This window comes from Mobula hypostoma, chromosome 10 (genome assembly GCF_963921235.1).
Source record: "Mobula hypostoma chromosome 10, sMobHyp1.1, whole genome shotgun sequence".
Classification (NCBI taxonomy): Eukaryota; Metazoa; Chordata; class Chondrichthyes; order Myliobatiformes; family Myliobatidae; genus Mobula; species Mobula hypostoma.
Window position 1 is genome coordinate 54,301,381 of NC_086106.1, and position 72,089 is coordinate 54,373,469.

At 44.0% G+C, this 72,089-nt stretch overlaps 2 protein-coding genes across 9 annotated transcripts in view; one reads left to right on the forward strand and one right to left on the reverse strand.

Annotated features, from left to right (window-relative positions):
- Positions 1 to 13,949: 13,949 nt before the first annotated feature.
- On the forward strand, positions 13,950 to 55,147 carry LOC134352910 (interferon-inducible GTPase 5-like). Of its 4 annotated transcripts, none has more exons than XM_063060514.1 (3): positions 13,950 to 14,058; positions 35,779 to 35,909; positions 51,276 to 55,147. In XM_063060514.1, the coding sequence occupies exons 1-3, from the start codon at positions 14,050 to 14,052 to the stop codon at positions 52,474 to 52,476; spliced, it is 1,341 nt and encodes a 446-aa protein (XP_062916584.1). In that variant the 5' UTR covers positions 13,950 to 14,049; the 3' UTR covers positions 52,477 to 55,147. The 4 variants fall into 4 exon arrangements, with proteins under 4 accessions (XP_062916584.1, XP_062916585.1, XP_062916586.1 ...); XM_063060515.1 differs by lacking the exon at positions 13,950 to 14,058 and adding an exon at positions 34,198 to 34,262; XM_063060516.1 differs by lacking the exon at positions 13,950 to 14,058 and adding an exon at positions 34,213 to 34,262 and having other exon boundaries at positions 35,782 to 35,909.
- Positions 55,148 to 69,361: 14,214 nt separating this feature from the next.
- LOC134352911 (interferon-inducible GTPase 5-like) overlaps positions 69,362 to 72,089 on the reverse strand; it is a 24,273-nt gene continuing 21,545 nt past the window's right edge. For 4 of the 5 annotated variants that reach the window (XM_063060518.1, XM_063060519.1, XM_063060520.1 and 1 more), the window contains exon 3: positions 69,362 to 72,089. This exon is cut by the window's right edge and continues 7,895 nt beyond it. The gene's annotated coding sequence lies outside the window, so the exon portion shown is untranslated. The other variant, XR_010019505.1, reaches the window with a different exon arrangement.

Below are 72,089 nucleotides of genomic sequence, written 5' to 3' on the forward strand. Positions count from 1 at the left end.
TGCTTGCAGGAAACCAACACATTAAGGGTGATTGGGTGATATGCCTCAGAATCTTGGATATGTCTGGCATTTTAAAAAATACACATCTCACTCTCTGTCCTCTCCTCTAGAAGCAGAAAAATCACACATGAAAAGACAAAAAAGGCTCCCTGAGTGTCGATTCAAGCCCTGTCATCACCAAATCGTAATCAGACCAGCCAACAAGAGAGACAGAGATCAGAAATGGGAGGGTCGAGCTCCAGGTAGGTCAGAAATTACGCACATTGTTTCTTCCCAGCTCTCCTGCATCAACAAAACCTGCCAGAGCAAAAGCTGTACAGTGCTCAGCTTTCTCTTTAGAACAGGATAGATCTGGCTCTCTCGCAGATTACATCTCCTTTATTTGTTTTTGAGATGTGGGTATTAACATCAAGAACAACAGTTATTACAAGTTCTTAACAGTCTTGAGCATGTGGCTGGAACCTGCCTTCTTGAGTCAGGGGCAGCGAACGCGCACAACCAACAGAATACACAACCTGCCTAGCGCAGGCGCAGCTGCCCCGATCGTTAGAGACTGCAGCCTGAATTGGGTCTGTGGGTTACCTTGTCAGCAGTTCCCAGCAGTGTGGGCTACACACAAGCAAGATTGTGGTCGAGTAGAGATAAACCCAGTTAAGATAGAGGAGGATCTGTATAAACCCCATAAGCAGGACCCTATACATACTGACACACTGACCGCTGTTCAGGGTATAGCGAAGGAACAAAAACACCAGGGGATACTCAGAGAGACTGTGGCCACTCCAGAACATAAAGTTTTCCCAGTTCCTCCGAGGGTAGATGTTGCTGCTGTTACGTACCCCGTAACTGGGTTGCCAAACCAGCAGAAATGGATCACTCAGTTGGAGTCTGGAGTACTAGAACTAAGAAAGTTTTATTAAAGAAACAAGCAACACAGTAATCGAAAGGATAATAAATGCAACAATTCAACAATGATAACCACACATGTGCACAGAATTAAGATAACAGCATCAATCAAGCTCTATCGTTGTCTAGGGGTAAATGACCAATCTCAAAATGACTCAAAGTTCAGTCCAGTTTGTAGTTCAGTTCGCAGTAATCGTTGCCATGGCGATGGACAAGGTGGGGGAAGAGAGACAGAATAGGAACAACTGATCATTCAGAACACTGCTTCACTCACAGACCAGCGGGATGGCTCACAAACAGCTTTTGGGCAGGTCCTTGGTGATGTCACCTGAGGTCACCGACTGTGACCCCTCCTCCAGATGCGGTCGATCCTCTGCAGTGAACCCGGCACCCAGGCAAGGGCGGACACACACCGGGTTCCCGCTGATCGTACCTTTCCACCCTTGTCGTTGTCTGGGACTTCTCACCCACTCGTGAGAAGCGCACCGCTTCCAGGGTCTCGTTACCTCGGGTGGCGTGTGTGTCTGTCTTAGCGAACCTGTCCCTTTTTATCCCCCTGCTGGGGTATCGCCTGTCCATCACTTCAAACAGTTCAGGGTTCAAAGGGGGGAGCCGCTCCAGACAGCTCTTCCTCCCACATCCCTTCATTACACATCTCCAGACGCTGCTCCATTGTTCCTTATCTCTCCTTCCCCTGAGGGCAGGTGGCAGACCAACTGCTGATGCCACTGATGCTAGCCCAGGCCAGCAAACATCTTAATTTTATGTGTATTCTCGTAACACTGCGAATAAGGCAGCAGGGGAACAAGAGGCAATTGAAATTGCAAGTGTGCAGGAGGAAATGACAGAAGCCAGCTTAGTAAAATGATATGAAGAGGTAGCGGCAGAAGAGAAGGAAAAATGGAGGAGAAAAGGAGCAAAGGAGGGATCAGATGGGTGCTGGACACCCGGGGAGGAGTCACGGTGGCCCCACGGTGGACAGATACTACTAAAGTTGTATCATGGGATGATGCATCAGGGAAGGCAGAGCGTGATCACAACCCTCCGGTAGGACTGGTGGTGACCAGGGATGGGCGGGGATATTGAGAAATTCTGCTGCCGTTGTGTCATTTGTGCCCAGCATAATCCTGGTAAGGGCAGAAAGCTACTGCTGGCAAATCAGACTCGGCCGAGGGGACCCTGGGAAAACATCCAGATAGACTTCACAGGGCCCCTGCCGAAAAGCTGGGGGAAAGCTACTGTCTAGTAAATATGGATCACTTCACCCGGTGGGTAGAGGCTTTCCCAACAAGGGACTGTACTGCCAGCACTGCTGCATGGATCCTAGTTCAGGAAATCTCCCAAGGTGGGGAACCCCAGTTCAGGTGGATTCAGATCAGGGAGCACATTTCACGGGGAAAGTGATGAAGGAAATCTGCCGAATGCAGATGAGTAAAGTTCAGTTCAGTTCATGGTATTTAGTTGAGTAGTGATGGAGAGAGAGACAGAGAGAGTGAGTTGTGTCTTCAGGTGAGCTGATGCCGTTGATCTTCTCGTCGTCCTCCGAAATCCTTCACCGACTGTGACTTTAACCAGGGGGACCGGTTTTCCTGTGGTGGAGCTATCACCCCGGCAAGGGTGGACGTATAGACAACTCCCCACCAGTCAACCCCTTCTTCAGCGATGGAATAGCAATTTGGATCAATCCGCCTGATTGATCCTCCAAAACCCACTTTCTCTGCGGGCATAACAATGCTCATTCAGTGTCCAGATCATGTGTTCTGAGGTCTGTATCATCTGACCTCCTATTTATTTCACCAGGCTGAGCATCACCTGTCACTCAAAGAGTCTCTCCTTCCTTTGTCTGTAAAGGAGTGCACAAGCAGGCAACAAGTCCTTGAAGAAATATCAACAATCTGCCTCTGGTCACCATAGCAACCTTCGAGCTGCTCAGTGCTGTCTCCAACTCCAAACTCAGTAGAAATCCAAAGTTACTTCCAATGCCTTAAAGTGACAGTCCAACTGTTAATCTTCGTCTCTCTCTCTCCTTTCCAAACAAACCATCAATGATGAATGTCTCTCTCTGTCTCTCTTCAAACAGTTAATAGGGGCACTCCTGGATCCCCTCACACTCCCTTCCTCAGGGAAAAAAAATTGTCAAAGATGATTTTTTTTAAATGTCCATCACAGGATTTTAAACAATACAGGGAAAAAACATCAGGTGACAAAGCAAAAATGGTTACAGGTTTCAACTTAACATTGGGATAAGCAATCAGCTATGACGTTATCAGTACCTTTTACATGTTTGATTACCAAATCAAATTCCCGCAATACTAGACTCCAATTTAACAACCTCCTATTTTTATCCTTCATTTTATTTAAAAACACCAGCAGAATGTGATCTGTGTAAATCACAAGAGGTCTTTGGGCAGGATAAGTATAAACTTCAAAATGTTGTAAGGCCAGAATAAGTGCCAATAACTCCTTCTCAACAGTTGAATAATTTTTCTGGTGTACATTAAATTTCATTGAGAAATAAGCTACTGGATGTTCAATATCATCCACACCCTTCTGTAACAGTACTGCCCCAGCAGCTTCATCACTAGCATCTGTGGTGATTGAGAATGGTTTCGAGAAATCCGGTGCTTTGAGCACAGCATGATAACACAGGATGGTTTCCAGACGTTCAAATGCCTCCTGGCAAAGGTCACTCCATTCAAATCTTTCACTCTTCCCTAGATGTTTTATTGTGGGAAAGCGATGTCAGCAAAGTTCTTACATAACTTTCTATAATACCCAACCATCCCTAAAACCCTTCTTAAAGCTTTCTTGCTGGTTGGAACAGGAACTTCAGCAATCGCTTGAACCTTGGCCTGTACAGAAGCCAGCTGGCCTTGGCCCACCACATACCCCAGATATGTGACTGGGGCATGGCCAAATTCACTGTTAGCAAGGTTCACCGTAAGATTGGACTTAGAAAGTCTATCAAACAGTTTCTCTACCACTGCAATATGTTCTTCCCATGTGTCACTCCAGACCACTAAGTCATTGATATGAACTCCTGTGCTTTCTAACCCTCCAGTCACAGAATTGATTATTCTTTGAAATGTTTCTAGAGGATTCTTCATCCCAAAGTGTAAAACATTGTATTCGTACAGTCTCGATGGTGTCACAAATGATGATATCTCTTTAACCCTCTCTGTTAAAGGAACTCCCCGGTATCCTTTTAACAAGTCAATCTTATAAAGGTATTTAGCCTTCCCCACTCTATCAATACAGTCATCCATTCTCTTTCTTTGTTCTTTCCTGTTTCTAATTTCTTTTTCACCCATTTTACTTTTCTCAAAGTTCACTCTGTGAAGATACCATTTCATAAGCTGGGCTAAATTCATAATGATGTCATTCACTGCACCTGTGCCCCATTTCAAAACACCAATTAGTCCTTTTACTTGTTTTTTTGGTTTTGGGTCCAACTGGTGGACCTTATCAGTAATATTTTCCAAAACAATGGAATTCTGACATGTTGGTGAGTCTAGATTCAGTGAGTAACAATAAATAAATCTCCAACAATAAATAAAAGGAGGGGAACTCCCCCCCCCGTTCCAATTTTCCTCATTTCTCACACAATGACGTCCACCTAAAGGCATACTGTAAGCCATGTTTAAAATTTCAGCCTTGTAACCTTTCAAAACCACCACGTGACTTGCAGGCACAGTGACTGGTCTCCACCTCCTCATCAACACCTCATCTTTAAGGTAACACCCCACTGACTCTCTCTGAACCTCCTCTCCTGTGAGAGCCATCTCCCTTAAAGCCACCATTCCAGAATCTCACTTCTCTTCCTCGATAAAATCCTTTCTCAACAAAGACAAACCTTTCTTGTACACCCTACCCTTATCAATTGTACTACCCTCTAAGTCCCGCTGAAATCTAGAAGGTAGAAAAGTCTCTGACACATCACAATAATTTAAACCTTTGGTCTTGCTATAGGCCTCAGCAGTGGCTTCGCTCATTAGCTGAATTGCTGAAACACTCTTACCTTGGAGAGCTGTTAACATGCCTCCATTGTTTATTAAACTCAGTGCCATCATCAGGCTGATGAGAATATGTAAGAGGCCAAACAATCTCTTTATCAACTTTCTCGGACCTTCACTACGCCTTGCTCCCATAGCAACTTCCGTCACATTACAGTGAATAACAGTATGACCTTGCAGGTGCTCATTTCCAAATGTCCAAACAAAATCTAACAAACTAGCGCATCCTGTCTCAGCAGGCCTTCGTCCTGCATGCAGGGTCAAAGGTCGTGCAACCAATCCAACCTTTTCCATCACTTGATCCAAGAGTCCAGGAACAGCACTTTTCCCATTATTTCCAGCAACATTGACCTCACCAGCTTTTAAAACACGGTCTACTACAAATGACTGCGAATCCTCACAGTCACTGGTACCAAGGTTAACCCCTTACTAACTGAACCAAGATCATCTGACACAAAAGGACTGCATTCCCTTTCAACCAAGTCAGACACCTCAAACTTCAACTGAGTTTCAACACAAGGTTCAGTACCCTGTGAATACACAGGTACTTCTACAACCTGAACACAGGCAATCGGGACAGCTGCCTCTTCTGGGCTGTCATCACTTGTCCCAGTTTCAAATTCAAGGTCATCTCGAACCTCCCAGCTATTCTCTGGCCAACTCTCATCTGGAGTTAACTCAACCTCGTGGGTTAAAACTTCTTCGTCTGCTTTCTCAACAGACCCCCTCAGGGTAGGGGCATCCTCTGCCACTGGATAGGCCCCGACCTCATCAGGAACACAACTTTTAAATTCATCACACAAAACTAGCCCTTTCGAGCTGTAAAAATCATCAGGGTCTGACTCTAAACCTCTTTGCTGCAATCTCTCCCTTTTAAACTGTCTCTGCCTTTCTGCCACGTGATCTTCATGTTGACATTTCTCCCTCTCGAGCTGTCTCTGTCTTTCTGCCTCTCTAGCCTCATGGACCGTCTGTTTTTCTGCCTCTGTGGCCTCTCTCTCGAGCTGTTTTAATCTCAATTCACGCTCCCTTCTTAATGTTTCCAACAGAAGCTGATCCTCAGCAGGTTCAGCTTCCACGAACATCTCTAACGCCTCCTCATCAAATGTTCCCTTATCTATATAATATCCAACTATCTTCCTTTGAATTTCTACCTTACTCACACCCTTCTTTACCTCAATTCTCAATTCTTTAGCAATGTCCCACAACTCATACTTTTTAGCAAACTTCAAAGTCACTGGGTCTGGTGATTTCAGAAAGTCTCTGCTGTTTTTCCACACAATCAAATCAAAAGGAATTTTCCCCAATCAATCAAACCAGCCTCCCTACCAATTTGTTCATATCGTGGACGCAGGCCCCAGTTCATGTCACGTACCCCGTGACGGGGATAAAGAAACCAGCAGAAATAGAAAACCACTTTGGAGTCTCGTATTGCTATAAACTACTAATATTTATTAGTAACTACGCAATACAGTAATATAAATGTAAATAAATCAAATAGGTTAGCAATGATTATATATAAAAGTAAGTGTGGAATATATATGTATGAAAACCAAGCTTCTTTAAGTCTAGGGGTAAAAAGATTCAGTCTTACGATGTTGAGTAAAGTTCAGTTCAGTTCAGTTCGTGGTATGTAGTTGAGTAATGATGGAGAGAGAGAGAGAGAGTGAGTTGAGTCTTCAGGTGAGTTGATGCCATCGATCTTCTCGTCGTCCTCCGAAATCCTTTACAAGTCACCGACTGTGACTTTAACCAGGGGGACTGATTTTCCTGTGGTGGAGCTATCACCCCGGCAAGGGTGGACACATAGACAACTCCCCACCAGTCAACCCCTTCTTCAGCGATGGAATAGCAATTTGGATCAATCCGCCTGATCGATCCTCCAAAACCCACTTTCTCTGCAGGCATAACAATGCTCATTCAGTGTCCAGATCATGTGTCCTGAGGTCTGTATCATCTGACATCTCATTTATTTTTCTGTGCTGAGCATCACCTGTCATTCAAAGAGTCCCTCCCTCCTTTGTCTGTAAAGGAGTGCACAAGCAGGCAAAAAGTCGTTGAAGAAATATCAGCAATCTGCCTCTGGTCACCATAGCAACCTTCGAGCTGCTCAGTGCTGTCTCCAACTCCAAACTCAGTAGAAATCCAAAGTTACTTCCAATGCCTTAAAGTGACAGTCCAACTGTTAATCTTCGTCTCTCTCTCTCCTTTCCAAACAAACCATCAATGATGAATGACTCTCTCTGTCTCTCTTCAAACAGTTAATAGGGGCACTCCTGGATCCCCTCACAGGTTCCACGTACCCGACCACCCCCAGAGTTCAGGGATGGTAGAAAGGATGAACCGAACAATCAAGAATGCGTTAGCCAAATCTATAGCTGAGACAGGAAAGACATGGGTTGATGTATTACCAGGAATCCTGATGAGATTGTGTGCAACACCGAACCACACTTTGGGTCTCAGCCCCTATGAATTATTGATGGGGCGAGCAATGCGACTCCCCTATGGGGTAATTATGGGTTGCAGGGAGCCTGGGGCTTACAGGGATAGAATGACCCAATATGTGAAAGACCTTTGTAACCAACTTAGTGTTAAAGAACCGAGTGAAACAACAGCAGCGAATCGCTGATCAGAGAGAGCCAGAGGGAAAGGAGGTAATCCTTCCACAGCCTGGTGACCAAGTTATGGTGAGGGTACTGCTGGAAAGGCCAGGGTTTGCCCCCAAGTGGGTAGGACCACAGACGGTACTCTTAACGAATGATACGTGTGTCTGTGTGCAGACTCGGTGAGGCAGCCAGTGGAAACACTGGACCGAGGTTAAAGCATACGACCCACCCTCTTGTTGCTCCCACAGACGGAGTGGGGAACCAATGTACCCAGTAACCATGTAATTACAGAGAACCTCAGAGAGGAACAGCAGCCGGCCATGGCAGACCTGACCACAGCTGAGGAAAACATACCCGGGGAAAACGCAAAGGCAGAAAACGCTGAGAACGTGGCAGAAGACACTGAGAACGTGTTGGAAAACCATGAATAGCCTGCTAAAGTGTGATGATGATGGTACTCTGTAAAGAAGGCTGGTTGCTGAAGGCAGATGATTAATTTTATAGCATAGTATAGAAATTTATTGGAAAATAGATGGGGAGGGATTTTTAAGTTAAAGCAGAGACGGCAAGTTCCACCACTTCAATGGCGTTTCAGACTGCACACGGCATCTGAAAGCAGTCACCCCCAGTCTGAGGAGCTGGGCCCTTTACAGCACTTGGGACAGTGATCGACTGGACAGTTTAGAAGGGGGTGCCGCCGGGGAGAGGTCCTTGCAGACATTTACGTAGACCAACCCCTTCCTGTATATCGATGAGAGAGCCTGTGGGTGCTCCTGGAAGGAGAGTTTTAGCGACAAGATAAAGGGCTGAAGACAAAAGAATGTGATTAAGCTACAGTCAGCCCGCAGGGAAAGTGCCGACAGGTACACGAAAGGAGTCGCATTTTCTAAAGACTTGGAATGGCCTCTCTGCTTAACATTTGGTAGGTAGCGACTAGGGAATGCTAGGATAGATATTGAGGCATACAAAATTGGGGGGGGGGGGCGGGATTTCGAGACAGGCGTTTTGCTGTCCTATTTGAGTAATCCTTCTAGGTTGGCATTTCCTGGTACAAATGTATTAGTTTTGTCCAGGAGGGCTGAGAGGAGGGACTGTTAGAGCGATTTTGGGTCTGTCTGTCTAGGTACCATATCCGATGTGGACTTTGATAACCATGGTTTTCCGTATAGATCTATCCTTCGTTTTTTGGATGACTTCGATTTCCTTGATGTGTAGCCACCTGGCTAGGCTTTTGATGTACATAAGCCGAGGTCTTCCTCTAGGTTTGCCCCCCTCAATCTTTCCAGAGAGTATGAGTTTTTCTAGTTCATCTTTCCGCATGATGTGTCCCAGGAATCTGAGTTGTCTTTCCCTTACTGTTGGTACGAGTGATCGAACTGCTTGGGCTCTTCTGAGAATTTCTTCATTTGATGTGTGTGTGGTCCATGATATTTTTAACATTCTCCTGTAGAACCATAATTCAGCTGCTTCTAGTCCCTTTTCCATTGCTGGAGAAATGGTCCAGCATTCACTTCCATAAGTCAGGACAGAATAAATGTATCACTGCAAGTATTCTGTTTTTAGTGTACATGCTCAGCTTTCTGTCTGTTAATATGGGCTTCAATGTTTGGAAAACTTCTTTCGCCATTGCTATTCTGTATTTGATATCTGTGTTGCACCTACCATCACTTGTTATTAGGCTGCCACATCTTTAGAACTCACAATATTGAGGATGGACATGTTCTTGGAAACTGTTCCTCTTCCCCCCCCCCCACCCCCAAACTACTTAACTGTGCAACATAATTCAGAACTGAAATGAGATCGTTGACTGTGGTAGGGCTTATCAATGTTAGAAGCATGCCAGATCTTGTATAGATGTACCACATTGGAGACAGAACGCATCATCTGCATAGAAACCTTTGATAACCTCTCCTCTTCTGCACCCTATCAGACGATTACTAGCATCCCTCACAATATAGTCATAGTCATACTTTATTGATCCCGGGGAAAATTGGTTTTTGTTACAGTTGCACCATAAATAATTAAATAGTAATAAAACCATAAATAGTTAAATAGTAATATGTAAATTATGCCAGGAAGTAAGTCCAGGACCAGCCTATTGGCTCAGGGTGTCTGACCCTCCAAGGGTAAAGTTTGATGGCCACAGGCAGGAATGACTTCTTATGACGCTCTGTGTTGCATCTCGGTGGAATGAGTCTCTGGCTGAATGTACTCCTGTGCCCACCCAGTACATTATGTAGTGAATGGGAGACATTGACCAAGATGGCATGCAACTTGGACAGTATCCTCTTTTCAGACACCACCGTGAGAGAGTCCAGTTCCATCCCCACAACATCATTGGCCTTACGAATGAGTTTGTTGATTCTGTTGGTGTCTGTTACCCTCAGCCTGCTGCCCCAGCACACAACAGCAGACATGATAGCACTGGCCACCACAGACTCGTAGAACATCCTCAACATCGTCCGGCTGATGTTAAAGGACCTCAGTCTCCTCAGGAAATAGAGACAGCTCTGACCCTTCTTGTAGACAGCCTGAGTGTTCTTTGACCAGTCCAGTTTATTGTCAATTCGTATCCCCAGGTATTTGTACTCCTCCACCATGTCCACACTGACCCCCTGGATGGAAACAGGGGTCACCGGTACCTTAGCTCTCCTCAGGTCTACCACCAGCTCCTTAGTCTTTTTCAGATTAAGCTGCAGATAATTCTGCTCACACCATGTGACAAAGTTTCCTACTGTAGCCCTGTACTCAACCTCATCTCCCTTGCTGATGCATCCAACTATGGCAGAGTCATCCGAAAACTTCTGAAGATGACAAGACTCTGTGCAGTAGTTGAAGTCCGAGGTGTAAATGGTGAAGAGAAAGGGAGACAAGACAGTCCCCTGTGGAGCCCCAGTGCTGCTGACCACTCTGTCGGACACACAGTGTTGCAAGCACATGTACTGTGGTCTGCCAGTCAGGTAATCAAGAATCCATGACACCAGGAAAGCATCCACCTGTATCGCTGTCAGCTTCTCCCCCAGAAGAGCAGGGTGGATGGTGTTGAACGCACTGGAGAAGTCAAAAAACATGACCCTCACAGTGCTCGCTGGCTTGTCCAGGTGGGCGTAGACATGGTTCAGCAGGTAGACGATGGCATCTTCAACTCCTAGTCGCGGCTGGTAGGCGAACTGGAGGGGATCTAAGTGTGGCCTGACCATAGGCCAGAGTAGCTCCAGAACAAATCTCTCCATGGTCTTCATGATGTGGGAGGTCAATGCCACCGGTCTGTAGTCATTGAGGCCGCTGGGGCGCGACGTCTTCGGCACAGGGACGAGGCAGGATGTCTTCCACAGCACAGGAACCCTCCGGAGCCTCAGGCTCAGGTTGAAGACATGGCGAAGTACTCCACATAGCTGAGGGGCACAGGCTTTGAGCACACTGGTACTGACACCATCTGGTCCTGCAGCCTTGCTTGGGTTGAGATGTTGCAGCTGTCTTCTCACCTGTTCAGCTGTGAAGCCCACCGTGGTGGTTTCGTGTGGGGAAGGGGTATAGTCATGAGAGCAGGGTGGGGGACTGTGAGGAGAGGTAGGAGGGGAGAGTGGAATATGTGTTGGTTGGGGACCGACAACAGATGACTCATGTGGGGGATGGGCAGGGGCCATAATGTCAAATCTCTTAAAGAACAGGTTAAGTTCGTTGGCCCTGTGTACACTGCCTTCAGATCCTCTGTTGCTAGTTTGCCGGAACCCAGTGATGGTCCTCATCCCACTCCAGACCTCTCTCATGTTGTTCTGCTGGAGTTTCCACTCAAGCTTCCTCCTGTACCTGTCTTTAGCCTCCCTGATCCTGGCTTTCAGGTCTCTCTGTATTGCCCTCAGCTCCTTCCTATTTCCATCTCTAAATGCCCTCTTTTTGGCGTTCAGGATGTCCTTAATGTCCTTTGTCACCCATGGCTTGTGATTTGAATAACAAAGGACAGTTCTTGTTGGAACATTGCAGTCCACACAGAAGTTGATGTAATCAGTGATGTACTCTGTGAGCCCATCGATATCCTCTCCATGTGGCTCACAGAGTGCCTGCCAGTCTGTCACCTCAAAACAACCCTGGAGCGCCTCATAAGCCTCCTCCATCCATTTCCTCACTGTCCTCGAGGTTGCAGGTTTACTCTTCACCAGAGGCACGTAGCAGGGTTTTAGATGCACTAGGTTGTGATCTGACCTTCCCAATGGGGGGAGGGGAGAGGAGCTGTATGCATCCTTGACGTTAGCGTACATCAAATCCAGAGTCCTCTCCCCTCTGTTTGTACAGCTCACATACTGCGTGAAGCTGGGCAGTGTTCTAGCCATGGTAACGTGGTTGAAGTCACCTGAGATGGTAATGAGGGCACTCAGGCGCTGAGTTTGTAATCTGACTATGACGGTGTAAATGATGTTACACGCCGACGTCAGGTTGGCAGAGGGAGGGATGTACACAACAACCACAATTGTATGCGAGATTTCCCTTGGCAAATAATATGGCCGGAGTCCAACAGCAAAAAGTTCAATATCCGGGCTACAAACACGTTCCTTGATCGTAATATGACCAGGATTGCACCATCTGTTTACCAGAACCGCAAGTCCCCCCGCCTTTACGCTTACTGCTCTCAGTGCAATATAGGGCTTCCTGTGCACCAAATTTCCCTTCCATCAACTTTAGCTGCAAAATCAGTTCAGGGAGACAAAATTTTAGATAACCTTGTTCGACTGAGAGAGATGATATGGTGAAGCAACATGGATGAATAGAAACAGAATGGTAGAAGAATGTGAAGTTGCTACTCTGTGGACAAACAGGCGTTATAAACATAAGGTCTAGTCTATGATTAGTTAAATCGATGGTGGTTAAGTGAAGTCAGAACATATTAACCGTTATTTAAACTTATGTACATTAGAATAACAAAGTCTGTATATTTAGCTGTTTGGTAGCAAATTGAAACAGCAAAAAGTGCTTTGACTATTACCAGGAAGGATTGACATGCAGACATTCTGTGAATGATGTGACATGCAATACAAATAGAAGTTGTTTCAGCTGAGAACTTTAATGGAACATATTTTCTTTCAGTGAACAGGTGGAAGAGACTGAGAGCCCCTCATTCTTCACACAGGAAGAACTGAGCAAACTGACGTCTGATTTTGAAGCAGGTGGGGTGGAAAAAGTTCAATCACTGATAGAGAAGAAAGTAACTGATCTGGACAAAACTGAGCTTAACATCGCAGTGACGGGAGACACAGGTACAAGAAAATCCACCTTCATCAATGCAGTGATGAAGTGAGAGGACTTCGGAGCACTTATCCGGGAGCAGCTAAATCTGGGACTACAGGAACAACAATGGAGCCAACCGGATACTCACATCCCATTCTGCCCAATGTTCGCTAATGGGACCTGCCAGGGATTGGATCTACACTATTCACAGCAGCTATGTATCTCAAAGAAATGCAATTCAGAAATACGATTTATTTATCATAATCTCTGTTTGTTGATTCAAAGAAAATGATGTGAAACTTGCCAAAGAGATTAAATCGCTGAGGAAAAAATTCTATTTGGTCTGCTCTAAGATTGACGTTGATCTTGATTCCATGAGAGAAGAAAATAAGGTTTTTTTTTGATTTTTTTCAATTGCTCAGCATAATAAAACTTCCAATCTCCAAGTACATTTACATTTCTTCCCCTCACAGACATCAGCTATCTGAACATTGCCATCAAAATATAGACATCACCACCACATCCTATACAAAAGCCCTTATTAGGATAGCAGACAGGTTTACATTTACATACTGTAGAAAAGGTTGCCATGTTTTATGAAAACTGTTTGTTTTTGAGTGTACCATACATGTTAAAAAGTCCAAAGGAATGTATTCCATGATTAATTCAAGCCAACCAGAAAGTCCAGGGGCCTTATCGGATATCCAACAAAGTAAAATGTTTTCCTCGCACAAACAGTCAGGATATTAAAAAGTTTTTTTTGATGTGCGTTAGTAAGACTGCTGGGTAGGCCTAAGAGAAAAGACAGTGGGTCCAGTTCGAGCTCCATCTTCAAAGTCTTTTCCATTTCACCCAAAATATCACTCCAGTATGCCTGAGGTTTGGGACATGTCCAAAAACAATGGGTGAGAGTTCCAGTATTTCCTTTACATTTAGAACACATTTGGAGAAATCCCCGTTTTAAATTTTGAGAGACGATCTGGAGTCAGATTAGATTAGATTAGATTCAACTTTATTGTCATTGTGCCGAGTACAGACACAAAGCCAATGAAATGCAATTAGCATCTGACCAGAAGTGCAAAACAATTGTATTATTTACAAAATAACTGCAAATAAAAAGTAAGTGCTACAGCACCCAAATATAAAAGTACTGAGACAGTCCGATATGGGTGCAATACTGCTTAGCACTGTGGTGTGAGGTTCAGCAGGGTCACAGCCTCAGGGAAGAAGCTCTTCCTGTGCCTGCTGGTGTGGGAGCGGAGGCTCCTGTAGCACCTACCGGATGGGAGGAGAGTAAAAAGTCCATGGTTAAGGTGAGATGCATCCTTGATAATGCTTTTCGTCCTGTCCAGGCAGCGTTTATGGTAGATGTTCTCAATGGTGAGCAATTGGGTGCCGATAATCCGCTGGGCAGTTTTCACCACCTGCTGGAGTGCTTTGCGGTCTGATACAGGACAATTGTCATCCCACACTGAGATGCAGTTGGTGAGTATGCTCTCAATGGTAGAGCGGAAGAAGTCCTATCCCTAACTAAAGCAATAGTCTGAGAGGCATTTTTCTTTCTAGCTAAATAAGCTAAATACCTACCTGGTTTTTCACCACGCTCAAACAATTTTTGTTGAGCAAATGTCAATTTTCTTTTGGCTGCTTGTGTAAATAAAGAGCTTAATGCACAGCGTAGGGCTGTGATCTTCTGTAACTTGGCTGCAGAAGGCTTATAAATATAATCTTTTCCAGCTGCCGCAAGCCTTGCTCCCACTAGTGCTGCTGTTCCGCAGCTTGTCACTTCTTACCAGCAGAATAAGGGGTAATTAATCCCCTTGCATAGGCCTCAGCAGTTTCCCAGATATCAATGGACAACTAGCTGATTTGGAATTAATAAATAGGGAAGTTTTGAATTTGGAGGTAGACTATAAACTTATTATCTTTTAGAATAAAAGGATTCAGCCTCCAATGTCTAGATCGTGCTGAATTATCTTTGGGCTTAATATTTGCGAGAGGAGAAGATGGCAGCGCGCCGCGTGTGCGCAGCTCTCCGGTGAAAAATGATGTCGTATCTATTAAATAGGGGCACTGGACAATTCTGTTTTGATGGAGAATGGACGTGAAATCACAGAGGAACATCTGGGGAAATTTCTGAAACGCCCGCCCGCTGCTGTCATTACTGTGTGGTCGGAAATCTTTTGGAGGGTAGGCCTCAAAATCCCTGGCCTTGCCTGCTTTTGGCGACCGAGAAGGAGGTCGAATTGTTCGGACAGAGATGGCGCTCAGTACTCAGTGTCGGAGAGCTGATCAGAACTCGAAGTTTTCGGATGACTCAGAATTGGATTGTGGTCGGCATTGCAGGGAGAGTTTTTCTTCCCTCTCCCGTCTGTGTGAGATGTGGGACATTTGAGAAACTTTGAACTTTACTGTGCTCACGGACTTTCTTCATCAAGTTATGGTATTGTGCACTGTTGTAACTATATGTATAATTTTGTGTTTTGTCAGTTTTTTCAGTCTTGGTTTGACCTGTGTTTTGTGATATCACACTGGAGGAAATAATGTATCATTTCTTAATGCATGCATTAATAAATGACAATAAAAGGGGACCACGTGTCTTCATAATCTAAATCTAATATAAATATACTGCTGCATAGTCAGAAATAGCAATATTTTCAATTGTGCAGGATACAACTAAACCTAGGAACATTTTGCGAGTTAGAAAAAGGTCAATTCTGGTGTAACACTTGTGTGGATTAGAAAATATATGTGAAATTTTTGAGGGATGTAACAACCTCCAGACATTCACAAGTCCTAGTTCTCCACACAAGCCCATGATTTGTTTAGACTGTGAGGAGAGCAATCGGGACCACTAGGCACTCTATCCATTAGTGGGTCCATGAGACAATTAAAATCCCCACCTACAATAATGTTTTGTATTGAAAAGCTTGTAAATTTGGAAAAAGCATCTATTAGAAATTTGAGAGGATGAGCTGGAGTGCAGTAAACATTAAGAATACCATATTCCTCTCCGCATATTGAAGCCTTAACAATCACAAATCTCCCACATTTATCCTTAATGCAGTCTAATAACTTAAAAGGTAAGTTCTTCCTAATTAAAATAGCCACCCCCCCCCCACTCCTGGTATTAAAAAAATGAAAAATAGACTTGATTAATCCACTCTATTGCAGTTTTAGATGTTCTTTATTATTTAGATGTGTCTCCTGCAATAAGGCTATGCCCACCCTCTCTTTTTTCAGGTTTAGTAGGATTTTCTTTCTCTTGATTGGTGAATGACTCCCCTTAATGTTCCAAGTGCACAATTTTAATATATTATTGGCTATAACATTTTATAACAATCATTTGACTCTGGAGGAGAAGAAACCCGACTTAAGATCAGCTGAGCAGCAATAAGTGAACAAAAAAAACACGCAATAAACAAAGCGCCAACAGCATTGAACAAAAGGACTTACTCCACACTTAAAGGGGATATGTGAACCTTCTAGCACCCCATATTCTGCCCCACTGCCAATATGGCATTTAACATAGTCAAAAATGAAAACAGGGCATAATTTATCAATCCACCGATCTATTAATGTCATGTTTAAGCTCCTTCAGGCTAGAGCACACCGCTAGCTTAAACAAATAATGAAACTATATTAATCAAAACAAATACGTTACCCATCCTATAAAATATCTTGCCATCGAGTAATGAAAAAGTGAAATAAAACGACCATCAAGCATGTTATCGTCCATGACCAGGACTACGCAATATATACATTCTTTAGCCCAACGTGCCCACAAAGGTTTTAGCTTTGTCAGGAGAACCAAATATCTTGGTGGTCCCGTTGTTGATGACCCTCAGCGCAACGGGGTATAGCATTAAGTACTGGATTCCGGATTCTCTCAGCTGCTTCTTCACCTGGTCGAATCCTTTGCGCTTCTGACCAACAGCTGCTGAGAAATCTGGAAAAAACATAAGCCTGGATCCCTCATATATTAAAGCCTGGGTATCAGTCCCATGGCGTTTCGAAGCTTCTATCACTCTTTGCTTATCACCGAAATTATGGAACAGGACGAGGACGGGTCGAGGGCATTGGCCTGGACCTGGCTTTGGAGCCAGTGTACAGTGAGCTCTTTCCACTTTAAGCCGTCCAGTCTTGGTTTCCAAATCAAGGAAATTAGGCAGTCAGCCCTCAAAAAATTTTGCTGGCTGGCTGCCTTCTGTACCTTCAGGTAGACCGATGATCTGTATGTTCTTCCTCCTGCCTCTACTCTCAAGATTATCGATATGCTCAGACAGACTTTGACCTTGCTTTTCCAGCGCCCGGATGCGGCTTTGGGCCTGATCAGCTACAGTCTCTACCGCGAAGACTCGGCCCTCGGCCTCGGTCATTCTTGTATCATGATTTTAAAGCTCCAATGTGTGGTTTTGGAGTGTTAGCACATGCTACCCGCCGCCCCTCTCCTCCCGGGACGCCCGCCACTCTCAGCCCACTACACGGCCCGCCCCCTGAAGGGGGTGCTCTCCCTGTCAATCCACTCATGCGAGGGGTCCCTACCCACCTGGGACTCCTTGGGTCACTCGGTTCTCAACCCTGTCACCACCTCCTGAACCGCTGAGGATCGCCGCCAGTGGCCAGAGCCCTCTTTCCGGCCCAATGTGCTCTCATCCTCCCGCACCTCTCTGATCAGCTGACCGAATGATGGAGGGGGGCTCCTTTTATAGGACTGCCTGAGTCTCCAAGCCACCTTGTCCTCCCCCAGGGAACCCCTAGATATCTGATTCAACCTCAACTTCGCCACCTCATCAGCCTTCACTACCCCTCGGCGCCGCAACCCATTAAGCATTATCTCCAGCCAGAAGAGGTATTCTGAGAGCTTTTCCGCTCTTCCCTGCCGTGTGTTTTGAAACTCCACTAAAATCTCCCAGGAACCTCCCATCAATCCAACGCACCCTCCAAAGCTTCCAGATACTCCGCAGGGAAGCCGAGGGCTGTTCAGCTTTCAGCTTCCGGCCGATACCAGTCACCACTCCCTGCAAAGTTTCCACCAATCGCTGTCTCTTTTACTCATCCGAGCCTGGCCGCTCCCCTAACAACTGGGCCGTGTTTTCGATCCATGTCTCATAATTGTCCTCCCCTTCCGGGGTGGGCGTGGCTCCTGAGAAAATTCTCAGCTTCGGGTGGGGCCCCTCGTCCCTTCTCGCCAGGGAGGTAATGGTGGCTGCTAACTCGGAGGTCTCACTTCTAGCTGGGGGACGGGGCCTGACCAACCCTTCTCACTCTGACCCCTCTTTCCCCTCTCTCCTCATTACCCCGAGAACTTGTTCCCTCACACATTCATACAACCCTCCACCACTGGCTACTGGCACCTCCCCTGGGGTCTCCTCAAACTCCTCCTCTGGTGCCTCCTCACATTCGTCCTCTGGGAGGGTGTGAAGGCCCCACAGTCCCACCTCCCCCGGGACGCTGACCGTTGCTGGCGGTTCCAACGTCATGATGTCAGCACTCGTACGAACCAACATCCAGCTGGATTCCACAGCTTTACCGCACCTTCTAGCTATCAGTTCTATCTTGCCGATAGCTTTAATCAGACTCAACCCTCGCACTAGTACTTCTTCCGAAGTGCAGAAAACCACCCCACTTATGATGCACGCATGATTAACCGGTACATCCTCGAGATCACACTAGCTTGCAATCTTATCCCGGTCCATCTCTGTGCTACTTGGTGATTTATACAGCTTACACAGAATTCAACCCCAGATGGCCCCCACAAATGTAACGCTCAGGTCTATCGGCTCTTGTTTATCTAGGGGGAGCCCCGTCCACCCGCCAAACCGTGTCTCACGGTTGTGTCGTTGCTGTGTAATGCCACCTGGTACAAACTCACACATCAATTATCAGACAGCACACAATGTACGATTTACAGATTACACTTTATAAATCTTACTGGAACTATGTAATTAATAGAGATACAATATAAAAGGGAAAGTAAAAGGTGCCAGACTTATCAGAGTTCAACCACTTCATGCACAACCATTGGAGCTCAATTTGACGGGGTCCTCTTTCCACCACGCAATCCCCTCGACTCGCCACTCGGGACCAGCCACGGTGGTTGACCAGAGCGCGTCCAGCACGTCCGTCCTCTTCGGGTCTCCTCCCCAAAGCCCGCCAAACCACACGGTTCCCAGCCATATGAGACAAAATATCACCCACAGAAAGAATAACATGGACACTCATTGGTCCATTCTCTCTCTTATCAACAATATAACCCAAACAAACAGGGAGGGAGAGAACTCCTTACATCGCAGTTATTATTACAGAAAAGCCATTTTTATTCCAACATAACAAAGAAGCCATTTTATGACCCTTCGCAGTAACATAGAAGAAGAAATCCCTTACATCAGTCATGAGGGTAGAGAGAGTAGAGCGGTGGGATAAGCATTTTATCTGGAACCTCCACAGTGATGATGGAAGAACTCACGACCACACTAATGAGCTCCTGTCTGAGTCAAGCATATCCTTCCTCCTCCCATGGTCACCAATAGCTTCTCAGTGTTCAGGGGTTTGTTTGGTCTTTGGGTTAGATGTAAGGAACAGCACTGTGACTGGAGACGAGGTAGGGTCAAGGATAGGAGTTGATCTTTGGGCCAGGGGACGGGACTTAAGGTTAGATTTAGGGTTCCCCATCAGAAAGAGTGGGTGCTGGATCTATTTCAGATCTCCAGTATTATTTATTTACTTATCGAGAGGCCCTTCCAGCACTTCATGCTGTGCTGTTTAGCAATCCCCCAATTTAATCCTAGCTTAATCACAGGATAATTTACAATGACCGATTAAAAATTAACAAGAAATAACAAATTTTGCTGGTGGGTGGTGGTTGTTGCCTTGTTGCTGCTTGTGTGTGGGAGTGGGGAGCTGGGGGGGGGGTTTGCTTTGGGGTTCTAATGTTTAACTATCATTCATTCTTTGGGGGCACTCCTGTGTTTTCCTGGATGTTTGTGAAGAAAAATAATTTAAGGATGTATATTGTATACATTTCTCTGACATTAAATGTACCTATTGAACCCGACCTACCAACTACATCAATGCGTCTTTGCAGGTTTGCAGATGCAGCAGTCTTTCAAGGAGGTAAATGAAATGTTGGCCTTGCTAGAGGGATTGAATTTAAGAGCAGGGAGGTTATGCTGCAACTGTCTAGGGTACTGGTAGGGCCACATCTGGAGTACTGTGTGCAATTCTCCTCTCCCTTCTTGAGGAAGGATATACTAGCTTTGGAGACGGTGCAGAGGAAGTTTGCCAGGTTGATTCCAGAGATGAGGGAGTCAGACTAAGTTAGACGCAGGAAGTGAAACTAAAACTAGGAGATGTAGCCTCAAAATTTGGGGGAGTAAATTTAGGATGCAGATGAGGAGGAACTGCTTTTTCCAAAGAGTGGTTAATCTGCCTAATTCTCTGCCCAATGAAGAAGTGAAGGCTACCTCAGTAAATATATTTAAGACAAGATTGGATAGGTTTTTGCACAGTAGAAGAATTAAGGGCTATGGGGGAAAGGCAGGTAGGTGGAGATGACTCCATGGTCACATCAACCATGATCTTATTGAATGGTGGAGCGGGCTCAATCGGCCAGATGGCCTACTTCTGCTTGTATTTCTTCTGTTTTTATGGACTGTGGGACGAAGGATAGATCATGAAACCATATGTTTCACTTCTTTTATGTCTTCTATGGTTGTTTTTTTTTGTCCTGAATGTGATTCTGGAACTGTTGGAGCCTGTGATTTGCAGTTTGGAAATCGTTTGGGTATTCCAGCACTCTGCAGTCTCTAAGAGAAGTCCAGGAGGAAGCATGAGCGAAACTCAATGCAGGCAGGCCGCAGGATGGCTACGGGCAGTGAGCCAGTGTTTGAGTCCATTTCACCCATTAAAGATTCCAGCCTTTGATGGTTAAAGTGGAGAGGGTGATCGAAACATCGAGGCGAATGCAGAAGCTTGGAGATCGTTTGGGTGCTTCAGCGCTGTGCAGTGTCCGAGGGGATTCAGGGAGACAGAGGCAGCGTTGCTGAACTCCATGGCGAGCAGGCTGAGGGAAGGGGCAATGTTTGACTCCATATTGCCATTTAAAGCTTTCATTGTTTGCCGACTAAAGCAACAAGGGAGAATGAAGCATTAAGCCGAGTGCGGAGGGTGTGCGCCAGCTGATTGTGTTGATTACTCTGCTACGGAGATGGAAAGGCCTGCTGGAGAATTTTACCCTGGTTTTCAGTGCTTTTGTGTGGACTTGTATTATAGCCTTTTTTTTTTGACTTATAGTATTTTATATCCTGTGTTTTTCACCCAGTCTTTCTTATTTTTTCATGTGTAGGGAGGGGGATTTGGGGATCGATGTAACTGTTTTGTTTGTGTCTCCTTGCCCCTTCAGGAGATGAATATATCAGTGTAGATTATATATTTACTGTGGCGTGAGAAATTTATTGGTCCAATCTATTACTTTCCTTTTAACTCAAGGATTACCTCCTTAGACAGCACCGATGTCCTGAAGGTGAGATACGGGAAAATAAGAACCAGCGTGAGGTTGAGACAGAGACTGTGCTATCGGGGTTTGTGGCACTCGGCGTTGGGAAGATGGAGCTTCCCACCAACCAGGTGGAAGTAAGTGTCTGCCATCCAGAGACGCGGACCTGTCTGGTAGATGTGAGTCTGATCGAAAGTGCAGAACCCTGTGAGAGAGCCGCCATCCCTTTAAGCCACACCACCCAGTCAAATTGTGGAGATTTCCAAAGCAGTGGGTTGTGGCAGTCTCAGGAGGTGATACCTTCTCCTTCAGAGTCTGCTTTCTGGTTGGACTCTAAACCTCCTCTTTGACCTGAGGACACAGTACACTGGGAGGAAAGACACTCAGACACTGCAACAGCACCGAGTGCCAGGGAGGATTGCACCACTGTCACTGGGCTCACTGTGCCGGCTGCAGCCTGAGTGTAAGGAGAGCTGGGAACTGTCGACCAAAGTTTCCTTGTGGCCGATACCCAGGGAGAGGAATTGGAGCGGCCAAGGGGACCTGTGAACTCCTCTGTTCCATTAACAGTGGAAGTGTCTGAGGTGGGGCCAGTCCTTCCTCTTCCTGTGGCCACCAATGGTTTCACAAGCCTAGGGAGGAGCTCACTGCGGCTATCATCAACACAGCTGAGGTTCCTGATGAAGGATCTCGGCCCGAAACGTCGACTGCGTACTCTTCCAGAGATGCTGCCTGGCCTGCTGAGTTCCTCCAGCATTTTGTATGTATTGCTTAGACCCTAGACCCAGCAGCTACAGTCAACCTGGAGGTGAGGTGGACAAATTGCCTGAAGATTCAGCAATTCTTGGACGTCTAGAGCAAGTCCTAGAAGAGCGGTGTTTTGACAGAGATCTCACATCATTTACAGATGCAGAAACTGAGGACATTCCTGCCACCTTTCCATGGCAGGCCAAGGGAAAGTATCAGAGGTTTGCTGCCGCCTTACACAGGAGACTGATCTCATGTTACTCCCTTCCCGACAGAAATCACACATTCCAATCAATTGAGGAAGGGTGCAGCACACAAAACAAATCCTCTAGCCATCTTGACTTTCTTTCAACACAGCTTAATACATTTTATACCTGAAAATCAGGTATCCGAAGCCAATTACAGTGACAGTTGAACAAGGGCCTAAAGCTTTCTGACTCTTGAATCTTCAGGGTTATCTTACTCTGAATAATTTTGCTCTAAATTTGTCTTTTGGCATCCACATTCTACTGCCCAGGACAACCTGAAAGTTAAGGAGTTCTGGTCATTGTTCCCTAACTGTTAAAGCAGTGAAAGATCTTGAGTATCTCTCCGTGAAGTCTCACAAAACACAAAACCACCACTGAGTAGATCTTTAACAGGAATTTTTATTCTTTATTTCCTGCGAGGGGAAGTTTCACCTCCACTCCCGTCAGGAATGGTCGGGGATAATAAGAACATAGGAAATAGAAGCAGGTGTAGGCCATCCGGCCCATCGAGCCTGCCCCGTCACTCAATAAGATCATGGCTGATCTGTCCGTAAACTCAGCTCCATCTACCTGCCTTTTCCCCATAACACTTAATTCCCTTACTATGTAAAAACCTATCTAACTGTATCTTAAATATATTTTGTGAAGAAGCCTCAACTGCTTCCCTGGGCAGAGAATTCCACAGATTCACCACTCTCTGGGAAAAACAGTTTCTCCTCATCTCCGTCCTAAATCTTTCTTTTATACTTAAGGACAAGACAACTTTACTATTTCCAGTGAGCTCAGCCCTTGTTGCAGTCTATATTCTGCTACATCCTTATTTTTGAACAATGTTCAGTACATTACTGCTACTACTACTACGTCAACTCAGGCCTAGGGGGCCTCAGTACATTGGGTGCTTGCATTGAAGTATTCCTTTAATAAAGCCATTTCTTGCAGTCATGTACATGTAATGCAACATATTAGCTTAGCACTCCAGGATTGTCTACAACTCCACTTAGTTACCTGGTTTCAAATGGTTACAAAAAATACAAAGTTCAATACATATTTCCACATTCCCTCCTTTTTGACTCCCATGACAACATATATTTAATATTATCAGGATTTAAAGCAAATTACATCTTTAGGACTAAAATGATTCTGCTCTCAAGGCTTTCTTTTACCATCCATTCCCACCAGGTACCCAAAACTCTAACGTCCCCTCCTTTTTTGGACCCACTACTGAGCACAAGAATCGTAATAAGGTTATCGCCATTATTATAGCACCAATGGTTATTCCATAGCGTGGTGCTCTGGCACAGAAGAGCAGAGAGGTGAAGAGAACTGCAGTGTTGACAGGATATTCCATAGTCAGAGGAATTAAGAAACGAGATTCTGTGGGTGTGATAGAGACACCTGGATGGTATTTTGCCTCCCAGCTGTCAGGACCAAGAGTATCTCAGATTGGCTCCATGGCATTCTCAAGGTCAGGGTGAGCAGCCAGAAGTCTTGCTGCATATTGGCACCAGTGACATAGATCGAAAAGGTGTGGAGGTCCTGAAGAGAGATTCTAGGGAGCTAGGTTGAAAGTTGTAAAACACGACCTCCAGGGTTAGTCATCTCTGGATTGCTGCCTGTGCCATGCTCCAGTGAGAATAGGAATAGGATGATTTGGCAGATGAATGTGTGGCTGGGGAACTGGTGCAGGGGTCAGGGGTACAGACTTATGGATCATTGGGATCTCTTCTAGAGAAGGTACAACCTGTAGAAAAGGAATGGGTTACACTTGAACTTGAGTGGGTCCAATATGTTTGCAGGCAAGTTGGCTTGTGTTTTTCGGGAGGGTTTAAACTAATTTGGCAGGGGAATGGGAACTGGAGTGATAGTGCTGAGGATGAGGTAGTTGGTTTACAAACAATGGCAGAGTGCAGTGAAAGTCCTGGTAAGGAGAGGCTGGTAATTGGTTAAAATTGCAATCAAAAGGATGAGATGAAATTTAAAAGGTGGACAAAATTGAAAAAGGTTAACACAGGGCTGAAGGTAATATATTTAAATGCGTGCAGTTTATGGAATAAAGTTCTGCATTTGCTGCTTTATGCCAATTTTACACATTGAACACAGGGGGATGATAAGCTGCTCCAAAAGTAAATTGCTTCCCCTACCTGCAAGTCAAGCAGAACAGAAACAGACACTTTGACAATCTTGCTCACATGAATCAACAAGAACTCAACTACACATCCCAGTTATCAGCAGTAAGTCTGTTGCCTTCTGTGCCTTGGCAATTCAAAAGCACCACTAGCAAGACAGTACTGATCTCCAGCACCTACCCAGGGAACAAAATCCAGATTTCAACCATCCTCTGGGTGAAAAGCATTTTCCTCAGATTCCCTCTGACTCTTAAATATCTGCCCACTGCGTTTTGATGTACAGTGCTCAGGGAAAAGTGTCACGCTACCCACCCTATCTATGCCCCTGCTGATTTTGTAAAGAGGGAAGAGTTAGTTAAGAGCTTCAAGTTCCTTGGTGTTGTTACGTACCCCGTAACTGGGTTGCCAAACCAGCAGAAATGGACCACTCAGTTGGAGTCTGGATTACTGGAACTGAGGAAGTTTTATTAAAGAAATAAGCAACACAGTACTCTAATAGTAAGGATATAAATGCAACAGGTTAGCAATGAATAAACACACATGTACACAGAGCTAGGATAATAGGGTCAATCAGCTCTATCGCAATCTAGGGGTAAAATGTCCAATCACAAGTGACAGAGTTCAGTTTAGTTCAGTTCGCAGTAATTGCTGTCGTGCTGTTGGAGCGAGAGAGAGAACGAATGAATATGAAAATCGGATTCCAAACAGACCTTCGATAGTCCTCGCAGTTAGCTTTTGGGCGAGCCCTTTGTAATGTCTTCTGAGGTCACCGACCGTGACCCCTCCGTTCCAGACACGATCGTTCTTCAGCGGTGAACCCGGCACCCAGGCAAGGGCGGACACACACCAGGTTCCCGCCGATTGTATCTTTCCACCCTGTGCGTCTATGGCTGGTCCCGCGACCAGACCTCTAAAACTCCCACCAACTTGTGGGGGTGCACCGCTTCCAGGGTCTCATTACCTCGTGGTCTCGTGTGTGGTGTCTTAGCGAACTTGCCCCTTTTTATCCCCTTGCTGGGGTATCGCCTGACCATCACACTTCAAACAGTTCAGGGTTCAAAAGGAGCCAGTCTTGACAATACTCAGACCGGTGTCTCCTTCCGTTAAACTCTCTCGTCCCTTCATTAACATTTCCAAATGCTGCTGTATTGTCTTACTTATCTCTTTCTCCTGAAGACAGGTGGCAGATCAACTGTTGATCCCACTGGTGCTAGCACAGGACAGTTAACATCTTAGCCTATGTGTACTTTTGTAACCCTCTTTCATCACAGTGTAAAATTGGCCAACAATTTGTCCTGGTCCATCCACATAAATACAGCAGATTGATATGTATGATGTTGTGTGGATTACTAGGTAATGCCTGAAAGAAGATTACAAACTGAGTTGAGAATCCAAGGATACAGTTTATATTGAAAGCACAGGCAGGTAGGCAGAGGGGCTGGGCTGGCTCTGTTGGTACAAAATGAAACTGGCAAGAGACCTTGGCGAGGATCGCTAGACCCAAGAGCTGGAGTATCTAAATCTGGAATCGAGACCTGATTTGAGACTGAAATGAGAACAGAATTCTAAACAAGACACTAGTCGATAATCCAAGGAGAACTGATAGTTGAGCACTGTCCTCCATTCTGGTGTTCCTTAGATATTGAACCCAATACCAAAACATGGTTACCAATTAGTGAGATGATTCTGTAGTCTTAAAGGTGTTGTGCATCTATCCACATTCCGGAGAATTAGAGCTTAAGGTATAGGTATAGCTAGGAAATGCAAAGGTAAAAAGACCCTGCTGGGAGCTATATACAGACCTCCACACAGTAGCACAGATATAGATTACAAATTATAATGGGCAAAAGAAAATGCATGGAATTTCAGGATGCAGGTTGATTAGTAAAATCAGGTTGGTTCTGGATTACAAGAGGTAGAATTTCTAGAATGCCTATGAGTGTTTTTTAGAGTGGCCTGTGGCTGAGCCCCCTAGGGGATCAGCTATTTTGGATTGGGTGTTGTACAATGAACCAGAATTGATTAGAGAACTAAAGGTAAAAGAGCCCTTAGGTGCAGGTTATCATAATATGATTGAATTCACCCTGAAATTTGAGAAGGAAAAGCTAATGTCAGATGTCTCAGTATTACAGTTGAGTAAAGGGAATTACAGGGCTATGAGCGAGGATCTGGCCACAATTGGTTGGAAAAGAACACTGGCAGGGATGACAGCAGAACAGCAATAGCTGGAATTTCTGGAAACAATTCAGATGGCATGGTATATATACATCCTAAAGAGGATGTAGTATTCTCGAGGCAAGATGATACAACTGTGGCCGACAAGAGAAGTCAAAGCCAACACAAAAGCATAGGGGTGAGCACATAACACAGCAAAAATTAGTGGTAAGTTAGAAGAATGGGAAGCTTTTAAAGATCAACAGAAGACAACTAAACAGTCATTAAGAAGGAAAAGATAGAATATGAAAGTAAGGAAGCCAATAATATTAAAGACAATGCCAAAAGTTTCTTCAGATGCATCAAGTGTAAAAGAGATTTGAGATTGTATATTGGACCACTGGAAAATAATACTGGAGTGAAGCAGTAGTAATGGGGGACAAGGAAATTGTGGATGAACTGAATAAATATTTTGCATCAGACTTCACTGTGGAAGACACAAACAATATGCCAAAATTTCAAGAGTGTCAGGGGTTAGAAGCATATGAGGATGCGATTACTTGGGAGAAGGTTCTTGGGGTACTGAAAGGACTGAATGAAGGTAAGTCACCTGAAACAGGTGGTGTACACCCCAGGGTTCTGAAAGAGGTGGATGAAGACATTGTGAAAGCATCAGTAATTATCTTTCAAGAGTCACCAGATTCTGGAATGATTCTGGAAGAACTGAAAAGTTGCAAGTCTCCCTCCACTCTTCATGAATGAAGACAGTCAGAAGAAGGGAAATTTTAGATTTAGTCTGACCTCTGTTGTTGGGATGATGTTGGAGTCCACTGCTAAGGGTGGGTTTTCAGGGTACTTGGAGGCATATAATAAAATAAGTCATTGTCAGCATGGTTTCCTCAAGGAAAAATCTTGCCTAACAAATTTGTTAGAATTCTTTGAAGAAATAACAAGCAGGATAGATAAAGGAGAATCAGTGAATGTTGTGTACTTGTATTTTTAGAAGGCCTTTGAAACAAGATGCCACACATGAGTCTATCTAATAAGCTAGGAGCCCTTAGTATAACAGGAAACATACTTGCATGGATAATGCAGTGGCTGATTGGCAAGAGGCGAAGAGCAGAAACAAGGTGAGCCTTTTCAAGTTGGCTGCCAGCGACTAATGGTGTTCCACTGGAGTGTGTGTTGGAACCACTTCTTTTTATGTCATATGTCAATGACTTGGATGACAGAATTGATTACTTCATTGCAAAGTTTGTAGATGATGCGATGATAACTGAAGGGGCACATAGTTTTGAGGAAACAGAGAAACTACAGAAGGACTTAGGCAGAATAGGAGAACGGACAAATAAGTGGCAGTTGCAAAACAGTGTTGGGAAGTGTACGGTCAAGTACTTTGGAAGAAGAAATAAAAAGGTAGATTATATTCAAAAAGGAGAGAAAATTCAAAAATCTGAGGTGTAGAGGGTCTCGGGAGTCTTTGTGTAGGATTCCCAAAAGGTTAATTTGCAGATTAAGTCAGTGGTGAGGAAGGCAAATGTAACGTTAATATTCATTTCTGGTGACTAGAATATCAAAGCAAGGATGTAATTTTGAGGCTTTATAATGCACTGGTGAAGCCTCACTTGCAGTATTGTGTACAGTTTTGGGACCCTCATCTTTGAAAGGATGTTTGACACTGGAACAAGTTCAAAGGAAGTTCAGGAAAATGATGAAAATGGAAGAAAAATAGAAGGTTACGGGATAGTGTGGGTTTAGTACTTTTTAAGGAATATATGGGTCGGCACAACATCGAGGGCCAAAGGGCCTCTACTGTGCTGTAGTATTCTAGTGTCTAGTGTCCAGTGTCTAATGATTGCAGAATTGAACGGCTTGTCATATAAAGAGCATCTGGTGGCTCTGGGCCTGTATTCACTGGAATTCAGAAGAATGAGGGGTGATCTATTTGAATCCTACTGAATATTGAAAGGCCTCGGTTCGAGTGTATGTGGAGAGGATGTTTCCTAAGGTGGACAAGTCTAGGACCAGAGGATACAGCCTCAGAATAGAAGGGCTTTTCTTTAGAACCGAGATGAGGAGATATTTCTGTAGCCAGAGAATGGTGGCTCTGTGGAATTCATTGCCGCAGGCTTCTGTGGAAACCAAGGCATCACTTCTTATAGATGACCTTGATGGTGGGTGGGTTGAGGTGTACCCATGATAGAACTGGCTGAGACCACTGCTCTCTGTAGCATCTTGCATTCTTGTACATTTGAGTTTCCATATGAGGCCATGATATAACCAATCAGAACGCTTTCTACTGTACATCTGTGAAAGTATGTTAGTCTTTGATAACATATTGAATCTCCTTTAGTAAGATTGTGGCATGCAATCTTCATGATGCCTCTATGTTCTGGCCCAGGATAGATCCTGCAAAATATTCACACCCAGGAACGTGAAGCTGTTCAATATTTCCACCACTTTCTTCAATGAGACCAGAGTGTGTTCATGTCTCTTCTCCTTCCTAAAATCTACAATCAGTACACGTCGTCAATGGATTCAAAATTCTTGCACACTCTTGCCTCACTCTCAGTTGCATATGGCACTAATATCCTTGTAGAGTTTGCCTGGGCCTGTGTATTTCGCCTGGTTTGGTTGACCTGTGCAAGCACTCTGATAAAGTGTGTCCAAATTCCCATGGCAAATGTTATCAGATGTCAACTTTTACGTTGCTTGCATTTATTTTAGCTGTCCACGGTGATCCCCCTGTTGTTATAAATGGCAGTCAGGATCACTGTCTTAAATTCCTCTGAGCACCCTCTGCATCCAGGGGATTGGGCAAAAGAGAATATACCACGGGGGTCAGACATATGCGTATTAACTTAATTTTATCCAAGTCTTCCAGACCATGTAGTTTCATTTGTCAGTGAGTATTATTGAAGGAAGACAGACCAGTGGGAGATGGCGCAAATTTACGAACTTGTTTAGTCATAGTCATAGTCATACTTTATTGATACCATAAATAATAAATAGTAATAGAACCATACATAGTTAAATAGTAATATGTAAATTATGCCAGTAAATTATGAAATAAGTCCAGGACCAGCCTATCGGCTCAGGGTGTCTGACCCTCCAAGGGAGGAGTTGTAAAGTTTTATGGCCACGGGCAGGAATGACTTCCTATGACGCTCTGTGCTGCATCTCGGAGGAATGAGTCTCTGGCTGAATGTATTCCTGTGCCCATCCAGTACATTATGTAGTGGATGGGAGACATTGACCAAGATGGCATGCAACTTAGACAGCATCCTCTTTTCAGACACCACCGTGAGAGAGTCCAGTTCCATCCCCACAACATCACTGGCCTTACGAATGAGTTTGTTGATTCTGTTTGTGTCTGCTACCCTCAGCCTGCTACCCCAGCACACAGCAGCAAACATGATAGCACTGGCCACCACAGACTTGTAGAACATCCTCAGCATCGTCTGGCAGATGTTAAAGGACTTCAGTCTCCTCAGGAAATAGATGTTAAAGGACCTCAGTCTCCTCTGACCCTTCCTGTAGACAGCCTCAGTGTTCTTAGACCAGTCCAGTTTATTGTCAATTCCCAGGTATTTGTAATCCTCCACCATGTCCACACTGACCCCCTGGATGGAAACAGGGGTCACTGGTACCTTAGCCCTCCTCAGGTCTACCGCCAGCTCCTTAGTCTTTTTCACATTACGCTGCAGATAATTCTGCTCACACCATGTGACAAAGTTTCCTAACGTAGCCCTGTACTCAGCCTCATCTCCCTTGCTGATGCATCCAACTATGGCAGAGTCATCGGAAGACTTCTGAAGATGGCAAGACTCTGTGCAGTAGTTGAAGTCCGAGGTGTAAATGGTGAAGAGAAAGGGAGACAAGACAATCCCCTGTGGAGCCCCAGTGCTGCTGATCACTCTGTCGGACACACAGTGTTGCAAGCACACGTACTGTGGTCTGCCAGTCAGGTAATCAAGAATCCATGACACCAGGAAAGCACCCACCTGCATCGCTGTCAGCTTCTCCTCCAGCAGAACAGGGTGGATGGTGTTGAACGCACTGGAGAAGTCAAAAAACATGACCCTCACAGTGCTCGCTGGCTTGTCCAGGTGGGTGTAGACACGGTTCAGCAGGTAGACGATGGCATCGTCAACTCCTAGTCGGGGCTGGAAGGCGAACTGGAGGGGATCTAAGTGTGGCCTGACCATAGGCCGGAGCAGCTCCAGAACAAGTCTCTCCAGGGTCTTCATGATGTGGGAGGTCAATGCCACTGGTCTGTAGTCATTGAGGCCGCTGGGGCGCGGCATCTTCAGCACAGGGACGAGGCAGGACATCTTCCACAGTACAGGAACCCTCCGGAGCCTCAGGCTCAGGTTGAATACATGGTGAAGTACTCCACATAGCTGAGGGGCACAGGCTTTGAGCACACTGGTACTGACACCATCCGGTCCTGCAGCCTTGCTTGGGTGGAGACATTTTCTGTTTCTTAGCTATTTTTATCAATTCCATAATCTAAATGGGATCATGTACATGATGCTGGATTTATCCAGGCCATTTCTACAGCTGGTAATGAGGGGATTCATTGGGCTGGAAATTGATTCTCTGCATGCTGAGGAACTTAGTCAGTGTTCATCCTGGAAGGAAGTAAGGTCTTCATGCAGGCTGTCTATCTCTCTGTCTCTCTGTCTGTCTGTAGTCGGCAACTCCCTCTCATCAACAGGAAAAGAAAAAAATGCAACAGATTTGATGAAAAACTATGTCTAAACAAAGACCAATGTGCAAAAAAAAAAATAATACCAGGAATATGAGTTGTAAATAGTCCGTGAAATTGAGTCTGTGGGTTTTAGAATCCATTCAGAACTGTGATGTGTGAAGTTATCCACACCAGTTCAGCAGTCTGATGGTTGTATGGTAATTACTGTTCCTGTTTCTGGTGGTGTGGGACCTAAGCATTCTGTGCCACCTGCCTGATGGTAGTAGTGAGAGATGTGCATGGGTTCAATGGGATGGGATTTGATGATGGATGTTGCATTCTGTGGCAAAGCTCCTTGTAAATGTGGTCACTTGTTGGGAGGCCTTTGCCTGTGATGGACTGGCCTGTATCCAACACTTTCTGTAGACTTTTCTGTTCCTCAGCATTGGTGTTTCTATATCAGGCTGTGATCAACAATTGTTTAATGTAATTTCCAGTACACAAGTGTAAAGGAGAACTCAATAATTGTTACTTCAGATCTTATGCAGGATAAGAAAAAACACAATAAGGTAAAGAACAGAATAATATAAAAAGTAATAAATATAAACACAGAAGATAGTTTATATACATAGATTGATTGTATGGCCATAAAATGACACTAGTCACAGGAAAATTTGTGCCTAAGGAGACTAACTGGAAATAATAAACTGCAGGTGTTAAGTAGTGTGGAGGGTTGGGTTAGTGGGTGGAGATGTTGATCAGCCCTAGTGATTGGGCAAAGTAACTATTTTGGTTTCTGATGGTCCTAGTAGCCTCCTCCCTGATGGGAGTGGGACAAACAACCCACAAGCAGGATCGGTGGGATCTTTCATGATGTTACTGGCACCTTGCTCTATCTACTGTATGTTCATGATGGGGGATAAGTTGGTGCTGGTGATGCGCTGGGCAGTTTGACTACCCTTTGCAGAGCCTGCCTGCCTGTCACAGTGCAGTTTCAACATCATGCAGTGATGCAGATTCTTAGGATGGTCTCTGGTGCGGACCTGTGGAATGACTGAGAATGGATGTGGATAGTTCAGCTGTCTTCAGCCTCCTTAGAAGGTAGAGGCTTTGGTGAACTTTCCTGATCGTATAGGATGTGTACTGGGATCATGGTAAGTTGTAAGTAATGTGCACTCCTACGAGTTTGAACCTGCTAACAGTTTCCACAGCTGTGCTGCTGGTGTAAAGAGGAGTATGACTAGTGCAAGTTCTTCTGAAATCAATAATCCTCTCCTTTGTCTTGGTGGCGTTGAGGAAGAGGTTATTAGCCTGGCACCAGGATTTGAGCTCTACCAGCTCCCCTCTGTAGGACATCTCATCCATCTCGTTGTTGTTGATGATGAGCCCCAGCACTGTTATGTCATTGGCGAACTTGACAATGTGACTAATATAATGTCTTTGGCCATGCAGTCACGTGTGAGCAGAGTGTACAGTTAACGAGCTCAACACACAGCCCTGGGGAGGAGCCCATTTTGAGGATGATGGGGAGGAAGGTGAAGTTGTGCATCCTGACTATCTGATGTTCATTCGTTAGGAAGTAGAATACCCAGTTGGTTTAACTTGCTAGGTGTGTCAGAGCCAGGTGCATGACAGATGCTATTCCATCTGTTCTAGAGAGGTTCTGTTGGTAAGCATTTTGATGACTGTCGAGTGTGGCAGGATTGGAGCTTCTGATTGCCAGCTGTTCAAAGCACTTCATGATGATTGGTGTCATTGCCACTGAGCAGTAGTTGTTTAGTTCTGCAGGTTGAGAGTTCTTTGATACAGGGATGATGGTGGCTGATTCAAAACATGTAGGGACAGTACCCTGGATGAGTAATGTTTTGAAGATATCCATAAAGACATCAGTGAGCTGTGTGCACACTCCCTGATAACTTGACCTGGGATATTGTCTGGCTCAGCTGCTTTAGGCCAAGACAACCTTGGTCTTGTCCCTCTTGGTGCCTAAGATGAGGTTTCTTCAGGCTCCTCTATGATCCATTCTGCCACTGGAATTTAAGGCAGTATCCTAGGTTTTTAAATCGGAGGAGCTCCTCAGTGATCAGCCAGGGCTTTTGGTTGGACATTGAGATGACCGTTCCTGAGTCACCAACGTTGTCTACACACTTACTGATATAGCCAGTGATAGACGAGGCATATTGGTCGAAAATTGTGTCCTCCAAGTTTCTGGCAGATTGTTTGAACATCTGCCAGTTCACCATTCAAAATAGTCCTGAAGCATGTTGATTGCCTCATTCGGCCACACGGTTATGTTCCCCTTGACTGGTTTCTCTATTTTCAGCAGTGGTCGGAATGCTGAGATTAACATTATGGAGATGGGTTCAAAGAGACCAGGGTGAGAAATCAGGATGGCTTTGGAAATACCTTGTCGGTTTCTATAACAAAAGATGGAATCTGCTCCCTCCCCCAATGGCAATGGTGTCCTGTTGGTAGAATATAGATAATATGTAGTCCAACCAGTTAGGATACCCCCCTCTCTGCTTCTATAGAAGTTTATCTCTCACATTATCTTATATTTATAGAAATCTCTCGCTTGCTATTCAACACCTCATGTTGTCTATCCAGTTGAAATGGGGTCATTTTCGGGTGACCCATTCGCCCACCAAACCGCATGACGACTTTCAGTTAGTTGGCTGCGGTAAGTTATCCTCAATGTAGCTGACTGGCTGAGGAATTGAGGACGGTATAAATCGATTGGCAGCTTGACAGAGTACGTTGCGGTGATATAACTATTGTAGTTAATAGGGATGGTTCTGTAGGTACATGGTATCTGAGTGCAGCATCTACACTCATCACACACTGAACCAGCAGAATGAAAAGAATAAAGTCACCCGGCAACAAGTAATCACATGCATATCTTTAATCCTTATTGGATCAATCAATCTGCCCAATCCGAGTAAGGCACACGGTGTGAGTGAGAGAGGAAGCACAGAACACACAAATCGCAACTGACTGCTGATCAAAGCGGACCTTCACTGACGGAGCCTCCTTGATCAAAGATCCAGTGCAGGTAAAGACAAGAAATTGAATGACAAACTGGGTCTATTCATTACCGTTACATAATTTTAGTACTATTCGATTGAGAAAATTGTGGGCAGTTACATGTTTATAAACTGGGACTCGGTGCCAATGATCGTACAACCAATATATTGCACGAACAATTTGAGAAAACTCCTGAACGGCTATTACTTTTGTCCTATTTTCTACCTATTTTACCTGTAGGGATTTCGCTTCGGGGATATGCGGGTGTTTGAATGAAATTGAAGTTGAGAACGTAACAACAGCAGCAAACTGCCCCAAATTGACAATCAGAATCAGGTTAAATATCACCGGCGTATGCCGTGAAATTTGTTAACTTTGATGCAGCAGTACAATGCAATACATTATAAACGGGGGGAAAAAACATTGAATTACACTAAGTATGCATGTGTATATTAAGTAGTTAAGTTAAAACAAGTAGTGCAAAACACAATAAATTAAAAAGTCGTCGGGTACATGAAGAGGTTAAGGTGTTTCCAGGAAGTAGGAAAACTCTGTGTCGCAAATCACTATAGAGTTAACCGTAAGGTGCTGCAATACAAGAGCTTATTGCAGACCGCCAGAAAACAAGTGACGGAAACAAGTTCCAGCATATGTTTAGTTCACATTCACAGCCTCTCTGACAATTTCCAGCATTGAATGAATGTCATCACATGCCATGGAGAGTGAGCGCACAGTTCATATTGGCTGGCTAGTGTCTTCCTGAGGAACGTTTCAGAGGAAGTTGCTGGAGCCGTCTAGCAGAGCGTTGATGACATTTCAAGTGTGGCTTTGTTATTTTAAGATGTTATTTAAAGAGGGAAAAAAAAACAAAATATATTAGAAGAAAAAATTCGGAGACATATCTAAAGCGGAATGTGAGAAGTTGTGAAACCACAAGGTATAGGTTTGTTGTGAAAAACAGGATGAAGAGAATCTGAAGTTGGGGAAAGATGTGGTTGGTCGTCCCGCAAAAGATAGGAGCGAAAGCGCAATTTCCTCGGCCTCTCTCGTTCCAGTACGGATAGCTCTTATCCGCATAAACATTGGAATCGCCAAAATGTAGAATCTGTTGAGGCTCCTGTACTTCCTCCCTGATGGTAGTAATGAGAAGAGGGCATGTCCCGGGTGTTGATAGATGCCGCCTTTTTGAGGCTTGGTTCCTTGGAGATGTCATGGATGTCGGGGAGGCGAGTGCCAATGCTGGAGCTGGTTGAGTTTATAACTTTCTGCAGTTTACTTCGAGACTGTGCAGTGGTCACTCACCCACCTCCAGACTAGACGGTGGTGCAGCCAGTTAGAATTCACTCTCTTTGTTTTCTCACTTATCAATGCTTTATGGATACAGCACTGAAAAATCTCGTCCTCTTGCTTTAGTTTAGTATTTAACTATATCTTTAGTATTTTATTCCTTCTGTGAAGACAGAAAATGTCTAAACAAGTCAGCCTCACAGACTTGAATATGTCTGGTATAAAAAAACGACAACTCATTGTGTCATCTCCTCTAGAAGCAGAAACATCACACAAGAAAAGGCGATAAAGGCTTCATGAGCATCCGATTAAAGCCCTGTCATCGCTGGTTGCTATACAGACCAGCCAACGAAAGACACAGATCAGGAATGGGAGGGTCAAGCTCCAGGTAGGTCGGAAATTACGCACCTTGTTTCTTCCCAGCTCTCCTGCATCAACAAAACCTGTCAGAGCAGAAGCCGTACAGTGTTCAGCTTTTGTTTTTAGAACAAGACAGATCTGGCTCTTCGGCAGAATCAATCCCTTTTGTTGATTTTTGAGATGTGGGTATTGACATCAAGAACAGCAGATATTAAAAGTTCCTAGCAGCCTTGAGCACTTGCTTTCCTGAAATTTTGCATTCTCGATCAATCTGATCCGATCCTGGGGTTGGCCCATGATTTCATCACAGTAGGCCTGGTGACACTCAAGGAACCATGATACATTTCCTCGTAAGCATAGTGCATGATGGAGATAAAGATACATGAGGAAATGTTATCTCACACGAAAGCCCTGTGGACACCTTATTGTACAAATAGCATAAAAAGGCTGCATCTTTAAATCTTGTGAGTGGCATTCACTTCATCCTCTGTGTGGTACTGGTGGAAAGTGTGGCTGTTTTGGGGAGCATATGGTGTACCTGTCCAACTTCTTGAGTGCTGCTGGAGCTTGATTCATTGTAGGAAAGTGAGGGGTAAACCTGCATGCATATGACTTCTGCCTCACAGGGAGTAGAAGGCTTTTGGGGTGTCAGGAGGTTTCAATAAGATAACAACTTCTTATACCTCAATTGCTTCAGCCTCGGTACATTCCTGTGAATATACTCTGGTCCCTCCTCCATACTAGAGTATCATTTTATCGATATGAGGTCCAAAAATGCTCACAATAATCCGAGTGCAGTCTGTCCAATGTTTGATAAAGCCTCAGAATCACATCTTTCCTGTAATATCCTACTCCTCTCGAAATGAATACAAATGTTGCATTTGCCTTCCTTGCCACATTAGAAAATATTCTACATCTTTATTCCTTCTACCAAAATGCCTGGCCCTACACTTCACTGTATTCTTTCTGGCACTTATTTCCCATTTCCTGGAATGTCCAAGTCTTCTGCAGAATCCCTGCTTCCTCAACACTGACATCTGTAGAACATCATTAGTCACCGGCAGACAACCAGAGAAGGAATAAAGAGCTGATGTTTCAGGCCGAGACCCTTCATCACGACTGACGAAGAGTCTCAGCCTGAAAGATCAGCTCTTTATGCTAGAGCCGAGTTTCTCCAGCATTTTATATATGTTACCTTTATCCCCACTCTGTACTCTCTGCCAGTCAGCCAATCATGTATTCTTGCTTCACAATTTCTTTAACTCACTTTTAAAAATCTAGGGCGTAGATCATCTCACCAGGTATCTTACCCATCTTCAGACTTCTCAGCTTCCTAAGTAAGCACTATCTTCTTAGTGCCTTCCATAGAGAGTTTTCAGCAGACCTGCTGTCAACCCAGGTTCGGACAGAGAGCCCAAGTGTGCAGTAAGAGACACAGATGCAGGTTCATAGTTCACAGACTTTGATATGAACAATGTTAAAGGGGAAAGAAAACAATAACCGATAGGCTAAACAGGGCCGTTGACTAAAACCCTCAAATAAGCAACGAAGCTTACCCTGCGGCTAAAAGAACAGCTAAGAATAAAACGAATTCACTCGTCTTCAGAGTTCCCTGACTCGTCAGTCCAATTGCTCAGCCAAGGCGGAATGCAGAAAGCGAAGGGTAGCAATGTCCGTGCCCAAGTCTCGACAAGTACTACAACGGAATGAATGAAGTTAAATACTATCGTTGTTGGAGATTTTAGTTTCCCAAGTAGCTATTGGCATCTCCCTAGAGCAAGGGGGTAGATGCAGTAGAGCTTGTTAGGTGTGTTCAGGAAGGTTTCTTGACACAATATGTAGATAAGCCGACAAGAGGACAGGCTGAACTTGATTTGGTATTGGGAAATGAACCTGGTCAGGTGTCAGATCTCTCAGTGGGAGAGCATTTTGGAGATAGTGATCATAATTGTATCTCATTTACAATAGCATTGGAGAGAGATAGGAACAGAGAAATTAGAAAAGTGTTTAATTGTAGTAACGGGAATTATGAGGCTATCAGGCAGGAACTTGGAAGCTTAAACTGGGAACAGATGTTCTCAGGGAAAGGTACGGAAGAAATGTGGCAAATGTTCTGGGGATATTTGAGTGGAGTTCTGCATAGGTACGTTCCAATAAGACAGGGAAATTATGTAGGGTGCAGGAACCGTGGTGTTCAAAGGCTGTAGTAAATCTAGTCAAGAACAAAGAAATGTTTACAAAAGGTTTAGAGACCTAGGTAATGTTAGAGATCTAGAAGATTATAAGGCTAACAGGAAAGAGCTTAAGAATGAAATTAGGAGAGCCTGAAGGGGCCATGAGAAGGCCTTGCCGGGCAGGATGAAGGAAAACCCCAAGGCATGTATGTGAAGAGCAAGAGGATAAGACGTGAAAGAATAGGACCTATCAAGTGCAGCAGTGGGAAAGTGTGTATGGAACCGAAGGAAATAGAAGAGGTACTTAATGAATACTTTACTTCAGTATTCACTATGGAAAAGGATCTTGGTGATTGTAGTAATGACTTGCAGCGGACTGAAAAGCTTGAGCATGTAGATATTAAGGAAGAAGATGTGCTGGAGCTTTTGGAAAGCATCAAGTTGGATAAGTCACTGGGACCAGATGAGATGTATCCCAGTCTACAATGGAAGGTGAGGGAGGAGATTGCTGAGCCTCTGGCGATGATCTTTGCATCATCAATGGGGACAAGAGAGGTTCTGGAGGATTGGAGGGTTGCAGTGTTGTTCATTTATTCAAGAAAGGGAGTAGAGATAGCCCAGGAAATTATAGACCAGTGAGTCTTACTACAGTGGTTGGTAAGTTGATGGAGAAGATCCCAAGAGGCAGGATTTAATAACATTTGGAGAGGCATAATATGATTAGGAATAGTCAGCATGATTCGTCAAGGGCAGGTTGTGGTTATGAGCCTGATTAAATTTTTTGACGATGTGACTAAACACATTGATGAAGGAAGAACAGTAGATGTAGTGTGTATGGATTTCAGCAAGGCATTTGATAAGGTACCCCATGCAAGGCTTATTGAGAAAGTAAGGGGACATAGGTCCAAGGGGACATTGCTTCCCGGATCCGGAACTGGCTTGCCCACAGAAGGCAAAGAGTGGTTGTAGACGGGTCGTATTCAGCATGGAGGTCAGTGACCAGTGCTGTGCCTCATAGATCTGTTCTGACACCCTTACTCTTCGTGATTTTTACAAATGACCTGGATGAGGAAGTGGAAGGATGGGATAGTAAGTTTGTTGATGACACAAAGATTGGGGGTGTTGTGGATAGAGTGGAGGGCTGTCAGAGGTTACAGCGGGACATTGATAGGATGCAAAACTGGGCTGAGAAGTGGCAGATGGAGTTCAACGCAGATAAGTGTAAAGTGGTTCATTTTGGTAGGTCAAATATGATGGCAGAATATAGTATTAATGGTAAGAGTCTTGGCAGTGCGGAGAATCAAAGGGATGTTGGGGTCTGAGTCCAATGGATGCTCAAAGCAACTGCGCAGGTTGACTCTGTGGTTAAGAAGGCATACGGTGTATTGGCTTTCATCAATCATGAAACTGAATTTAGGAGCCGAGAGGTAATGTTGCAGCTATATAGAAAATTGGTCAGACCCCACTTGCTCAGTTATGGTCTCTTCACTGCAGGAAGGATGTGGAAACCATAGAAAGGGTGCAGAGGAAATTTACAAGGATGTTGCCTTGATTAGGGAGCATGCCTTATGAAAAGAGTTTGAGTGAACTCGGCCTTTCCTTCTTGGAGCGACGGAGGATGAGAGGTGACCTGATAGAGGTGTATAAGATGATGAGAGGCATTGATCATGTGGACAGTTAGAGGCTTTTTCCCAGGGCTAAAATGTCTGCCACAAGATGGCACAGGTTTAAGGTGCTGGGGAGTAGGTCCAGAGGAGATGTCAGGGGTAAGTTTTTTACTCAGAGAGTGGTGAGTGCGTGGAATGGGCTGCCAGCAATGGTGGTGGAAGCGGATACGATAGGGTCTTTTAAGAGACTTTTGGATAGGTACATGGAGCTTAGAAAAATAGAGGACTATGGTTAACCATAGTAATTTCTAAGGTAGGGACATGTTCGGCACAACTTTGTGGGCCGAAGGAAGGGACTGTATTGTGCTGTAGGTTTTCTATGTTTTCTACTATCACATTGAAATAATAATTAGCTGACACGTGCATATTCACGAGAGCAATTGCCGAATCTGCTGCGCTGCCGTATCCGTGATTGTGACACCTGTGTTAAGTCTTTCCTCTCATTTACTATTTATATGTCTAAAAATAAGCTTTTGGTTTCCTTGTTTATATTATTTGCTAGCTTCCCTTAATATTTAGTATTGCTCTTCTTAACGTTTTTGCCCAGTTGCCTTCTGTTTGTTTTTAAACACTTCCCAATCCTCTAGATTCCCAGTATTATTCGCTACATTTTATGTCCTCTATTTTTCTTTAATGCTGGTTTGACCTGGCTTTTATTGCTGGTAGCCTCATCCTGCCTTTACAATGCCTTTTTTTTTGGATACACCAATCTTGTGGCCTCAGAATTGATGGTGCTCTGCAGGTGTCAGTGTTGGGGCTGTTTCTTTTTACACTGTATGTCAATGACTTGGATGATAGAATTGATGGCTTTGCGGCAAAGATGATACTAAGATAGGTGGAGGGACAGGGAGTCTTGAGGAAGTAGGAAGGATACAAAAGGGTTTAGATAGATTAGGAGAATGGGCAAAAAAGTGCTAAAAGGAGTATAGTGTTGGGTAATGTATGGACAGGCACTTTGGTACAATGAATAAAAGTGTATAAACTGGAAAGAAATTTAGAAAAATTGAAGTGCAAAGAGATTCCTCATGCAGGATTCCCTGAAAGTTCATTAGAAGGTTGAGTCGGGGACGAGGAAGGAAAACTCAATGTTAATATTCATTTTGAGCAGATGGGAATATAAAAGCAACAATTTAATGCTGAGGCTTTAGAAGGCATTGGTGAAGCCTCTCTTGGAATATTGTGAGCAGTTTTGGGCCCCTTATTTAAGAAAGGATGTGCTGACATTGGAGAAGGTTCAGAGGAGGTTCACGGGAATGACTCGAGGAATGAAAGGATTATTGTATGAGGAGCAATTAGTGCCTGTGGGCTTGCACTTGCTGAAATTTAGTAGAAAGAGGGGGTAATCTCACTGAGACATGACGAATGGCCTAAATACCTCTGATGTGGAGAGGATGTTTCCTATGATGGGAGAGTCTAGGACCACAGGGCAGACCCTCCGAATAGAGGGACGTTTATTTAGAGCATAGACGAAAATGATTTTTTTTTAAAACCAGAGTGTGGCGAATCTCTGGAGTTCATTGCCACTGGCTGCTGTGGAGGGCAGGTTATTGAGTACATTTTAGGTGGAGGGTTATGGTTCTTGACTAGTCAAAGTATAAAGGTTTCAGGGAGAAAGCAGGTGGATGGTGTTGAGAGGGAAATGGATCAGCCGTGATGAAATAGCAGAGCAGACTCGATGGGTCAAATGGTCTAATTGTGCTCCTATGTCTTATGGTGTAATTGTTCTCAAAAAGTATAACCATTACTCTTCTATTATCCCAACTAGTTACCTTCCAGTGAACTTTAGCCCCTCTTCTCTCCTGCTTCTGTAATTCCCTTTATTGGTCTGTAATACTGATACATCAATTTTTATCTTCTCCCTCTCAAACTGCAGGGTGTATTCTATACTAGCATCATGACTGCCTCCTAAGGGTTCCTTTACCTTAGGCCCCTTAGTCAAATCTGATTATACAACACCAAATCCAGAATTTTCCCTCATGGTCTCAAGCAGGAGCTGTTTGAAAAAGCTGTCTTATAGGCATTCTACAAACTCTTTCTCTTGGAATCGAGTACCAACCTGATTTTCCAAATGAATCAGCATATTGCAATCTCCCATGGCCAACATAATATTAAGCACTTTACACGCCATTTCCATCTTCCTTTGCAATTTCTAACTCACATCCTTGCTGCCATTTGCAGAGCTATATGAAGCTCCCATCAGTGTCTTTTTTTAAACCCTTGAAGACTGCATCTTCTAATCATACTTTATTTATTTTTTAAATAGACAAAACCATCCCAACATCTCTGCCCAGCGGCCTGTCCTTATAATAAAATATGTATCCTTGGATGTTAAACTCCCAGCTGTGATCTTCCTTCACATCATCATACCTGGCAATCTGTAACTATGCTATGAGATCATCTATATTATTATATCTGCAACATGCATTGAAATATAGCAGATTCAGTTCTGTATTCACCACTCTTTTCAACTTTGTCTCCATGTTTCTGAAGATAATTTCTTGTCCCTTTCTAAACTTCGGCTTGAACATTAATTTGGAGACTTCTGTAACCTCTCCAGGATTCTCCTTCTCTTTAATGTTATCTTCACTTTGCCAACCTGTTCAATCCACTCCCCCCGCCCCCCAAAATTTAATTTAAAGCCCTAACCACAGACCTAGTTACAAGATTTGCCAGGATTCTAGTCCCAGCCTAGTTCAGGTGGAAACTTTCCCATTGGAATAGCTCCCTTTCTCCAGTACTGGTGCCAATGTTCCACAAGTTCAAACCCACTTCTCCCACACCAAACTTTGACAACACATTTATCTTTCTCATCTCATAAAACCTGTGCAAGTTGCACATTGCTCAGGTAGCAATCCAGAGATTATTATCTGTTTGTTTCTGCATTTTAATTTTGTCCCTGGCTTCTTAAATTTCCACAGCGGAAACTCTTCCCTTGTTCTTCCAAGATCACTGGTAACCATGTGAACCACAAAATCTCAACCTTTCCCTTTTCCGTGCATAATTTCTCTGCAATTCAAAGGTTCAAAGGTCAAGTTTAATGTCAGAGAAATGCTTTTTCTTCGCAAAATATCCACGAAAACAGAGAAGTGCCCCAAAGAATAAACGACAGTTAAACACAAGTACCCCGAAGTCCCCCCTGCTCCCCCTACCACGCTGCCTGGACTGCTGAGTTCCTCCAGCATTTTGTGTGCATTGCATCAGTTTCAGACCTGTTGGGCAAGTTCAGTGTCTGAGACTCCTCCTGCACTCCCTGTTGGAATCGTCTCCTCCCCAAGTGCCTCATTCACAGTCACACACTCTTGACCCTGATCACAGACAGAGGACAGAGTCCATGTAACTCTCAGCCTTCCTGATGTATCGCAGTGTTTGAAGCTCAGATTCTAGCTTCTCAAATTTGAGCCCACATTCCTGAAGTAACTATAACTTGCTGCAGATGTGGTCAACAGGAACCACAGTGGGGCCCACCAGCACCCACATCATGCAGCTAAAATCCATCACCTGATCCTGCATCCCTATTTTATTGAATTTGTTATAATTTGTATTTTCTTATGTGTATAAAATACATTCAAGACCATTACATGGTACTGTATTTGTCAATATGGAATGGGGAGCCTGTCCAATATTCTGTAGCATTTCAAGTGGGGTCTGATGTTCCTGCTGAATTTTGTTTGGGGGAGGGGATTTGGAGGGTGGGTTGTTGATCGTGTCACCTTTCTTTTTTGGTGGTTAGCTGTTTCTCTTTGAACTGACAGTTCTTCGGTCATCACTAATCACTGGTATGTATTCTTCTTGGTGCCCACTGAAAGAGTGTTGTTCTTTTTGCCACACTCAATGATGCTTTAGCCTGGGATCAAAGACAATTTTCGTTATGTATGGAAAGAAGCTCTCATGGCCACAACTGATCTTGTTATGGTCTGGTCCATGAGGTCCATATTCTGGTTCGTGGTCTGGTCCATAGCTCCTTATTCCAGGGTTTCTGGTTTCCTCCAGTTTCTGTTGCAGGCACATGATTCCCATTTTGGGGCTGAGACATAAATACCTCCGCAAAGCAGGGATTCCCTACTGGACTGTTCTGTTCCCCTCCTTGTCATCCCGCCCCCCCCCCGACTCTCTGCCTGGTTACCTCGCCGGGATACCCTGCCTGTATACCCTGCCTGTCTCGCTGAAGTTTTACCGCCGGAGCTAGACCGGAGCCTTGTTAGGTCAAGATAAGGAACTGTCTTTCGTTGTGCGGTATTGTCTCTCTGTGTCCACGCCTTTGCTAGATGGTTCTGGCTGTTTGCCGCCACCTTGTGTTGGGATCTGTCTCTTCATGTTCAGCGTTCTGTGTATGGGTCCCGGCCCTACGTCCTGTTCCCAAGGAGGGGTCCCAGCTCTGTGTTATGTGTATGAGTCCCGGCCCTACGTCCTGTTCCCAATGAGGGGCCCCAGCTCTGTGTTCCGTGCTCCCATCTCTTCTAGTCCAAGGTTCCATGCTCCTGAAGGCCCTCGTCCAGTCCGTGCCTAGTCCAGTCCTATCCAAGTCCTTTCCATGTGCCTTTTCCTGTCCTTGTGTCTTGCCCTACCCAGGAGTTCCTCAACCAAGTCATGTCCAGTCCTGTAGCCTCGTCTTGTCTTCGCCTAGTTCTAGAGTCCGAGCCTGAGTCAGGTTCCAGGTTCTGGGTCCTTGCCCAGTCTCTGGTTCGGAGTCCATACCCATGCCTTAAAATACCCTATACCCAAGCCTCAAGCCTCAAGACCCCAAGCCTGTCTCCAAGCCTCCAGTCCTGTAGTCATGTCATGTCCTTGCCTGGTTCTGGGGCCTGAGCCCGAGGCAAGACCCAGGTTCTGGGTCCTTGTCCAGTCTGTGGCTCGGAGTTCAAGCCCAGGCTCCTAGTTCATAGTTCCTTGTCTGGTTTCCCTGTTTCTTGTCCATGTCCTAGCCCAGGTCCTGTATCCTTGTCCTGTTCCTAGTACTTCAGTGTCTGTGTCTTGCGTTTGGGTCCGCCATCAACGTCCCATTGTGACAGATCCAGTTGAAAATGAAGTTTAAAGATCAAATTATCCTGGGAAATTCCAAATTAGGCATAGGTGTGCCTGTGAATTATTGCTTCTTGATAGCCCCATGATGGCAAGGTCCATCACTCTGTTGATGTTTCATTGTTGCCAGATTTGGTGGTCATTAGCCATACTGGATTTAACACCTGAGCAATGTTATGTCTTCTTGTGTAGATACCTACATTGAAAAAGCCTAGGTCTTCTGTACTTATTCTGGAAGTTGCCTGATCCTATCGCCATTTGGCGTGGATATTGAACAGCATGCTTGTGAATATTTCAGCCACATCATTAGCACTCACAATGGTTGAAGATAGAGAAGAACATTTACCAAGAACATGTCTGTTTCCCCTCCAACTATTTGACTGTGTAGCATCATTCAGAACTGCATGTGCTGAAACTAGATTATTGACTGTGGTAGAAAGTATCAATGACTGAAGCATGCTAGGTCTGAAATGAGCCATTCCCATTCCTACTGATGAACCACACCGCAGACAAGAAACATCATCTGCATAGGAACCTCTGATAACCTCTTCTCTTCTGCACCCTACCAACCGATTACTAGCGCCCCTTACAATATAGGGCTTCATGTGCTCCAATCTCCCATCACCAACTTCATCTGCAATATCATTTCAGAGAGGCAAAAGCTAAGGTAGTTAGTTGAACTGAGAAGAGATGACTGAGAAGCAACATGGATGAACAGAAATAAAATGGTAGAAGTATGTGAAGATGCTGCTCTGTGGACAAATAGGTCGAGATCTATGAGCTCCATCTGATAAATCATAGAAACATAGAAACATAGAAAATAGGTGCAGGAGTAGGCCATTCGACCCTTCAAGCCTGCATCGCCATTTATTATGATCATGGCTGATCATCCAACTCAGAACCCAGCCTTCCCTTCATACCCCCTGACCCCTGTAGCCACAAGGGCCATATCTAACTCCCTCTTAAACATAGCCAATGAACTGGCCTCAACAGTTTGCTGTGGCAGAGAATTCCACAGATTCACCACTCTCTGTGTGAAGAAGTTTTTCCTAATCTCGGTCCTAAAAGGCTTCCCCTCTATCCTCAAACTGTGACCCCTCGTTCTGGACCTCCCCAACATCGGGAACAATCTTCCCGCATCTAGCCTGTCCAATCCCTTTAGGATCTTATACGTTTCAATCAGATTCCCCCTCAATCTTCTAAATTCCAACGAGTACAAGCCCAGTTCATCCAGTCTTTCTTCATATGAAAGACCTGCCATCCCAGGAATCAATCTGGTGAACCTTCTTTGTACTCCCTCTATGGCAAAGATGTCTTTCCTCAGATTAGGAGACCAAAATTGCACACAATACTCCAGGTGTGGTCTCACCAAGGCCTTGTACAACTGCAGTAGTACCTCCCTGCTCCTGTACTCGAATCCTCTCACTATAAATGCCAGCATACCGTTCGCCTTTTTCACCGCCTGCTGTACCTGCATGCCCACTTTCAATGACTGGTGTATAATGACACCCAGGTCTCGTTGCACCTCCTCTTTTCCTAATCGGCCACCATTCAGATAATAATCTGTTTTCCTATTTTTGCCACCAAAGTGGATAACTTCACACTTATCCACATTAAATTGCATCTGCCATGAGTTTGCCCACTCACCCAACCTATCCAAGTCACCCTGCATCCTCTTAGCATCCTCCTCACTGCTAACACTGCCACCCAGCTTCTTGTCATCCGCAAACTTGGAGATGCTGCATTTAATTCCCTCATCCAAGTCATTAATATATATTGTAAACAACTGGGGTCCCAGCACTGAGCCTTGCGGTACCCCACTAGTCACCGCCTGCCATTCTGAAAAGGTCCCGTTTATTCCCACTCTTTGCTTCCTGTCTGCTAACCAATTCTCCACCCACACCAATACCTTACCCCCAATACCGTGTGCTTTAAGTTTGCACACTAATCTCCTGTGTGGGACCTTGTCAAAAGCCTTTTGAAAATCCAAATATACCACATCCACTGGTTCTCCCCTATCCACTCTACTAGTTACATCCTGAAAAAATTCTATGAGATTCGTCAGACATGATTTTCCTTTCACAAATCCATGCTGACTTTGTCCGATCATTTCACCGCTTTCCAAATGTGCTGTTATCACATCCTTGATAACTGACTCCAGCAGTTTCCCCACCACCGACGTTAGGCTAACCGGTCTATAATTCCCCGGTTTCTCTCTCCCTCCTTTTTTAAAAAGTGGGGTTACATTAGCCACCCTCCAATCCTCAGGAGCTAGTCCAGAATCTAACGAGTTTTGAAAAATTATCACTAATGCATCCACTATTTCTTGGGCTACTTCCTTAAGCACTCTGGGATGCAGACCATCTGGCCCTGGGGATTTATCTGCCTTCAATCCCTTCAATTTACCTAACACCACTTCCCTACTAACATGTATTTCACTCAGTTCCTCCATCTCACTGGACCCTCTGTCCCTTACTATTTCTGGAAGATTATTTATGTCCTCCTTAGTGAAGACAGAACCAAAGTAATTATTCAATTGGTCTGCCATGTCCTTGCTCCCCATAATCAATTCACCTGTTTCTGTCTGCAGGGGACCTACATTTGTCTTTATCAGTCTTTTCCTTTTTACATATCTATAAAAGCTTTTACAGTCCGTTTTTATGTTCTCTGCCAGTTTTCTCTCATAATCTTTTTTCCCCTTCCTAATTAAGCCCTTTGTCCTCCTCTGCTGAACTCTGAATTTCTCCCAGTCCTCAGGTGAGCCACTTTCTCTGGCTAATTTGTATGCTACTTCTTTGGAATTGATACTATCCCTAATTTCTCTTGTCAGCCACGGGTACACTACCTTCCTTGATTTATTCTTTTGCCAAACTGGGATGAACAATTGTTGTAGTTCATCCATGCAACCTTTAAATGCTTGCCATTGCATATCCACCGTCAATCCTTTAAGTGTCATTTGCCAGTCTATCTTAGCTAATTCACGTCTCATACCTTCAAAGTTACCCCTCTTTAAGTTCAGAACCTTTGTTTCTGAATTAACTATGTCACTCTCCATGTTAATGAAGAATTCCACCATATTATGGTCACTCTTACCCAAGGGGCCTCTCACGACAAGATCGCTAATTAACCCTTCCTCATTGCTCAAAACCCAGTCCAGAATAGCCTGCTCTCTAGTTGGTTCCTCGACATGTTGGTTCAAAAAACCATCCCGCATACATTCCAAGAAATCCTCTTCCTCAGCACCTTTACCAATTTGGTTCACCCAGTCTACATGTAGATTGACGTCACCCATTATAACTGCTGTTCCTTTATTGCACACATTTCTAATTTCCTGTTTAATACCATCTCCGACCTCACTACTACTGTTAGGTGGCCTGTACACAACTCCCACCAGCGTCTTCTGCCCCCTAGTGTTACGCAGCTCTACCCATATCGATTCCACATCTTCCCGGCTTATGTCCTTCCTTTCTATTGCGTTAATCTCTTTTTTAACCAGCAACGCCACCCCACCTCCCCTTCCTTCATGTCTATCCCTCCTGAATATTGAATATCCCTGAACGTTGAGCTCCCATCCCTGGTCACCCTGGAGCCATGTCTCTGTGATCCCAACTATATCATAATCATTAATAACAATCTGCACTTCCAATTCATCCACCTTATTACGAATGCTCCTTGCATTGACACATAAAGCCTTCAGGTGCTCTTTTACAACTCTCTTAGCCCTTTTTAATGCTTGCCCTGGATTTGTCGGCCTGCCACTTTTACTTTTCTCCTTTGTACTTTTTGCTTCTACGCTCACTTTACACCCCTCTGTCTCTCTGCACTGGTTCCCATCCCTCTGTTGTGAACTAACCTCCTCACGCCTAGCCTCTTTAATTTGATTCCCACCCCCCAAACATTCTAGTTTAAAGTCACCTCAGTAGCCCCCGCTAATCTCCCTGCCAGGATATTGGTCCCCCTTGGATTCAAGTGTAACCCGTCCTTTTTGTACAGGTCACGCCTGCACCAAAAGAGGTCCCAATGATCCAAAAACTTGAATCCCTGCCCCCTGCTCCAATCCCTCAGCCACCATTAATCAATGGTGTTTAAGCAAAGTCAAAGCCTATTAACCAGTCAAAGGGTCGTGAGAGTGTGGATTGAGCTGCAAGCATAAGTGGTGCTTGTGAGCTCAATTTTAATGTTTAAGAGAAGTTTAGATATTTACATCAATAATAGGGGTACGGAGGGCTATGGTCCCAATGCAGGTCGGTGCCTGTTTCTGTGCTGTACTTTGCAATGACTCTACTTGTGTTTATGCATGTTATAATAATGAATATAGATAGCTGTTGGGTAGCAAATTCTAACAGCGAAGAGCATTTGGACCATTACTAGGAAGGACGGGCATATCGAGAAGATAGGGAATCAGATCCTGGAAAGGTGTAATAATAACAAAGTTGTCGTGATGGGATATTTTAATTTTCCAATATCGAGAATAGCATTGGAGAGAGATAGGAACAGACAAGTTATGAAAGCGTTTAATTAGAGTAAGGTGAATTATGAGGCTAATAGGCAGGAAATTGGTGGCTTAAATTGGAAACAGGTGTTCTCAGGGAAAAGTACGGAAGAAATGTGGCAAATATTCAGGGGATATTTGTGTGAAGTTCTGCATAGGTACATTCCGGTGAGACAGGGAAGTTATGGTAGGGTACAGGAACCATGGTGTACCAAGGGTGTAATAAATCTAGTCAAGAATAAAAGAAAAGTTTACAAAAGGTTTAGTGAGCTAGGTAATGTTAGAGATCTAGAAGATTATAAAGCTAATAGGAAGGAGCTTAAGAAGGAAATTAGGAGAGCCAGAAGGGGCCATGAGAAGGCCTTGGCGGGCAGGATGAAGGAAAACCCCAAGGCGTTCTACAAGTATGTGAAGAGAAAGAGGATATGATGTGAAAGAACATGACCTATCAAGTGTGACAGTGGGAAAGTGTGTATGGAAATGGAGGAAATAGCAGAGGTACTTAATGAGTACTTTACTTCAGTATTCACTGTGGAAAACGATCATAGTGATTGTAATGGTGACTTGCAGCAGACTGAAAAGCTTGAACATGTAGATATTAAGAAAGAGGGTGTGCTGGAGCTTTTGGAAAGCATCAAGTTGGATAAGTCGCTGGGACCAGATGAGATGTACCCCAGGCTACTGTGGGAGGCGAGGGAGGAGATTGCTGAGCCTCTGGCGATGATCTTTGCATCATCAATGGGGACGGGAGAGGTTCCGGAGGATTGGAGGGTTGTGGATGCTGTTCCTTTATTCAAGAAAGGAAGTAGAGATAGCCAAGGAAATTATAGGTACTGGGTCCTTGCCCAGTCTCGGGCTCGGAGTCCATACCCTAGCCTCTTCATGTCTCCTCTAGTTCTGGGAGCCGATTCCAAGTCCAAGTCCAGACCCTTGGTCCCAGCCTAGTCATAATCCTGAGTCCTTATCCTTTTCGCTATTCCTGCTTCTGCTTTGCTCTCTTGGAATCAAACAATAAACTAAATCTAAGTACCCAAACAAGATGTGTCTTGCATTTGGGTCCACCCTTGCTCCCAATGCCCCGCCATTGTGACAATTAGAGCTTGCAGCGGGACATTGATAGGATGGAAAACTGGGCTGAGAAGTCGCAGATGAAGTTCAACCCAGATAAGTGTGAAGTGGTTCATTTTGGTATGTCAAATATGATGGCAGTGTATAGTGTTAATGGTAAGACTCTTGGCAGTGTGAAGGATCAGAGGGATCTTGAGGTATGAGTCCACAGGACACTCAAAGCAGCTGCGCAGGTTGACTCTGTGGTTAAAAAGGCGTACGGTGTATTGGTCTTCATCAATCGTGGAATTGAGTTTCAGAGCCAAGAGGTAACGTTGCAACTATATAGAACCCTAGTCAGACCCCACTTGGGGAATTGTGCTTATTTCTGGTCGCCTCACTACAGGAAGGATGTGGAAGCTACAGAATGGGCGCAGAAGAGATTTACAGTGATGTTGCCTGGATTGGGGAGCATGCCTTATGAGAATAGGTTGAGTGAACTCGGCCCTTTCTCCTTGGAGCGACGGAAGATGAGAAGTGACCTGATAGAGGTGTATAAGATGATGAGAGGCATTAATCATATGGATAGTCAGAGGCTTTTTCCCAGGACTGAAATGGTTGGCACAAGAGGACACAGGTTTAAGGTGCTGGGGAGTAGGTACAGAGGAGATGTCAGGGGTAAATTTTTTACTCAGAGTGGTGATTTCTTGGAATAGGCTGCCGGCATCGGTAGTGGAGGTGGCTATGATCCGGTCCTTTAGGAGACTTTTGGACAGGTACTTGGAGCTTAAAAAAAATAGAGGTCTATAGGTAAGCCTAGTAATTTCTAAGGTAGGGATATGTTCGGCAGTACTTTGTGGGCCGAAGGGTCTGTATTGTGCTGTAAATTTTCTGTTTCTATGACTGACATGAGAATGTTCTGTGAATGCCATGATATGAAGTATAAATGGAAGTTGTTTCAGTTGAGAATTTTAATGGAACAGATTTTCTTTCAGTGAACAGGTGGCAGAGACTGAGACCCCCTCATCCTTCACACAGGAAGAACTGAGCAAACTGACGTCTGATTTTGAAACAGGTGGGGTGGAAAAAGTTCAACCACTGATAGAGAAGAAAATAACTGAGCTGAACAAAACAGAGCTTAACATCGCAGTGACAGGAGAAACAGGTACAGGAAAATCCACCTTCATCAATGCCATGAGAGGACTTCGGAGCACTGATCCAGGAGCAGCTAAATCTGGGACGACAGAAACAACAAAGGAGCCAACTGGGTACTCACATCCCACTCTGCCCAATGTTCGCTATTGGGACCTGCCAGGGATTGGATCTCCAGAATTTCGAGCAGCTCGGTATCTCACAGAAATGAAATTCAAAAGATATGATTTCTTTATCATAATTTCTGCTTGTCGATTCAAAGAAAATGATGTAAAACTTGCCAAAGAGATTAAACGACTGGGGAAAAAGTTCTATTTTGTCCGCTCTAAGATTGATATTGATCTTTACAACACGAGGGAAGAAAAAGTGGTTATTAATGAAGAAGAGGAGCTGGAAAAGATTCGGAGTGATTGTGTCAGGAGGTTGGCAGAGGCAGGGTTTCCAGATTCACCTGTGTTCCTCATATCCGGTAAACAGCCAGAACATTTTGATTTCTTTCAGTTAAGTGAAAGACTCGAAGGTGATCTAAATAATGTAAAGAAAATTATCTTTGTCCTGGGCCTTCCAAATCTAAGTGTGGGGATATTTCAGAGGAAATCCAAGATTCTGAAAAAATGTCTCTGGATGTTTGCAACACTCTCTGGGGTACTGGGAGCGGTCCCAGTTCCCGGCTTCTCTCTCGCTTGTGATATCGGTATATTGATTGGAGCCATTATCCACTTCTGGAAATGCCTGGGTCTGGATGATGCTTCTCTTCAAAGACTGGCCAACAGAGCAGGAAAACCTGTGGAAGAGCTGAAGGCGACAGCAAAAGGTCCATTGCTGGGAGAAATAACCGCAGCCGCAATTATGATGTTAGGTTGTGGTGGTAGTGCTGCTGCCGTTTCGGCTGTGGAAATTGCTCTCCACCATGTCCCAGTCATTGGCTCCATTTTTGGAGCAGGCTCATCATTTCTCATGACATACAAGATACTGAGTGCTGCACTGAAGGATCTTACAGAGAATGCAGAGAGAGTGGGGAAAGTTGCCTTTAAAACTGATTAACTGAGCTGTACAAACTTCTACCCAGTGAGTTTATATCATGGGGTGGTTAATAATTTGATGGAATCTAACACTAAATCCTGCTGTAGTTCTACTCGACAATGTTCAGTTCTATTGCTTTTGTTCCAGGAAATACTTCCTATTCATTACTGAAGGGGATTCAGAGGGATTTTCCAATCTGCGGCACTTGGAAAACTGGTGCAAGATTAACAGAGTGCTACTCTATGAATTAAACTTTACAATTAAGCTACATCTGCCTTCAGAAGTGTACGTGAAGGATGTACCCGACAACAATTGGGTTTATCAGCTAACGACTTGTTTAAAAAAAGAACTGCACAGGCAAAATGTTAGCTGATATTGGGTGTGGCGTATCGATGTCTGTATCAATTAAGATGTCAACTATTGGTTGGAAGATCAAGTGCCACCCCAGCCATCTGATATTAAATATCGGGAAGAATATCAGTCTGTGTTTAATGCTTGTTGACCTGTACGGTTTCACTTACCTTTAAGAGAACTTCTTTAAAAAAAACATCATTAGAGAATTAGGCGCAAACCTCATGGCAAGATCTGGAATCAATAAAGCCCTGCACATTTAGTTCTCATTTAAAATAGTCAAACAATTGTTGATAATTCTCCCTTCTGCAGGTTCTGTGAGTTTCGCATGAACACTTACTCATACAGCACAGCAAGTCAGAATTATTCTAAGTAGTTTATTAATACTTGTTAATAAATCGCAATGCAAAAAGTAAGGAATAACACAAAATTTTGCAAGATAACAGAATAAATTACATGTTATTGAAATAAACCCATAAAACTTTACATCTCAATTGTAGCTGTAAATTAATATCAGGTCATATCCTTTTCAATTCTGATTGATCTTAACTCATCCTTCATCATCACTTGGAGGAAATGGCTCTGGATGACACCAGTGCTGTGTCACATCCAATATCTCAAAATATTCCAAACTATTTCAAAAATGAAACTCACTCCTGTGAATGTATTCAAAGCACACCATTTGTGATTGTGCAAATTACATTCAGTCTTTTTCACTGCAAGTCCAGTATTAGTGAATTTAATTATATGCCATCATCAATATAAACTGCATTTTTTGTGTCAGTAGGGTCTAAGGACTGAATAGGTCTTGCCCTATTAAATGCTTATTGTCATGACTGTTCTGTGTCATTCCTCGTACAGAAACTCCATGGTAAATAGAGTAATAAGTTGTCCTGCTTCTATCTGAATTATTGCTTTCATGGATTCCCTCACCCACCTGGTGAAAAATAAGTAAAAATTTCAGTTGCTCGAAAACTGAAACGAAAATCAGCCGAGGGAGATGCTCACCAAATCAGGCAGCAACTAATCAAGAAAAGGAAATTTCATGATCCAGGTCAATTCTCGTCATTTAAAACTGCATCAAAAGTTTCCTCAAACATTCCAATGGTTCCTCCTTGTACAGCAGATGGACACAGAATCAACTTCAGTGCACTGTGTGAAATAATGTTGTTTATGGTTGGCTACAATCACCAAAACAACACAACATATTGTTGAATCAATGTAAGAATACAGAGTAAAACATTGAAATATGTGAAGTAAATTCAATTACTTTAAATCTTGGCAAATAATTCAATGCTCTCCTGCATTAATGATTCTTTAGTTTGTGTGGGGAAAATAGGTCAATATAATTAAAGGAAACAGTAGACATTATGACATTGATAGTACGGAATAAGCATTGAGTGCTCCTATGCTTTTTTTCACTGGACTTCAGTTTGCAGAGGAATTAGCCAGCTGCAGTTTCGATGTCATGGACCTGCTTTACACTATCATCGTCAAAGGGGCTGTGATCAAGAATGGTGGCATCAAAAACACAAGAGGTCCCACAGGTGTTGGGAATCCAGATTCACACACACAAAATGCGACAGGATCTGAGCAGGTCAGACACCATCTATGGAGAGGAATAATCAGTTGACATTTATTTGACTTCATCAGATCCTGATGAAGGGCTTCAGATCAATCCCTCTTCATAGATACTGCCTGAACTACTGAGTTCCTCCAGCATTGTGTGGGTTACATTACTCCACAGTGCCATCAAAGGAGAGAAAAATGATCTAGAAAAAAAATCTTCAGAAAGCTTGTTGCATTGGGAGTAACTTGTGGGAGCATCTTACACAGCCCACTGGAACTATTCTGCTTATTTACAGATTTGAACACTGGATTGATTAGGGTTGTGCTGTACTTTGTTCTTTCATTAATGCAAGTTCCAAATGTGTGTATTGTTACCTTAAGACAAATTTACATGATTAAAACAGGTACAAATGTAACCCATTGGGGCTAAAGTTTTTTTGAAATTCTCTTTTGCAGTGTAGTTTCATCATACCAAATTAGATATCAGGCCAGTTGCTTCGTATTTCAGATTGCTGCCGGATTGTAGTATCCTGTGTATAATTAAATTCTAGACATACTAAATTCTGAAGTATTACTGATGAGAAAACAAATGATTTAAAAAGGCATTAATTGGTTGGCCATGACAACCCAGAAATGTGTGACTTTAAGAAATGCTAATAATTTAGCTTCTGTTTTGCCATGGCGGGTTAATATTTTCTCAACGTGCAGTTATGCCTAAATATTGCTTTATGAAATCCCCTTCTCTGATTAATCATTAATGAAATAAAATGTCATTCAAGTACTACATTCATTTTTCTTTGGATAATGTACAACACATATTCAAAATAACATTAACGTTTTAACCTTAGTGTATCTGCCCAACATGCACATGTTTGTAAAGGTCCTGTCGGTGAGCAAATTCGACTGATCAGTAGTTCATACCATGGGCTGGAAACCATGCAAACATTTAAAGTTATCACCTCAGGTAACTGAGGGTTAAAGTTATCACCTCAGAGCTTCAGTGATCTGGGTTCTATTCTGTCAGATGTTGTTCCCGCTTTAACCTTTGCCTGCCTTTTATTTCTGCGTTGGGATAGGTTTTTCTCAAATGCTCTGTTTCAGGTTTCTTGGCCTCTGTAAATTGCCGTAAGTGCAGGCAAGTGATGGGATTAATGGGAACATGGCATGAGTGAGTTACAGGGCAAATTGTTTGGGAAGGGTATTTTCTGTAGGCTGCCATAAACTCAGTAAGCCGAAAGGGTACCTGCTACTGGGCTACCTTGAAATAGGTCCCATGGGGGTTTTAAAACAACAAATGAAATGTGTAATATATTACCCTGTTAAGTTTTTGGGGATATTTTGATTAAAAAGAACAATAATCACAAGAACCATTATCACGGTACTTTCTAATGTATATATTAAACTGTGGAACTCAGAGCGCTCGATATCAAAGAAGATGCGGTGGGACGTGAATTGTGTCTGTCTGAACTGGGCATCAATGACTTTAAACTGACAATCCCTCAAGGGATGGGAGGTAGACCGATGCAACGACTAACCGGCACCCAGAATAAAACAAACTGATTTAACTTTTCAATACTGATCCAAGGCTGCCGACAGATTCCGAACCTCAGGCATACATTCCTGATTGTTTAACCCGCCTTTTTAGAATCTCCTCTCTACACGATCAGGCGGGACTCTGTTCATGATGGAGAGCGGTGTAGGAGGTGAAACGAATGTGTGCTCCAATGTAACAGAGAAATTCCCACCTGTCACAGCCCAGAATCTGTCGGCGAGCAGTCTTTTCATTCGTAGCAACTGTTATTGATGCAGGAGAGGAACCTTCTCCAATCAGATTCCTTCTTTTTATTCTGGCTTCTGCCCCCAACTTTCGAGTTCCGTTGAAGGGTTTCAGCCCGAATTGTCGACGGTTTGTTCCCTTCCATATTTTTTTCAAATAAAGCTACAAAAGTTTATTCACTCGTAAAATACACATGATGGTCAGCGGTGAACAAAACTAATAACGGTTTCAAATTAAAATGCAAACACTATCATCCACAAAGGATTCAATTTTCGGTTGGGAGGGGAGGTAACCTTTCTCGGAAATCCCATTCCCGTCTCAGACAACCGCATGCTCCCTCTCTAAGCACACCTAGACACGGTTCAGGTGTTGGGGATTGCGGTGTCATTGGAAGAAACAGAGTTCGTACCCTAACCGATTTCATGTGGGTCCATGTCACCACCGAAAGTGTCGAAAAAACTCAGAGGGAGACAGATGAGCAGTGTACAGGGAACTGGATAGTCTTTTTGTTGTAAAAATCTCCCATAATTCATTATTATAGCGCAAGTTTAGTCCTGTATTTTGTTCAGTGTGGGATGGGTGAAACGAAGAGTGTCATAAAAGATATTTGACATAATGGGCTAAGAATTCTGAAAGGTGGAAAACGAAGAATAACTAACAAGAGGTTTAGTGAAAGTGTATGAATATTTAATTATTAGTAAGTGTATTTAGGATAGTTCCTGGGTCGTGTCTTCTATGAGCTTTTCTTAATGTTCAGAAGGAGGAGTGCCGGATTTTAAGCCACAAGTGGGTGCCATTGCACTTCTCCCTCCCCAATGAAAATGTTAATATGGTATCTTAAATATTAAAATTCATCAACCTGTAACGAAAATATGGCATCTGTTGACATCTACTCCATTGAGACCCATTCCGATCTTATAAACGTTTAGTAGTTACCTCCATTCTGTTCAACATTATTGTCGAAGCTTTCCTCTTGAAAATGAGTGTTTGCCTGGGTGGGTTTCATCTGGAATTGTTATAGCAAAGTTCTGCCGCTTCAACCAGTGGAATACCCGGAAAATCTTAGACCCAAGTGTAAGGAGACCAGACACAAGCGTGGAGTTGAACAAAGAATCTTCACTTGTGGATTTGTAGACACTACTGACCTGGACTTGAGAATCGCTGCATACAGAGAAGATAAACTCAAAACTGAGCGAAGAGATACAAAACAGAGAGAATTTAAATAGAGAAACAAGGCTCAGGTGAAAGTAACTAATAATCAGGGGTGGAGAAGCATTGGTGCCTGGAGGAATCTGGTGCCCCCTGCTGATCACACTGAGGAATGATAAATGGAATTCAACTTCCAGGATCATCTGTGGCCTGGATATGCCTGCTATTCCCAGACCTTTAAGAGATCAAAGATTGTGATGGACTGTGAAAGTAAGATAAAACCGTAATCAGTCGGACTGGAATGATTTCTGATAAACCTGTACTTGTGAGATTGCATAGGAATGTCCATTACGTTCTATTTTATTTCTGTCCAGCAATCATGACATGCCACAGTTTACCTGGCTAGCAATTTACTTTAGGTAGTCTATCGCTGATTCCAAAGTTTCTTTCGAACCATTGCTTTGACGGCCTGAGTAGATTATACTTATCCCGTCTCTCCAGATGACGTCCATCTTGTCTCAAACGGACCAAGAAGAAGTGACAGTTCGTACCTTTTTCTCTCCTTGGCTATGATGGTGGATTTCGCTACCTCGTACATGGTCTCACATTCCAGGTACCCAAGGTAGGTATGGACTTTGGTGACAAAAGAGTTTTCGGCTGTGCAGGATCCTGATGATGTTCCCTGCGCTGCGTCATGTGCTCATTCGTTGATGAGCCTCTTCTCTCAAAGTTGATAGTCATTAATGTTTCTGTAATCTACTGTATCCACTATATTAGGGCATTGGCCTATACAGCTTCACCAGAGCCCTATTGGCCCGCCTTATCCATGTCCACCTTTCACGATGGGGACCGAGCTTTGAGAGGTCATAATTGTAATGTGCTTTAATAAGTATGGCCTTGGCTTGAATGCAGAATTTATCTCTCCAGACGACTGTGCGGTGGTCACCTCGACATGTCAAATTTTAAGAGGTAAATGATAACTCTAGGTTGAACTTTCCCTCAGAAAACAAAATTAGACGGAGTGAATTGCGGCCGTTATTCCCCTTCGTTTCACAGATTCCGGTTTGTACCTCACAACTCTCAGTAAATATCTTCTTTCCTTTTGTTTGAAACATCCATAAAACATGCTCTTATTTTCATCTTTTGACACAAAATAATTAATGAGTAATTCTCTTTGTTAGAACCCGGACAACATGTTACTGCGACTGGTTGGGAATGACCAAAGCTGTTCAGTGAGGGTTGAAATATTGCGCATTGTAGTTGGTAATCCGTATGTGATGATTCTTAGGACATGGCCAATGCTCAGATTGTCTACAGGCAACTCTGCTGCGGATCCGCTCAGTCGGTCCCAAGTACGGGAGCCTTCTTTGGTCGGGGTGACGGCCTGATATGCCTGGATGAGCGGAAATGAAGGGAAAGTGAATCCTTTCTTTCCAAGTGTCCTTCCTCGTCGCCAGGTCAGCATGACTGTGTGATTTGGAAGATGTCAGTGTCAGGGTGCGAGGTGGATCGTTCTGGGCGCCGAGCGGACCTGAAGCGCTTGAGAGCGTCTTCGGGCTGGGCGACGGAATCTGGGCGGCATGGACTAGGCTAGGAGCCTTTCTGCTGCAGCTGGGTCCCAATGTGAAGTACATTCCGCTGTTCAGACAATTGAAATGCCGGCCCAGGTTGGAAATGGGAACCAATTTCGCTTGCCGTCCGCGATCTTCACTCCAGGGAGCCAAAGCCCTTTGCTGTTCCGTCGTTGGGTTAATTCAAACGCCGGCCCTGATGGACTGAAAAGACAGGGTGCCGTTTGGGACGAGAGCCGATTTCACTCGCTCTCCGCGAAGGTCACTCCTCTCTCCATGGTGCTGAGGCTATGAGGACGCCCCGGCTGTTGTGCTCCGTGCCAGTTAATATGATGAACTGAGAAGCGAGATTTTTGGCTTACTCCGGGGCTCGGATCTGAGGACTAAATTTTGGTTCGGAATGCTGTTGTTGGCTTCAATTGTTTCTATGATTTTATTTTTTTTTCCTTTCTCCAGTACTGGTCATATTTATTTATGTATATTTTTTCTTTACTTGGGTTCTTTCGGGTTTCCTGATTTGTGGCTACCTGTCAGCAAGCAGATCTCAAGGTTGTACAATCTTAGATAATAAATGATTCTTGAAAATTGATTTGTTTTCGAAAGTGTCTCCGAAATCTGATTCGACCATCGATGATTCTTGTGCCTTTGTTCAAGTGCTGCACTTTTTGTAGTGGGTCATTTTTAAACAGATATACCCTGAAATGAGTTTATTGCTTCTGATGCGATCGTCTCTTGTTGACGATTCTTCGTCACTTTCTGTAAGTGACCATTAACAATTATTGTTAGTTTTATAATTAGTGAAAGTGTTCTGGGTTTCATTAAATCTTTATGTAGTAATGTGAGTAGCATACAACAACCGAGCGCACTCCCGCACTACGGGCAGCAGATTCACGGGTTCGGTGAGTAACAACAGACACTGATTGCGGCCAAGTACAGCAACAGTTTGTTCAAAAGCCAGCAGTGAAATAATTTACTGCCATGGAAATCAAACAAACGCTCATCCAAGTCACCCAAAATATTAAAACGACAACACTAAACACTCAATACTCTTGTTAAATCTGTCCAAGTTACACAACAAGATTAAACAAGCAATAAACAATTATTTCAGAATCACAATCAGAGTCAGCTTTAATATCATTGGCATATGTAGATATTCGTTAACTTTATTCAGCAGTAGGATGAAGTACATGAGATAAATATATAGAGAAACACACACACAAACACACACACACACAGACAGACACACACACACACACACAAACACACACACACACACACAGACACACACACACACACACACAAACACACACACACACACACACACAGACACACACACACACACACACACACACACACACAGACACACACACACACACACAAACACACACACACACACACACACACACACACACACACACAATACTTAAGTTGAAACAAGTTGTACAAAAAGCAATTAGAAACAGTAATGTGGTCGGGTTCATGGGTTCACTGTCCATTTAGGAATCGTTTGGCAGGGTCGGGGGGAGAAGCTGTTCCTGAATCGACAAGTGTGAGCCTTCAGGCTACAGTGCCTCTTTCCTGACGGTAACAATGACAAGAGGGCAGGTTCTGGGTGGTGGGGGTGCTTCATGATGAACACCATCTTCTTCAGGCACCGCTCCTTGAAGATGTCCTCAACACTACTGAGGCTGGTACCCATGATGGAGCTGACTAATTTTTCAAGTTTTTGTAACTTACTTTGATCTTCCACAGTAGCTCTCTTCTCCCACCACCCCACTCCCCCCAATACCAGACGATAGTGCAGCCAGTCAAAATGGTCTCCACTGTACATTTATAGAAGTTTTTGAGTGTGCTCATTGACAGATCAAATCTTCTCAAGCTCCTTATGAAATATAGTCACTGTCTTGCCTTCTTTATACCTGTATCAACAGGTTGGGTCCAGGTTGGGTCCTCAGAGATATTGACATCCAGCAACTTGAAATTGCTCATTCTATCCATTTCTGACCCCTCTATAAGGATTAGTTTGTGTTCTCTCATCTCACCCTTCCTGAAGTCCACAATCAACTCTTTGGTCTTGCTGACGTTGAGTGCAAGGTTGTTGCTGCGACACCACTCAACCAACTGGCATATCTCGCACCTGTATTCCCTTTCCTAACCATCTGAAATTATGCCAACAATTGTATCATCTTCAAATTTATAGATGTTATTTGAGTTGTGCCAAGCTGAACATTCGTGTGTGCAGTGAGAGTAGAGTAGTGGGCTAAACACACAATCCAAATAATTTCACCAACACTGTCCTTGGCTCATAGCCTGGATCGAGCTTGGGGTAAAAGAGAGACCCGCACACGTGAAGACCTTTACACACCTGAAGACAGGAAGCCAGTCGCAGTATTGCACCAGGTGACCTTGGACCAGAAAGCGGTACCGCAGTGTACTGGAGCGAACCAATCTGACAGCAATTTGTTTGGACAGAGTCTTGTCAGGAGGCATTTGATAAATTGAAAGCTATAATACGTAGTCAACCAGTACTTAAATCTCCTGACTTTGAAAAAAAACATTTTCATTAGCTGTAGATGCTTGTGATGAAGCTGCAGGAGCAGTGTTGCTTCAAAAAGATGATGGTGATGAAGTTGATCGTCCGGTAGCTTATTTTTCTAAGAAAATTAATGCCCATCAAAGAAATTATTCAACAATAGAAAAAGAATTGTGATCTCTTGTTTTAACTTTGCAACATTTTGAAGTGCATGTTGGTTCTACGCATAAACTGCTCACAGTTTATACCAATCACAATCCATTAGTGTTTTTAAGTAAGATGAAAAACAAAAATAGAAAATTATTAAATTGGAGCTTAATGTTACAGGAGTACAATATTTTGATTACTCATATCAAGGGTCAAGACAATGTGATTGCTGACTGTTTGTCTAGATGTTAAATGTACAATGAAAATTATTTTTTAGCAGTGTTATTTTATCATTTGTAACACTCCTACTGTACATTAGTTTGTAAAGGGCTGAAAGATAAGATTGTATATATTGTGTATTGTGTAAATTTTATACCTTTGTATTTTTTTTGTATAAATTGTTAAATTTTTGTTCTTCAAGAGACTAAAAATTTTTTTTTGGAGGGATGTGTTACATGCTCAAGGAGATCTGTTTTTTTTTGAGAATGCTGTAATGGTCTTTTGGAGGTCACCTGATGTGATTTTCCTGCCGTTGAGGTCACGTGATGACATGTGCCCCCCCCCCCCCCGTGTCTATATAAGGGTCGACTCAGGTGACGCAGTGGTTTTTGAGTTTGTAGATTTCCAGGTAGAGCGTGTTGTGCTTCCGTTTCTGTTGCGTGTTAGTTTTTGTGACGCAGTTCCATTTTTAAAACGGTTGTACTTTCTGTTGAAAGATTCCATATTACTTGGACTGGAAATTTGTGGCTGGAAGTGCCAATTTACTGAATTCCGACAGTTTTGAAGGGAGAGTGAAGAATTCATTGAAGTGAAGGATCGACAGAAGTCGGCATCGTTTGGCAGTTTAATAAAGGATCGACCTTATTGAGTCTTCGTTGAAGAGAACCTGCATTGAGATAAATCTTGTAAAAGCGCCATGAGTTCATGCAAAAAGGCTCTCTCTAAAAGGAATTTAAGGTCAGTTGATTTAAACTGTTTATTTTCGGCATCGGGAATCCTGTGGACAGAACTGGCAGTAAAGGTTTGTCGGTGAAGAAATCGTTCTCCGAAGAAGTCTCTCCCAATTGAATGCGTAAAACTGTTGGACTTTTGAAGTTATCGCTTTAAGAACTGTATCTGACTGTATCGCTTTAAGAACTGTTTTCGCATTTAACGCTTTAAGAACCAGAGCCGAGTGGAGTTGATGAACGGCTGCGTACCTGTTTAACCTCCGGTCAAAGTTTTCCTTTGTTTTTATTTCCCTTATCGCTTATATGTGTTTAATAAATGTTTGGTTGTTTTCATAAAACCTGTCTCGATTAATAGTCATTGTTGCCGGTAACGTAACAACACTTATGAGAGGATTCTTCGGCCGGGTCAAAATTGACCCGGACCACACTGTAGAGGTATAGAATATGAACAGTATGTAAGAGTTAGGGGAGTGTCAGTGGACGACAATCTTGAGGTCTTGACAGAGATGTTCGATTGGATGAAGGTCAAGACTCTAAATGGGCCACGCAAGGGGATCGAATTTGTTCATTTGAAACCACTTTGGCAGTGTGCTTTGGGTCGTTGTCCTGCTGAAAGACTAACTTCCTCCACAGTTTAAGCTTTCTGGCAGAGGCTATCAGCTTTTTATCCAGGATCCCTTTGTATTTAGCAGTATTCATCTTCCCATCAATCCTGACCGGATTTCCAGTCTCTGCTGCATCCTCATAGCATGATGGTACCTCCACCATGCTTTACACATAGTGCTATCTGGCTGATGTGACTTTGAACGCAAACAACAGGAATTCTGCAGATGCTGGAAATTCAAGCAACATACATCAAAGTTGCTGGTGAACGCAGCAGGCCAGGCAGCATCTATAGGAAGAGGCGCAGTCGACGTTTCAGGCCGAGACCGAAACGTCGACTGCGCCTCTTCCTACAGATGCTGCCTGGCCTGCTGCGTTCACCAGCAACTTTGATGTATGTTGATGTGACTTTGAATCGGGCGACTTGAAGATAATGAACACTGAGCTGCACTGAATATGGACTCTTTCGATTCTATATTCTTTTTTATGTTTTATATTATGTGTTTTAGCTCCTTCCTCCTTGTTGCTGTTTCCACGATTTTTTTCGCGGGTGTGGCCGAACGGGGTGCATGGTTTTCCTTGTATCGTGGCCGGCGGTGGAGAAGACGAATCTGAGAGTTGCACACTTACACTTCATATTTCGAATCCTTTGAAACTTGAATGTCTTGCTGATTGCATCACGTGAAAAACGAAATGGTATGATTAAGAGCACCGAGAGATGTGCGTATATAATACAGAAACTTTAAAAGTTTTGATTTGAGGGAAGACACAAAAGACTGCAATGCTGGAATTGGAAATAATAGACAGTCTGCTTAGGAACTTGGCGATTCCAGTAACATTGGAAATTCCTTCCACTTGCAGATGCTGTTAGCCCCGCTGAGTTGCTTAAGAGGTTATTGTTTTGAGGGAAGAATCGATTATTTTATGTTGCATTTTACGAGACAAAGGCTGCTGAGTGGAATTTTCATTGATGACAATGGGTGGAGTTCAAATGAAGTAACTACTTCTGTAAAGGTGAGTACAAACGCCGGGAATGTGGCTTTTGGCAAATATGGAAATTAGTTATAAAGCAACTGGCCAAAAGGTAGAAGGATAATGGAGGGTAGTGATCTGTTCTTGCAGATCGCTTTACTGGTCCAGATCACAGTATGGAATGATGGGTGAGGCATGAACGTATAAAGAATGGAAAAGTGAACATTTGGAGGTGTCTAATGAAAGCGTCAGTGACATGGACATGCTGCTGATAATTGAAGCTGATTGGTGTGTCTATATTGACCAGCACGGACAGGAAGGAACGAATGCCTCTTCATAAACTGTGAATGTTCTATGGTTCTGATTCATTAATTTCTGTTATATTAAAGAGAGATATACTAGGCAGTTGCGTCGTGTTGCACAAAGCGTCAGTAAGATGAAGGTGCTGATTTTGGACTTCAGGAAGTGTAAAATGAGGGAACATGAACCAATGCTCACACAAGGATCAGAAGTGAAGAGAGTGAGCAATTTCAACTTCCTGCATGTCAAGATCTCTGAGGATTTAACCTGCTCCCAACATATCGATGCGGCTATAAATAAGGGAAGACAATGGCTATATTTCATGTGGAGCTTGAAGAAATTTGGTTTGCACTTTAAAGACTTGAAAACTTTTATATGTGTACCATGGAGAGCATTCTGACGGGCTGTAACACTGTCTGGTATGGGGGAGGGCTACTGCACAGGACCAGAAGAAGCTGCAGAAAGTTGTAAAATTAGTCAGCTCCATCTTGGGCACTCGCCTCCATAGTATCCAAGACTTCTTCAAGGAGCGGTGTCTCAGAAAGACGGCCTCAATTACTAAGGACCCCGATCACCCAGTACATGCCTTTTTCTCATTTGTTACCATCAGGGAGGAACAGAAGCCCGAAGGCACACACTCAGCGATTCAGAAACAGCTTCTTCTTCTGTTCTATCGAATTCCTAAATGGAGATTAAGCCCATGAACACTATCTCACCTTTTTATTATATTTCTGTATTCCACTATTTTAATACAGCTATTTACTATACATATACATACTTACTGTACTTGATTTACTTTTTTTTCTTTAAATTATTATGTATTGGGGTGTGTGGGGGTGTCAGGGAGGGGTAGTACCTCTGGAGCGGGAACATGTCACGTCCTTTTCAACGTGGTTTGTCCACCTTTAGTCCCCACCCGGCACCCAGCTCTCACCTGTGGCTCCCCGTAGCTGTTTGCAGGCGACAACGGCCATACCCTGGGCAACGGCTTCGAAAAGTCGGTTAAACCAGGTGAGGGTAGCCGATGGGTCTCAAACTCTCAGTGAGATAGAGAGTTGTCTATTCCAGTATGTGAAGACAGACTCCGGCGGACTGAGCGGACGAGACTGATGGAAGGTTCAATGGTCAAGAAGGCGGTCTCTGCAAGCGTCGTGGAATGTGTAGAGCAGGACAAGACACAGAAGTTGTCCTGGTCATCCACTGTGCCTAGTCCCATTTCCAGCCGTCTCGACTCCTGTCTTGCCACAGGATCCAGATGGAAATTGGGAAGAGAGAGTGAGGCTGACGCTGCACAACTCTCCCTCATTTAAATCCAAATCACGCGCTAGTCTCGACATCATCAACTGGTGTCGAGGTCTTCATCGACAACGATGGACGAACAAATTAAATATTGCATTGTACTGCTGCTGTGAATTTTCATGACGCATGCCAGTGGTAGAAAACGTAATTCTAATTCTGATTGCTGATGAAAGGTTGTAAATCCCAACTTCAAATATTCTATTTTCCACAAATGCTGCCTGAGTTGCTGATTTTTCCAGCACTTTCCATTTTGTTGCAGTTATCAAACTGTCAGAGACATATTATGGCCTTTGTTGAAAGTTCAAATTAAATTTATTGTCCCAGTACATATACAGCATGGCGGCATCTGCAACACGGAAGTTCATTTCATTGCGGGCATTTACAATAAATCCACGGAATAATATCCTTAACAGAATGAATGAAACAATGCACCAACCTGGGCATTCAACCAGTTTGTATAAGACAGCAAACTCTGTAACTACAAAATGACACAATAATTAATAAATGAACAATAAATATGGAGAACATGAGACGAAGAGTCCTTGGAAGTGAGTCCATAGGCTGTGGGAACATTTTATGATTGAGTAAGTGAAGAAGAGTTAAGTTATCCCCTTTGGTTCAAGATCTGGAGGCTTGAGGGGCCATTGCTATTCCAAAACCTGGTTTTGTTTTGTCCTGAGGCACCTGTACCTTCTTCGTCATGGCAGCAGTGAGCAGAGAGCATGTCCTGGGTCTTGGGATCTCTGATATACCCTTCATGCTGTGTAGGGCATCCCTACTTTTGATAAAACACATGGCCTCTACATCTGTGATGTTGAGTAGAATCTCTTCAGGCTTTGTCGTCAAAACAAGACGAGAAATACTGGGGTCTTCCATAACCTTTGGCATACTTGTATATCATTCTGATCTCGCACAATCATTGCTCTGCACCGACTTTATTTGTAGACACGGGCTTTTTCGATAATTGATTGACTGGTCCACATATCTCACAGCCACAAGTTATTATTGCTCACCCATTCAATTTTGGGCGGCACAGTTGTGTAGCCTTTAATGCTGTCATAGCGCCAGGAAACAGGGTTCAATACAGCCGCTGTCTGTAAAGAGTTTGTACGTTCTCCCATTGCGTGGGTTTTCTCCAGGTGCTCCAGTTTCCTCCCACATTCCAAACACATACAGGTTAGTACAATTTTTACTCAGTCGTCACTGAGGGCGTTGTGACCACCTCGATCACAGTTTGGTTTCCCGAAACCTCCTTCCTCTGCAGTCCAGGTCCAATCAGCAGAGAAGGTCATTGCCTGTCAAATACCGACATTTAGAGACCTATTCGTCACCAAAGCAAAAAAGAAAAGAGCTGGAAAAATTTCACCCTAGCAGTCACCTATTCACCAAATTACCACCAGGGACATGCTACAAGTCCATCACCACCAGGAATATAGTCATAGTCATACTTTATTGATCCCGGGGGAAATTGATTTTTGTTACAGTTGCACCATAAGTAGTTAATTAGCAATAAAACCATAAATAATTAAATAGTAATATGTAAATTATGCCAGAAAATAAGTCCAGGACCAGCCTATTGGCTCAGGGTGTCTGACCCTCCAAGGGAGGAGCTGTGAAGTTTGATGGCCACAGGCAGGAATGACTTCCTATGATGCTCTGTGTTGCATCGCGGTGTAATGTGTATCTGGCTGAATGTACTCCTGTGCCCAACCAGTACATTATGTAGTGGATGGGAGACATTGTCCAAGGTGGCATGCAACTTGGACAGCATCCTCTTTTCAGACACCACCGTGAGAGAGTCCAGTTCCATCCCCATAACATCACTGGCCTTACGAATGAGTTCGTTGATTCTGTTGGTGTCTGCTACCCTCAGCCTGATGCCCCAGCACACAACAGCAAACATGATTGCACTGGCCACCACAGACTCGTAGAACATCCTCAGCATCATCCGGCAGATGTTAAAGGACCTCAGTCTCCTCAGGAAATAGAGACGGCTCTGACCCTTCTTGCAGACAGCCGCAGTGTTCTTTGACCAGTTCTTTGATATTCTATGATATTCTTTGATACCAGTTCAAACATATTCTTTGGAATATCTTCAAAGCTTCTTCCCTGTAGCTATCCAGTTCCTGTACAAAACTCACTTCGGTGTAATACCCTAAATGCCCTTGTACAACACCTGTTAAATGGCCTTTGTTTTGTTGATAATTCTGTCTGCTCATGTGTTCACATTTATTTAAGTTTGATTATTGACATTCGTACCCAGGGACACCTTTTTACTTTATTTGGGACACTCAGCCTGTGGTATGTTGAATTACTGGGTTAACGAATAGTGTGTGTGGTACTGCAGGTCCACTGTGTCTTTATTGATGCTTTGCTGCCCGCTTGAGTGCTTGAGGGCTCTGTGGTGGGGGAGGGGGGTCTTTGCCTTGCAGCTGCCTGTGTGTGGGAGGGGGAGCTGGGGGAGCTTTGGGATTCTCACATTTAACTGTCATTCATTCTTTGGGGCACTCCTTTGTTTTCGAGGACGGAAAAAAGAATTTCGGATGTATTTTGTACACATTTCTCTGATATTAAATGTACCTATTGAAGCCTATCGGCTGTTTGCACTATTGTCTTGTAAATTTTTAGTGGTTATCGTGGTGTCCTTTATGGTTTGTCCTTTGTTTTTTGCATGGTGCTGAACCACAATCAATTCTGATGTTTCTCACGTATTGGCAAAATGGTGATTCAGGTTAATCGGCAGCTGAGTGTAATTGAGTGCTGTGGGCTTGTAGAGAGTCAGAGAGAGGTCCCTGAGGAACGAAGAAAGGTCGGGAGCGGATGATATGGGTCATAATGATCTACCATTTCAAATAGTGGAAAGAATGTCATGGTGCTCTCTCGAACGACAGGACCCAGGTGCGGAGGAACGGCGGAATCCCCAGGAGGAGATGGAAACAAGATATTAAACATCAGAGTCAGAGCCTCGGGGGAGCGAAGGTGCGACTCCTAGAGGTAATCAATCCTCTCCGAAACAATGACCCCACGCTAATGCACTGATTGGGAGATCTTTTTAAATAAACATGGAGTGAGGGAAAATAGATAAATAATAAACAATTACACCTTTGTTTGGACTCAGAGAAGCCGCTGCATCTGTGCGCATTGCCATTTTACCGGAAGATACTGATGAACTGCATGGGACCACCTTTAAATACTGAATCATTCCCCGGAGACCCTCTGTAAATACTGACACATCCCGAAAACGCGCTCTTGATAATGACACAGTACCAGGTACCCCCCGGGACAAATACTGAGACAATCTATGCTTAAGAGGAGGCAGCTTATAAATACTGAAACACAGAGGCATCCTGTAAATGGTGACCCCCTGTAAATACTGACATCCCCGAAAGGACCTCCTGTAAAGTGTGACACCCCCCACAGGACCACCTATAAATACTGACATCCCCCACAGGACCCGCTCTAAATACTGACACTCTTTACGGGACTCCCTGTAAACACTTTATGGGACTCTCCAGGTCCCCCAGTCAATACTGACATAATACCGTGACCACATGTAAATGCTGACACGCTTCTGTGGGAACCCTGTAAAGAGTGATACTCACTGCCCGGGACACTCTGTGAATACTGACACACTCAAAGTGGACCCCCTGTAAATACTGGCACCCACCACAAGGTTCACCTGTATATACTGTCACATTCCCTGGGAAACCTGTGTGAATACTGAGACACACCGTTGAGTCCATTCCCCTACCCACACCATGTCACTATTTTGGGCTGTGTTGACAGGGCTGGGCAGGGTGATTGACGCAGGGTGTGGTTCAGAGAAGGGCAGTGCAATTCATTTGCGGCCCGACATGTCTCTGTGGGGTTAGTAGAGGGAAGTGGAATTAGTTTGGGGAATGACAGTGGTGGAGGGAGAATGAAGCAGTGGAGTTAGTTTGAGACCAAACGGAGGGCCGTGGGGAGAGATTGTGGGATGGTAGGATTAGTTTGGAGACTGACAGTGTTTTGGTTATAGACAGTGCGGGGGACCAGGGCAGTGGCATTTGTTTGAGTTCCAAACCAGAGCTGTGATAGAGGGAGAAACTGTGGAGTGAGTTTGTGAAGTGACACGTGGCTGTGGGAAGACAGCCCGGCAGAGGGATCGGTTTAGGGAACGACATGATGCTCTTGGAGGAGAGCAGGACAGTGGGAATAGTTCTGGGACTAACACGGGGCTGTCGTGAGAATGCAGGGTGTTGTGAATCCGTAGTATGGGAATTTACTTGGTTATTGGGAGAGAGTGAGACAATGGCATGAGGTCGGGGGTAGATGCAGGACTTGGGGACTCGCAGCGTTTTGGAAATAGACTGGGGTCTCTATGGACCAACAGAGGGCTGTGGGGGACTGCAGGACATCCGGGGCGGAGCTGCGATGGTGCTTAACTGTGACTCCGAGAAGAGGAGCGTGCATTCGGAGTTCCGAGGCGTCGCAGCCGTGTGGAAGAGCCGATTTTAAGTCGGTGTCGCGACTGCAGCATCGCAGGGGGAAAAAAACAGAACATCGGGAACAACGGATTGGCTGTCGGGGGTTCTGTACTCGGCGAATCGCATTCGTTCTCGTTCTCGTTCCCACTTTCATTGGTGGGGAAGAATTTTGTGCCGATTCCCGAGTTGGAGAAGTTGGGGAAAAAAACCAAGCGGCGGATTTTAGCATCGCAGTTCAGCGAGTTGTTTTTTTTACTAAATGCAATCGTGAACAATAACCAGATCAGAAATACTGATCAAGTCAACTAATTCCCAAAGAGAACTCTGTTAGACCAATCAGATGGTTCACAGATGCTCAGCGATAGAACACAAAAAAATCATATGTACAATTAAGAAATATTAAAAAATAATAGAAATACTGGAGTCATGATCATGATGAGGTCTGCTGGAGAGACATTTATACACGTGCTGTCCTCCATAATTCAAAGAGATTGAAGGATATGGTTGCAGGGTGACAAAACGTGGCAGGAGCACTTGGAACTAAAAACTAATCCCTACCGGGAGAAAACAGCACCTGTTCTTTCCGCACTGTTCTCCAGCAGTTTAAGGACTAAGTCCAGTCAGAACATAACTCACAAGTGCTCTTGAAAGTCAGGTATTAACCCTACCTACCAACAACCAAGCACTGCCATCCTGGTCCTGATTGTTTTGTTGATGTCTCCCCTCTCGCAGAATGACACCTCTCTGCCCCTTTATTAGGGAGAGAGAAAGTCTGTGGTATGTTAAGTGAACGATTCTTTTTGTTGTACAGCACTGTGGATCATGGTCTTTCTTGTGGGCTTTATCATTGCTTACTTGGTGGGTAGAGGGTGCTGATGCTTTTGGCTGAAGTAGGTGAGGGAGGGGAGGGTTGTTGTTTGCCGCTGCTTGTGCGTGGGGGGAGAGTGGGAGGGGTGCTCTGGGGTTCTCACATTTTTACTGTTACTGTCACATAATTTGGGGCACTCTTCTGTTGTTGTGGATGTTGGTGAAGAACAATAATTTCAGGATATATATTGTATACATTAAATGGAACTATTGAAACTAAATACTGGTACACCACCCGGAAACGCCAATAAATGTTAAAACAATTTCTAATATCCCAGGTAAATAGTGATTTTAAAAACCCTGGGACTCTCTGTAAATAACAAGGAACTCCACAGGACCCTCTATATATACACATATACAGGGACCCCCCCCCCCCGTATAGCGATATTATCCACAGAAACCCCCTGTAAGTATAATGACACAATCTACAGTGACCGCTCATACACTTACTGGAGACCTTCTGTAAATACTGATACACTCCTGGGGACCTCAGTGATCCTGACACACTTCCTGGACACCCTCTGTAATACTGTGGGGCACCGCACAAATACTGACACATTTCCCAGGCCAGCTTGGAAAAGTATGAATAAAGTAACAATAGCTGAAGTTTCTGAATTGGGAATTCATAAGATCAGTTCATTCCAAAGAAGCAACAGCATTCGGAAGGGAGGAAGAGGTAACGGTGGCTGACGTGGAAAGTAGAAGGCAGCATAAAATCAAGAGAGGGCAGACAAATAGCAAAAATTGAAAGGAAGCTAGAAGATTCATGATTGTTTCATGTCGTTTCCAGCACAGAAGTGTGAAGGAGAATGAAATAATTGTTACTCCTGAGCACAAAAGGAATTGCAGTAAGATAAAAACACAATAATAGAAAAAAAAACAAATATAATACATAAGCTGTGTGCACAGATTGATTGTCTATAAATTGATGCAAGGCACAGAAATGTCTGTACATCAAGTGACTCTGACAGGAAATGATAAAGTAGTGCTGGTGCGAGATGTGGAGGAGTTGGTTAGTGAGTGGAGGTGTTGATCAGCCTTACTACTTGGAGAAAGTAAATGGTTTTGAGTGTGGTGGTC

Bases quoted from the DNA above. Each gene is read 5' to 3' on its own strand.
- LOC134352910 (XM_063060514.1), top strand. The intron at 35,910-51,275 runs GTAGGTCGGAAA...ATTTTCTTTCAG, and splicing joins ATGGGAGGGTCAAGCTCCAG to TGAACAGGTGGCAGAGACTG.